The sequence below is a fragment of the Etheostoma cragini genome, chromosome 3 (assembly GCF_013103735.1).
Source record: "Etheostoma cragini isolate CJK2018 chromosome 3, CSU_Ecrag_1.0, whole genome shotgun sequence".
In the NCBI taxonomy this organism is placed as follows: domain Eukaryota; kingdom Metazoa; phylum Chordata; class Actinopteri; order Perciformes; family Percidae; genus Etheostoma; species Etheostoma cragini.
In genome coordinates this window covers 6,994,857-7,064,344 of record NC_048409.1, presented here as the reverse complement: position 1 = coordinate 7,064,344, position 69,488 = coordinate 6,994,857, and the positions used below count along the sequence as shown (strand labels likewise).

The following is a 69,488-nucleotide window of genomic DNA, read 5'->3' as shown; positions in this document are numbered from 1 at the left end:
ATGTCTGAATCTTCCATATCTCATGCGGTTCTGTCCACAATCAGTGACGCGTAATGTCAAGCTGAATGTGTTAAAAAATAAATAAAAAAATTAAAAATAAAAAGCGGATGCCTCGTTTATTGCCAATCTCCTCTACACTTAGTGCCGCAATGACCCTGCTCTACAGTCTCACCTCTCCTGTATCTGGGGTATTTCTTGTGAGACGCAGCTCTTATCTGATTTATTGTCATAATCATGTTGCATGCATGGTGGTAATCATGTCTCTCCGTGACATGCGCGACAGGGTCAATCACGCTTAACCCCCACTGATCATTGTAGGCCTACTACTGCATCATATAGCGGGCCTCATGATCCTTTTCCGGCCACGCCATTGGCAGGGCAGGTTTCGTCAGAAGAATGACTCTGACTAACCTCTGTATATCGTTGCTGGGGCTATGTGGTATATGTTCGGCTTGTGGACCTTGTGCCGCAGGTGGCATTGACTACATCAGCTTCGCCCCAACCCAATAGCGTAGCCCTTAGAGGGCGAAGCCTATACAAAATAGAACGTAAGTTACGGAGGTAACTCAAGTTTCTATAAGTATAGGCGTAGCCCTCTAAGGTCCGGGCCACCTGCTCCTAGAACATTAGTTGAAGAAAAAGCTGATGTTTTGGGAGTCGAACAACGGGTCCGCTCTGTATTTATGCAGTAAATGCGGACGTAGTTGAGGCCCGAGCTGGACGCTAGGGCGGGAAAGAAATCTTCACGACTGCGCATGCGCGAAGGGATAAACCCAATAGCGTAGCCCTTAGAGGGCTACGCCTATACTTATAGAAACTTGAGTTACCTCCGTAACTTACGTTATCTTATTGCGCTTTCCATAAAGATTAGATCTAGCGTGCACAAGCGTGCACTGCAACATTTACTTGTGTACTTTCTGTTTTTTTAGGTTCAACTGCTTCACAAATCAGAATCAATGATGTTGAATCATAAATGTCTTTCTGTTCTCTTGTAAAGTAGTCCCATATATAGTGGCTGTAGATTGGTAACCTCCTTTCCCGCTATGCCACCACTAGATGTTGCTGTTCACCAAAGATAACCCACCGTCTTGTTCAAGCTGACTGACTGCAGAGGGTTCTCTCTTTAGGTCTCCTTATTTGCAAACTCCAAACGGTTTCATTGGAATCACAACTTGACAAGAATCCTGGGGTAAAATTCTTTTGTTAGACAAAATTAGACACTTGACAATGTGTTGCTTATTTTTAAAGTACTCTTAACAGAGTTTGGCGCAAACGGGAGTTCACTTGGACATCCAGATGTTGGGTTAGGGTTAAAGTGGATTAGTGTATGTCATAGCCTGTTCTAAAAAAAGAAAAGCCACAAAAACACCGGAAAAGGAGACAAAAATGTAAAAAAAACAACAACAAAAACCAGAAAGAAGCCAGTATTATTCTATGAAACAAGATGAGACGCTTTGACCTGTGTTGTGTATTTTAGGCATATACTCCTAAAAGAGTTTTAAAGATGAGCTGTAATATTACCATGCAGGAGAGTCGAGAGGTAAACACTGCCAGTTCCATGAATTACAGTTAGATAGTTGACCTTTTCAAAGCTTATGTATTAAAGAGCAATTTACCAAGCTAAACACATAAACAAAGGCTCTTCCAGCAGCATGAACATGTCTACTGATTAATATCATTACTATTCTATAAATGGACAGAGTAAGCAGGAAAATGTTACTTTTGCATTCAGTTGAGGGCATGTTTTTGTGTCTTTTAGCTAAAAGTTTGTTTAGCTACCATTAACACAAAGATGACTTTGAGGCTCTGAGACATTCTTAAGACTTTTCTTTCTGATTCATAATTTGGTAGAACATTTTTATTAATTAAGACAATATATTACCTAGGGATGAATCCCATTTTTCTCATGTTTACTGAACAGCAGCCAGCCCCTATTATCTTCCATGGTCAACACTTTTTTTTTTATTGTTGTCAACAGCACTGGAAGAAGTACTCAGATCCTGTACTGCAGTAAAACTGCTAATACCACGATGTAAATATACTCTGTTACAGTTCATACAAGTATGATTACAAATATGAGAATTTATTGTTCACGGTTGTGAACATTTTTCTTTGGATTCACCAAGAATATAAGAGAGACAGACCAAGACCTACAAACCACATAATACATTTAATAAAAAGTGACTTTACAAAAGTTGCATTAACAAAAGTAAATAAGTAAATAAATACATAAATATAGCCTACTAAAATTGCTTGCTGTGCATAAAACCTGCAGCCCGGAAGTCTTCCTTGCAGACTACATTCCATTCTTAAGTACTGTTCCTAGTGTTATTGAGCACCTTCACAGCATTGGGGATGAAGGATTTCTTGATGATGTTTCTATTTGCTGTTGGTAGCCTAAAATGCCTCGCTAAGGGTGTTCAAATTAGCTGTGTAATACTTTCTCAGCTTTTTTTGTAATGTGTTCCTCATAAAAGTGCTTCCCTAAAATTTTTAAGGCTTGTTTCACTCTTCTTTGCTGTTGTTCCTCCTTTGGATGGTAACCATACCACATCAACTAAAAGATTGGACACTTTCCACTAAGCAATTATATACAGTTTTCAAGATTTTTTGGTTCAATTCAAAGTTGTTAAGCTTTTGCAGCAGGTAGAGCCGTTGGGAACATCTCTTAGTGTTTTCCTTAAGAATAAGTTTGCCCTAAATATATGTGCCAAGGTATTTAAAATCATTAACCAACTGTCTGTTCCTTGATTGTTATTTGCTGTATCCCCTCTCTCCCATTTTGAACAACAAGCTCTTTTCTCTTACTGGCATTTATTTCTAAGATTTTGACACCAGTTTTGTAGAGTTAACCCAGGATTGAAATACTTAAGTCATCTAAAATGGTTGTGGTGGATCTTTAACTCATTCGTATAAATAGAGAAAAGCAATGGTGATAAGATTGTCCCCTGTGGTGCTCCTGTAGTTAATACACTTTTTTTATTTTTATTGTCAAATAATGACTCTTTGAGGGCGGACAGAGAGAATGTCTCTTACCCAGTGAACTGTACCTCCATTTACCCCCAAGTCCATCATTCTCTGCTGCAGAATATTGTATTGTGTTAAATGCAGATGTAAAATCTATGAACATTACTCTGACATAATGAGTAGTGACATGCAGGTGCTCTGGTATTAAACAAGGTTACAGTTGTATCGGTCTGGTCTTTGTATAATTGTAGCATGGTATACAGAGCTGGATACAGAAGATGTTATATGTTTGCTTACAACTCTTTCCATGCATTTACATAAGATGGAGGTAAGTGCAATGGGACTAAAATCACTTCAATCTACAGATATTTTTGGAATAGGAACAATGTTAGATAGCTTCCATGCTTTAGGAACTGTATATGTCTGTAAAAGTATGTGGAATAACTTAGTTAAAACTCTTTTTAGTTGTTAAGCACAGACTTTAAGTATTGTCCCTCTGAGGCCATCCGGTTCTGGCCAACAATATAACGGCCTACAAAGAAGATCTGCCAGTTAGTATTGTCTCTCAGCTCCAATTTACTATCTGAAAGAACTCTCTTACTTCACTTTTGCCATCAGTTCGTCCATTTTGTTCCTTAGGAATCATTTGAGAAACTTATCATCGCCAAGGGGTGTTTGCAGCCACATCTCCTTATTATTTCTCCCACTCCAGCTCTTGATCCTCTTTTCTTTCTTCGTTACTGGAGGTTTAGGCAACAGCAGGCACTTGCGTGTGTAGGTAAGGATGCTGTGAGTTTTATAGTGAAGTCCTCTCCCTTTAAGTTGTAAAACAAGGCCAGCCACAGCAGCTTACCAGAGTTTGTCTTCATTTTACATAAAATGTAAAATGTAATTTGAGTATTAAAACATGTTAGAAAGTGGAAAGGATCCAAACCGTTTTTTATGGTCATTTCAGCTGGACTTGTATTCAGTTATATTGTTGGCTGGTTTACTTTAGAATAGAAAACATCAGATTTTAAGCGCCCATATTATTCTCATTTTCAAGTTCAAATTTTGAGGATGTACCAGAATAAGTTTACATGGTTCATTTTCAAAAAACAGCATATTTTTGTTGTAGCCTACTGCACATTGCTGCAGATCCTGATTTCACCCTGTGTGTTTAGGTCTCTGTTTTAGATACAGAGTGAGACATCTCACTTCTATACTATCCTTGTTGGGCGTCACAGATGCTCAGTAGCTAGGTAAGATCACATCAGCTAGATAACTCTTTCTCCAACTTTGGTTAGTACAAGGCAGGATTAGCTGGGAGTCTTCTTCTAGACGAGGGGCACTTGTGGAATCCCTGCAGAACCGGGACATGGAAGTAGTTCTTTTGGAGATTATGGTGAACTAGTGTGTGTTGTAGCAGTGTTTTGCCATTGAGAACGAGCTAGCATGCTTGTGCTACGTTTAGCCACCTTGTCTCGGCTAGTGACGTAGAAAGCCGTGCAGATTTTGAACAGCCGTTTTTGAAGGCAGAGGACATTCAGAAACCTGTGTCTCACTCAAAAGTTTTTTTTCAAGTTTGTATGGGTGTGGAAGCACCAGAGACACAGAATAACAAATCCCAGAAAAAGGGATTTCGTTTTCGTACTTGGGCACTTTAATAAACTACATGTGTTTTGTGTGCAGAAATCTTAATGTGTACAGTAACTAGTAACTAAAGCTGTCAGATGAATGTAGTGGAGTAAAAAGTAAAATATTTCTCTGAGATGTAGAGGGGTAGAAGTAGGTGGCATGAAAAGAAAACGTTGTACATTTGGACTGAAGTACAGTACTGGATTACATATTCTTGGTTCAACCATAAAACTATGAGATTAAAAAAAGGCAGTAGGTTTTATTTGTCACTGCTAAACAAAGATCAAAGCCACTCCATGAAGGAACAGAAATCTCATACAACACGTTTAGCATGCTGAAACTGATCTGGGCATGACATTAATAAACTGCAGTATGATCTGGAAGAAACATTAATAAACTGCAGTATTATATGGAAAAATAAACAGCATGTGAGGTTATCGAGGGGCATAATAAATGTGTTTGTAAATGTCTGTGTGTCTGTCTGGTGAACACAGACAAATCATGGAAAAAATAACTGGACACATGTCTCCACTTTACGTTTAAGTTTAACTTGCAGTTGCAGTTTGTTCTTGTGTTTTTAAAAATGTATATATATAATTTAAAATTGGCCAAAAAGTTTCTGTTTGGATTTGTTGTGGTTACATAACTCGTTTTAAATCTGTAACTAGCTCTGTTTTTATTGTCTTTTAAAACACTATTTTACATTGTATATTTACATCATTTTTTCTATTTATTTTTTTACAATTTTCTTTACTTGTAATTTTAAAATTCCTTTATTGTATTTTTTGTGTATTTAACCATTGGTAAAATGAGTCTATAGCTATGAATGTTGAAATCCCACACTGGGTTGTAGACTCACAATTACAGGGACGAAATTAAAAGCGTTTCTCATCTCAGCATACCGCCAATGCAGCATAATTACTGTTAGTACTTTTACAGAAAGGATACAGCCAAAAGCATGGCATTCCTTGGCTCAGCGTTTTTTATGTCTTCTCTTAGTTCTGCTTTTAGTAGTTTTATAGTACTGCTAGGCAAATGACTGTTATGGTCCAATGCACAGTGTTGGTTTTGGTTTAAAGCATTCACTGCAAATAGCGTGAAGTAAGAGTACATAAAAATAGGGCAGACACAATATAGCATACATTTAATTATATTTAAACTAGTGTATAACTCCAATAAATATTATTTGTACTTTTGGATGCTGTCATATCACTCAAAATATTTGTTACTGTCATCTTATAAAAGCACTAGAAGAGAAACATAGGTCTCTATAAACCTTTGATGTCCTTTACAACTGAAGAAATCTCAATTACGTACAGTATATAAGTTTAAACTACAGATATCTTCATGGAAAATCTAATTATAAATACATCCAGTTATAATTTCACAAGTACATTGCCTTAATCCAGAGAGGTAAAGGTAGTTTCTTCTGCCAACAAAGTTGTATTTTCTGTAAGTTTGTTGTTAGTTTGATCTCTACAAAAATAGAGACTAGGCAAATTTGGTGGAAAATTGTGCCAAAGGAATGATTTTTTTTAATTTGGAGAGTGCCATCATGTAGCCATTTGTATAGCACTTGATGTTATTCCTAATAACACTACTTTCTTCCTCTCCTTATATAAATTAAACTTTTTTTCCAAACAAACATTTTTCTATGCTTGTATTACTATACTTACTACACCGTTTTCAGTTTGGTACCAAAAATAATCTCATCCACTGGTTTTAAATACAGTTATTAGGGGCGGCTGTGGCTCAGTGGTAGAGTGGTTGCCTGCCAATCGGAAGGTTTGTGGTTCGATCCCTGCCCCTGCAGTTATTGTTGAAGTGTCCTTGGGCAAGGCACTGAACCCCCGAGTTGCCCCCGGTGCTGCGCATCGGAATGTGAATGTGTGTGAATGTTTATCTGATGAGCAGGTGGCACCTTGTACGGCAGCCCCGGCCACAGTGTGAGAATGGTGAATGTTCCCTGTAGATGTAAAAGCGCTTTGAGCAGTTGTTAAGACTGGAAAAGCGCTATATAAATACAGCACATTTACATTTATTTAAACCAAAGAGCAAAATGTTAATTTTGCCATGAAATGAAAAACAAAAAACAAAAACACATGGTTCCATTTTGTGACTACAGAAAACCACAAAATATGAAGACTGCTGATGAAGAAATGTATTTATATTGAATTTACTGTCATACATTTGAGGAAGTCAGGCTTTCCTCTGGCATGAGGGGGAATTGGTTGTTACCACACATACTGTTACCAAAAACACACAAAACACTCAAGACATGGTTTATTCAATGGTTTAAGTAATTTGGCTGGGCATTCATGCACCAATCAATCATGCAAACAAAGCATTGATTGATACACACAAATAAAGTCAATCTAATAGATTAACCTCCTCTATAGGAAATGCTGGCTATTTGTAGACATGCCCAACATAGTTCTCCCAATTTCCCTTTTAGTTAGTGACCTATTCTTAAATCTGACTTAAACTAACAAACTCACAGTGATAGTTTATGTGTTCTGGGAGACAATGGCCATTGAAAAGCTGTAAAGATGTGTTTCTTGTTGGTAAAGGGTAAGTGGGCAGAAGTATTCAGGTCAGCAGAAAAACCAGATGAATCTGTAATTAATTTAGCGTACAAAATACAGGCATTTTGAAATGTCACCTACTTGGTTGCAGCACATTTTTAAGGAGGGTGCTCTCGGTTCTGAGGCAACAACATGATGCTTAAAGGGAAGACATTATTAACTTATCTCCTTGTCGCAATTCAATTTCGCTTAACTCTACAGAAACTGCCACTAAGGCAGGCCCGCCATCACGGGGGGTTCACAGGGTACAGATGGCCTAATTCCAAGGGGAGGCCTGCATGCAAAGGTCTATGTTGCTGAAATGGGGTGGATGAATTAGGGACCAATTTGGAAAATGTGTTCATAATTTCTAAGGGCATTAAGGTTACATAATGGATAATTGTTATATTAATATCCGTCTGGCACTGGCTGCCATGCTTGACAGCAACCAATTGATTAGGATATTTATTAGATCAACTATCTTTACATTTTACTTTTTTTCAATTTCAAAGGAATTGTTTACACCACACTTATATCCTTTCAGTGTATGGAACAGCATTTAAAGGTGCCCCGCCACACAAAACTGTTTTTAGTTGCATTTTTTTAAATGTGTTTGTGAATGTGTAAATAAACTGCTACTACCTCAGTCAGCTCTAGGCACTGAAAAGAAATAAGCGGAGAAATCAGGCTAATTACAAAACCTGGTCAGTCTTACGTCATGTCGCCTGAGCTCATTACTATTTATGAGCTCGCCCAGTTGCGCCGGGTAAAGGATACTGATAGCCAGGCTCTCATTGGCTAGCTGTTAGCCAATCAGAGTTAAGCAACTTAGCTTGTTGAATATTAATGAGAACTGGCACATATCAAGCTGAGTCTTCCTGCAGGCTTTCTATGCCATGCTAGAATGGCTTGAAATAAGGTAACCAAGGCATTGTTTCCACACAAAGTGTTACAGAGTCCTTGGTAGAACTTCTGACATTACCATAAAGTAATGAAATATGTTTTAAACCACCGTTCCAAGCTTTTGGATGGCTACGAAAATATGTTTCAGGTGTGTGGGGTCTCACTGACGGAAGCTGGACTTATGACCTCAGTATTTATTTACACAATAGGGCCCTGGCTGCCATTTATTTATATGTGTCTGATAGTACAGCAGTACCTATGATGAAGATAACTTCAATTCACTGGCCCATTCGTCAACAAAAATAATAGGGTGGAGCAGTAAAGATTCAAAAAAAACACCCCAGTGTAGCCATATGAGTCACCTTTATGTTGAACTCTATTGCATTGGTGCCTCTGGAAAACACAGTTTGAGACATAATGATCTGCAATGTAAATCTTGTTCTTAAATAAGTTAGAACTAAGTTAATGAAGGCGTAATGGCTGAAGATCAAAGCATCTGTCAATACGCAGGAACTTTAAGTTTCTTAAAGTTTACTCAGTGCAGAAGTTCAGCCAGTACCAATACACGTTTGTGATTATTTGTGTTGATTGTGAGAAAAATCTGTCAGCTCTTTTGTTTTGGGTGTGAGCATCCGAGCACAAATCTCTCTCTTTCTCTCTCTCTCTCTCTCTCTCTCTCTCTCTCTCTCTCCCCTCCTTTATATGCTGTGGGATTCCCCCCTCCTCCTCTCCTCTGCGCCTCAATAGCGCGATCCATAGAGCGAAAGCCTCCTTTTCTCCGTTTTCCTCCACAATGACATTCTTCAAATATCTTCGCTCCGTTAAGAATGAGCTTATCCTCTTCTCAGCTCCATTTCTTCTTCTTCCACTGCCTTTAGTGATCGGGACATCGGTAAGTCACTGATTTGAATTAAATTAAGATTAATTAGAAAATGATAAAACTGCCGCAAAAAAGCCTTAAGTCTACACTTTAAATATTTGTTAAAGTTAGTTTAATTAGGAAAACATGTCGCTTCTTGCGCATGCCGTTTTAATACATTAGGCTTATGAACTGCCTACGTGCAGCCGCTTCTGTTGCGTAAAAATGCCATTTCAATGAAAAATTCTGATGTGCACTCACTCTCGCTTGCACCTGTTGATGAAGCTCGCAAGTGGACAGCGCACTTTGAGCAAACCGCATGTCTAGTGTTGCCTGAGGCTGCAGCGCTCTAAAGCCTTGTTATTTTAACTCCTTTTTTAACAACATGAAGGGTCATGTCCAGCGTGGGAACACGAAATCAAAGGGCTCAGTCTGCGTTGCCGCTAAATTTGACATGGAGGCATGCAAAAAGATTGCAAGCATGTTATGATAGACATAGACTTCAATGCAAAGCAGCCATGAACAATGGCAAAGAGCAGAGGAGGGTGACAGAGGATGAGGTATCAAATTGATAGAAGAAGAAGGTTAGGAATATTTGGCTGCAATCAATCTAAGCAGTATGATGTAGGTTAATGTTCAGAAATTAGTTAATGTATAGAAAAACAAGCACACCCACTTATCTTTACCCTTTGAAACATCATAATGTCCAATTATGCAATACTCACTGATCTTAGATACAGTGTGTGTGTCGATGTGTGTGTGGGGGTGCACATTTGCTGTATGATTTAAACTTTTTTACATGTTTGTATGCAGGAGGCAGAATGTGCCTATGTGATAGCGCTGATGGCGGTTTACTGGTGCACAGAGGTGCTACCACTGGCTGTAACAGCTCTGCTCCCAACCCTCCTTTTCCCCGCGTTTGGCATCATGAAATCCAAAGACGTAAGTAAAATAACTGCAGCAGTGTGTAGAATTTGCTCAGCAGGGCTGAATGTCTATTCACACATCTTACTCTGTGTGACCCAGGTGTGTATGCAGTACCTAAAGGACACAAACCTGTTGTTTGTGGGGGGGCTGCTGGTTGCGGTTGCCGTGGAGCACTGGAATCTGCACAAGCGCATTGCCTTGAGGGTGCTGCTCTTTGTTGGTGTGCGTCCAGCGCTGTGAGTGGCTCAGATACACACGCCCCCACAGCAGATTCTCTGTTTAGCTTCTCATCTTTCAGATCTACATTTCCAAAGCATATCTATTTAGATTTAGAACACTGATAAAGATAAGGAAACTATGTCACGTTGTCTATTGCCATTGTAAAACATGTTTTCCTCTCTCTTTATTGATGACTTTTGGGCCCCCAATCTAATCCAATTCCACTAAAAGTTGTTTTTTTAATTTACCTGGCAGTTTGATGTTGGGTTTCATGGGTGTGACATCCTTCTTGTCCATGTGGATCAGTAACACGGCTACCACAGCCATGATGGTGCCTATTGTCCAAGCAGTGCTGCAGCAACTCAACGACAGTGAAGCAGAGATACCTCAGATCCTCAGCTCAGAGGAGCAGCTCCAGACATCAGAGCCTGACAGCAAACAGCTTCCACAGACAGAGAAAAAGAGTGAAGGACAAGGTAAGCCACGGTCCTTTTCAAAAACAGTGTTAAAAAGGTAGCCAAAAAATGTACAGTGTCATATGCTTTTTTTCTGCCAATAAAAACTATGTTGCTAGTAGCTCTTCTAATTCGTTGCTCTTTGTTTGAAGGCCCACTGGTGGTGACTTTCTTGGATACCACAGTGGAGGCTGCCAAGCATAAAGATGCAGTAGAAAAACGGAGAATGTGTAAAGGGATGACCCTGTGTGTTTGTTACGCTGCCAGCATCGGAGGCACCGCCACGCTGACAGGAACCGGTCCCAATCTGGTGCTCAAGGGCCAGATGAACCAGTGAGTGTTTTCTCAAAGCTTTCTTTAGTCATTCTTTGTTACTCTCAATCTTGTTCAACGCAATGTTATATTGTCTTTTGATTTTTCCCCCTTAGACTCTTTCCTCAAAACGGAGATGTTATTAACTTTGCCTCCTGGTTCGGCTTTGCCTTCCCTAACATGATCCTCATGCTCACATTGGCCTGGCTTTGGCTCCAGTTTGTCTTCATTGGATTTAAGTGAGTTTGGTGATGGAAAAAACTTAATTACAGTGACAGAGACTTGAATCCCCATTAAGAAACTTTACCGCATCAAGAGTTTGATTAAGTGTAAAGGTGACACAAAGTTTTTTTTTTCCCCACCTTGTCTGACCCCTCTAGCTTTAAGAAGACGTGGGGCTGTGGTGATGTGAAGACAGAGAAGGAGATTGCTGCCTATAATGTGATCCGTGAGGAGCATCGTCTGCTGGGGTCCATGTCCTTTGGAGAAATAAGTGTCCTAGGTCTCTTCATTCTGCTGGTAGTGATGTGGTTCACAAGAGACCCAGGCTTTGTTGGAGGATGGGCAACAAATATCTTCAACTCTGAAGCAGAGTTTGTATAATATATACAATATATATATATATATACACTTATTCTTCACACATACATTAATCTAATTTAGGATTATGAATTAGGTGCTTTGAGGACACTTTCATATATTTAAACTGGTTTACTCTCTCATCACTCCACTTCTCAGGTATGTAACAGATGCAACAGTGGCAATCTTCATAGCCGTCCTTCTCTTTGTTCTGCCCTCTAAACCCCCACAATTCTGCTCCTGGAGGACTCAAAGTTTCGACACAGGTGAGCTGGCAGAATTCTAAATGAACGTAAATCACATGTCATACAGTTATATCCAAGTTTTGAAAGCTGGAAAGTGTGCAATGATGCTTACTTACATTGAATCTATTGGATGTGTAGCACCCCATCAGATTGCTGGCCCAACTTCACCTCTGCTCACCTGGAAAGTTGCCCAAAAGAAGTTACCATGGGGCATTGTGCTTCTTCTTGGCGGAGGTTTTGCTCTGGCCAAGGGCAGTGAAGTAAGTGGCAGTGACAGTTAAAATGTTAATGGGAAATCGGGCCAAAAGCTTGCACACAATATGGCAAGACTAATAATATCTCAGGAGGGGTGTGTGTGGTGGTGGCTTCATTGTTGACTGTGTTTAAAGTTCATGAAATGAAACCTTTTTTTTCTCTCACTATTTAATGTCAAGATTTGTTTTCATTCAATGTATTTACATTCTTTAAAAACCTGTAGAACATTTTAAATTGTTGCTAGATCAAATCCCCTCAATGTGTTGCTTTTGTTGTATTTATTTTGCATTTACGCTGCAAATACACTGGCAAATACACCTGAGTAAGGTTTCAGAGAATGACGTATAAGATGATTCACACTCACACTAAATGAGCAAACATTGTCTCGGCTGTATAGATAAATTCTATTTTCATTTCCAGAAAAGTCTCTAACCCTGTATATGTTTATGTCATAAAATGTATATATATATCTCTCTTTAGGAATCAGGACTCTCAAAGTGGATGGGAGATCAAATGACACCCCTGCAAACCATCCCTCCCTGGGCAATTGCTATCATCTTATGCCTGCTGATTGCTACCTTCACAGAGTGTACCAGTAATGTGGCCACAGCGACGCTTTTCCTACCTGTCTTAGCCTCAATGGTAAGTTCCTGGAGAGAGACGGTGAAAGTATAATATGTGAACAAAGCAGAAGCAGAGGCAGGATCTCAGACTGCAGGAGGAAGATCATTATGTTCGGCAGCTGTGGTTCAGTAAGGTGAAGTGCTACGTAGTGTAATTTCTTTTGAACTGATTTTCCCCAATTGGAGTCTGGCATTGAAACTACTCCCAGTGGGAGCCGGCCTGTCTTCCCCTGTTTGGTTACCCATCGAGTTGGTCATTCAGGCTGAATGTGTTTGGTCCCCTTCCCCGGGCCCCTCCTACCATTTATAACCTGCCAAACATACCAATTCAACCCAGCGCCTTGTAATGCTGCCCACCCCGCTGCTACTGAAGAATGGCATAACTGTGCCTGCTAGACGAGAACTCTAGAGAACGCAAAGGCCGGGTTGCAAAAGATTGTGCCAAGAGGTATTCATTCAGATGTATGTCTGTATTTATTGAGCGTGAATTCAAGTGGGTGCACAGGGGTGTCCAACGCTCGTGTGAAAATAGAGATAGGAAGAAAAGAGAGAAAGAAAAGAGCATCTAAACAATCACATGCAGCTGAAAGTGAGGAGATGAAACCACAATGGTCTGTGGTATGTCAGTTTATGTCATCCTGTCAGGAGAATCTTTCTGATGTGATTTAAACACAAACCATCAGACAAGACAAAACACTCATCGTGGTGACCTGATATGCAGCCTATGGTTTAAAGAAGACTAACTATAAACTGTTTTTTTTTTACGCCTTGTTTATTTTGAGAACCAGAAATTACTGTGCACTTGTAAGCTACTGTGCTGTAGGATATGTAATTCAGACGCAAATTCTACAAAGTAAAGTTGTCTGCATCTCAATACTCTGCCATTATCGCTACACATGTACAGCGCGTTTCATTTCAGAAATCATGACTCAGCCCAGCGCTTGCAGGAATTACATCTTAATTACACCCACCCAGTGAGAGTTCTCACTCTGCACAGAATTGCACTTTTCACTCTGACTTATGAGTCAGTGATTATGGTTGCAGATGGAGGATTGGTGGATTCTGTGATGAAGGCTCTGTTCATCCCTGTCTCTGACTGTTTCTGTGTGATTATTTCAGTCTCAGTCCATTGGAATCAATCCACTGTACGTCATGGTACCATGTACTCTGAGTGCCTCTTTTGCCTTCATGCTGCCTGTTGCAACGCCTCCAAACGCTATAGTCTTCTCTTATGGATACCTCAAGGTTGCTGACATGGTGAGTATGGCAGGGGTTGGTTGTGTTTGTTCAGTAAAATGAATGTTGAAAATGCAATGTTGTCACTTTAGGGCCAGTGTTACACTGTAAGGAAAGCTGAACTTCTGTGTTCATAGTCACTTGCAGTTGGGAAATCTGCTTATTTGTTTTTTTGCTAAGAGTCAGCTGAGATGATCAATAACTTCTTAAGATGGGAAAATATGATGTTGCTGTGCCCCAAACAGCCAACGTACTGGCTGTCTATGTTACATTAACAAAAATGCTTACAAAAGAGGCAACCACTGTATATGAAAGTGTACCTGTGTTTTTGTGTCACAGCTCATGCTTTGACTGATCAATGAACTCACCAGGGACTCTACTTTTTTGGTTATTTCCATCTGGGCTCCCTCCTTTTTCCCTCATCAGTATGTCTCTGTAAAGCAGATTCATAAGCCCAAGGATAAGCAACTTTCTTGTTCACGCTGAAATAATTTCAACTCGCAAGGACACGTCACGTTTGTGATATCTAATCAAGCGTCTTTGGACTTTTCGCGTTTTGCTTTGCTTTCTGTCCAAACACACCTTTATGTCTTTATGGTAAATATGAAGCTGCAGGGGGTTAGCTTAACTTACGTCACTTGTGAGAATAAGAAATAGTCAGTGTTGGGCAAGTTACTTTCAAAAGATAATTAGTTACATTACTAGTTTATATTATATCTATTATGAAAGTAACTAGTTACTTCAGTAACTGTTGCATTACTTTCAAGTACATTATTAAACGCTCAAATGTGACTTTGCCTGTCAGTTTGTCTGGTGAAAAAACAGCTTCAATTATAGTTACACGGCACATTTGTTGGACGTATAAGTAACGGTAGTATTAAGATCAATTAGATTACTTGGTACTGATAAAAAGTAACGCTGTCAGTAATGCCGTTATTTATAACGCCATCATTCCCATCACTGGAAACTTCTAGCACATAAGCCCCTGATTTATTAGCGTGTTAGTGAGGTTTAGAGGTGCTGGTAGAAGGATTCTGTCACCTTTACACAAAGCAAGCTGTTTCCCCCTGCTTCCAGTCTTTATGCTAAGCTACGCTAACCTGGCTGTAGCTTCATTTTTAACGGAAAGGCATGAGAGCGGTATCAAACTTGTCATCTAATTCTCAGCAAGAAAGCAAACAAGCAAATATTCCAAAATGTCCAAGTATTCCTTTAACATCACTATGTACTCTTCTCCATCAGGCCAGGACAGGAATAGTCATGAACATCATTGGCATCCTTTGTATTACACTGGCCATCAACACCTGGGGCAAGGCCATGTTTGACCTGGACTCCTTCCCCCCATGGGCCAACGTCACTGGGGTGTGAGCCTGGTTCTGCCATAGAAGATGATGCCATCCCTATCCACAGGTGCCAGACAAAGACCTCTGGTCTGAGCAACAGCACATGACCACACAGTGGACTGCATGCGTCCGGTTGCTGTTAGAATACAACGCCCTCAAGGCTTGTTTCTTTGACACCTGAGTCTTGCTTGTGAAAGAAAATGGTGGTGAATATGATTGTGAATGAAAGAAGAGTGGTTGAAGAATGCAATTAAAACCTTTTTTTCATTTACGTTTTATCAAAATGAAATAACACTTTAAAGAAATACCCCTTACGCTCACACACATCACATAAATCCTACTGTCAGTATATGTATTCTCACATAGAGAGATTTTATGATCGTTCTAAGCAGCCAATTCTAGAAACACTGTTCAATTCTCTTTTTTTATCGCAAGAAATCAAAGGAAGGGCTATTCACAAGGTGAAAGTTATCAGAAATGTCTTACAGAGTCACATGAAGCCACAACTAAATAGCAATAAGCCGTAACTTTGCACATTTACGCTAGTACTGCACTTAAGTACAATTTTGAGGTACTTTATCTAAGGATTTAAATTTATTCGCCGCTTCTGCTTTAACTTTATTACATTTCAGAGAGAGAGGGAAATAATGTCCTTTATTACTTTTAAAATTTATCTTACAGCTTTAGTTAGCCCACTAGTACCTTTCAATATTACGATAATATGAAATAGATTAAAGTACATACAAATGAGTCCCATCTTCACCAGATACAACATTGAAAATGAATCCAATAACATTACATTTACTATCACATCCAGCAGCCGAATGATTACTTTTGATACATTTTGGGTCAGAATCTGTACTTTTCCCTAAGTAACATATCTAATGATAACATATCTAATTATCTAATGCAAAACTATTTTTACACAGTGGGGATGCTACTTCTACTAGTACTAGTTTACTAAGTTAAAAAAAGTCTTCCACTGTTGCTGTCAAGCAGTGAATGTTTTGCAAGCACATCTTTCTAAATAGATAATATTTAACAAGTGCTGTTGGTTAAGATTTCCGTTTTAGCATTTATAGATAATGGGCTTGTATGTACAGTATAGCAGAGACTTGACAATAAGTAAACATGCACTTTGACCATCAGGATTTATGGTGGTTTGTCATGGTTCCAGAATCAGATGAACTTTGAAATGTGTAATCACTACAACACAACAAAACATACAATATATGTGCCTTGTACAAATACACCTACCTATTGTACTGTAAACACATTTTCAATATTTTGATCGATGCCGTATGTGCTTGCATTGTGAAATGTGTCACTGCAATAATGAATTCTGTCTTAACTGCAATAAAGTGTTTTTTACGAAGTGATGCATAATTTTTCTTTCTCTTCAATTTCAAGACTTTTGTGCTGGAAATGATGAATGAAGTGTTTTCTCTGCCTAAGTGGCCAATGGGCTGAAGTAAACAAAATGTCATTGGTCTGTGACTAACTATTAAAATAAAAGACATGAGTTTCAAGATAACGAGTTTTTATGTTTTTTTCTTGTTACGTTGCTTCTGCATACAGTTGTTTAATGATACTGGATGAGCAAAACGTACTGACTAATTTGTTTTCCATACACAGTGTAATTTAATGATCAAGGTCACACAATATTTTTCAATTCTACAAAAACACTTGATTTTAAATGTCAGCTTCTAATTTCACAGCAAGCTTCTAACAGTGTTCACTAATGGTTTTTAAACAAGGAAGAGGCTTTAATAAAGCAGGTGGAAACCACGCAGAGTCTTAGTTATGAGAAGCGCATTGTTATCCCGTAGTGCCATCCAAAACAAAATAATCCCACTTTCATCACCAGTCGGCTCTTTCTCAACTTTACATGACAATTATCTGTGTTTTAAAGTGCACACGTGTTTCTCTGCCACTTGCTTACTGACTTCTTGTCTCGTGCATAAAGCTGATATAATCCTCTAAACACAGTGTGCAAAGCCACAGTAATCTTGGACTGAAAAGCCACACCTAATGTATGTAAGGAGGAGCTCTGTGTCACTGTCCTGTTGTCAAGACGCTGCGTGAGTCAAGGGTCAAGGCAGTCATAATTTCCAGTATTGTCTTGCGTCATGAACATTATGAGCTCAAAGAAGACATTTCACATGTCTACATATAAAGACCTCAAAGCACTTTATTACAACACTATCCCAAAGAGAACTATCACCATGATGAGAACGATGTTTTACAGCGAGACAAAAGATCATCCATTTGTGGCTCTACATATTTGGCAGCACCAAACCGTGTCTGTGGTATCGTGTGACAGAGGAAAACATGTTACACTTCAGCAAACGGTGCAGGCAGAAATAAATGAAAGGATCCCAACAACGCTTGACCTCAGTTCTGTTGGACAATTAAAAGACGGTTAGACGGTTTGAAAGTTACTAATAAGCAGTTGGGTGAAGCATTTCAGATTGCTATGATCTTGGCTCCCACTGGGGTGAAAAAGCCTATATAATTAAAGTGCATTTCTCTCCCTTTGCTACCTCTCAGCCACCCACTCATCATCCAATTGAAACATATCCTCACGTATCATAGCCTCCATTATTGGCTATAAATACTGTACATGTAAGGCTTTAGTGGAGAAACTGAACGTGCAAGTTGTTCTTTTTGCTGAGGTTTCATGCACACACAAGACCTCGGGTAACCCCAAAAACACATTCATATTAACTTGCTAGGCCTACTTGTTGCAGAGTAAGCAAGTAGAAAGATTAATAGATTACTGCCATACTGTTGTTTGGGATTCAAGATCATTTTCCAGTCACACAAGAGGTCAAAAAGCATGTTTTGTGACTCGTCCACCTGTTGCATTTGAGAGTATTTTGTGTATGGGAAAACTTTTTAAAACAACATTGGCCTTCCCCCTTTTTCTGTATCAGTTACACATGAGGACAATATGAAGCCTGTTTGATAAAATCGATCCTTCCTGGCACATAAAGACTTGTGTGTCGAGATGGTTTCAGTTAGCAATGTATCCAATTTAGCTGTCGACAAGAGCCAGGCTAAAAGCTTAAAGATTCTGACGAATACACAGGGTCTTTCTTTGAACTCTTTAGGCCAAACTACTAAACTAATAGCGCCTTTGCAATAATCTAGTGAAAATGTAGTTTTAGAATCTTCACCATTTCTGTTGATATTGTGCTATCATGGTTTGTATTTCTGAATTCATTTGTTTAGTCAAATTGATATAAAACGGCACAAACATGGAGCCATATCATACTCCAGCATTGGAAAGAATACTAGGAGTTTTGTCTTAAAAGGGCCTGGCTTATTTTTTGCCGGGGCCCTTTAGCATGTTAATCTGGCCATGCATATCAAATATTTTTCGTGTTTATTAGATCTTTCAGGACGCCTGTAGATTGGTGGCACTGCCATCAGGAGGACTGCTCTCAGTACATAATCTTACAAAGTTGCTTCATGTTTACTGGTTTCCTGATTCTTGCCGGGAAATGCAGCCAGAACCCTTTACCTAGAGAACATTCTCATTCTCACACAAGACTTGTTTTGCAATTACCACACATATGCTCCAAAACAAGGTGAAGGCTGACTCATGGGACTATTTGACCACAGTTCATGTGTTCTTTTCACCGCTTTAGTCCCAAAAATTGCATTTTTTTTGGTGTAATAAGAGACTAAAGCAGTGCAACCCTACTATTTTGTCCATCTCTCTGAAGTTCTCAATAGACTAATTTGATGAAACTGCCTGCTCAACTCTACCTCAACTCGAGATTTACAGTCAGCTGATTCAAAGTTTCCTCTCTGTTTTTCCTCTTTTATGTCAAAACAAACATTTTGTTGACCGAATAGCTTGCACCTCCATCCGAAAGTTTGTTGATGTGACTTCTTTGCTTCAGACCTACAGAATACAGCCTGATGCTGAGATTGTCAGATGTAACAAACTAAGCTGTTTTTCCTCTAAAAGTCTATTGCAGGTCTTTATGATTGCGTTCATGCCCTGGTGGCCAGAATAGATAACCAGCCACCACACGTCTTCTTGGTAAAATTACATAATTTGTTATTGGGATTACAACTCTTTCAACATACTTTGAGCTTGAGGATAAAGATTTGGACTTGTACTTATCTTACATAGGATAGTTTTAAAAACCTTAAAAAGAGATTTAAAATAACATTTACATTTATTCATTTGGCAGTGACTTATCTGTCAAATGACCACAGTTGATCTCACCTAAATTAGCTTGATTCCAAACGATCCATGAAATTAGGGATTCGTAATGGCATATTCAATTTCAAACATGCTGGGCAAAAAAGAACAAAAGGACTTTGGGGAATGACTCTAGTCTTCCTCTAGTTTTATTATATTATTGATTATATGATAGATAGATCTGACAACTGTGACGAGAAGCAGGTGGGCCGTGTTAGGCGGACGCTGCGACTCCTCACTCCCTAACAATATTCAATTTCTATGCCCTAACTATAAACTTTATCAAAGCATAACTAAGAGAGACAGGGTAAAGAAAGGAGCCTGGTCAGCCTAGAACTCTCCCCAACCGGATCGGGCTGTATGCCTTGCCTCCCTCTAGTTATATTATATTATTGATTATATGATAGATAGATCTGACAACTATGACGAGAAGCAGGTGGGCCGTGTTAGGCAGACGCTGTGACTCCTCACTCCCTAACAATATTTAATTCTATGCCCTAACTATAAGCTAAAAAAAGGAAAGTCTTAAGCCTACTCTTAAATGTGGAGACGGTGTCTGCCTCCTGAACCCAAACCGGAACCTGGTTCCACAGGAGAGGAGCCTGATAGCTTAACGCTCTGGCTCCCGTTCTACTTTTAGAGACTCTAGAAACCACAAGTAACCCTTCTGGGAGCGTAGTGCTCTGGTTGTAAGGTACTATGAGCTCTTTAAGATAAGATGTTGCCTGACCATATGGGTATTGGATTCATTGGATCACACTTCTTGAGACAACACCATCATTTTGACTGACTATTAATATAGTAAAACAACTAAAGGAGGCAGGGAAAACAACCTTGTTCTTATTACCACTTACTGTATTTCTCTATTTACGAATACATTAAGGGACTCGTGATCATTGCGAAAAGTAATTGAATTTTTCTATAATTTAAAAAAATTTACTTTACAAAAAGATGGTGTATTGTTAACTGAAGTACAATATCAGGTAATCATGTATTTAATGGACCTTTTTTAGATGGGTCTGATAATGACTCATTGTTAACCTTGTAAATTGTTAACAAAAGGTATACAAGTCATGAAATACTTGTGCCGCATTCAAAAATTTAACTTTAAAAAAGATTTTTAGGCAAGGACATTTTTAATGAATAATTACACTAACTAATCATGTAATATTAATTAAATAAAAACAAGAAATTGATTAAATAACATTTGATTTAATTTAGTATTTTTTAGTATTTTTGTTATTTCCGTTGTAAGGGGAATTCAAATCTAAAGACCTTGAAATGCACGGATATACAGATGATCTGTGTTGCATAATGGCTCCATCTGGTGGTAAAGTGGAGTAGCTACTAACGACAAGGTCTCAGAGACCACAGGGATCGTGCCTCCTGATCTGTGGCACGTGATCAAACGTGCCTGCGTTCTTTTTGACTGATGACGCGATCAAATAAAAAAAGGTAGCCTACTCGCAGTCAGAAATTCCATTGATCTGAAAGTCCATTGATCTGTCGTCAGGCTTGAGCTCGGATAATGAATGGTCCAGAAACCACATGTTACAGAGCTGCCAACTTTTCCAAAAACCTTGGAGTGAGATTTGGGGGGGCCAACCCATATTTTGCCGTGTACAAAGAAATTTCTTTGGCTCTTTCAGCATCATTATACTTCAGGGTTTAAACTGGGATTTGTCATTTGTGGGGGATGGGGCTCTCCCTAGGGGCGTCTGGGGGTATGCCCCCCCAGGATTTTTTTTTTTTAAATGAACCATTAAATGGCACTTTTTGGAGATTTTTGTGCTGAAAAAATGGAGAAATCAAGTCTTGCATGATATGTGCAAAACTGTAGGGTTAAGAGCCTTTGTGTTGTTTTAGTATCAACAGGTATTAGGGCATTTAGCATTTACATTATTAATTTCTTATGATATAAGAACTGACCCAGACAATGTGCCACACATAATGAACCAAATAAAGAGACAGTAGCATATGTCAGCAACAGCTGAGAAGATTTGGGTCTGTGGGGAACAGGTCCAGTACCCAAAGTTAAATTAATGTTGAGGGATCAACTAAGACCACTGAAATTCTAAAGTATAAGAACCACTGTTTTACATAAATTCTAATCCTTTAACCTTTGTGCCAAGGCTAAGTAATGTTTGGCCCTCATCCTCTGCCCCCCCTTCCCCCCTTACTGTAGTTAATTTCGGGGGAAAATAAAGACTATTTGTTCATTTTATGAAACATTAAATGAATTATTTACAGTTAAATTTAGAGATGCACCGAGGTTAGAGAAGCACAATAGTGGCCCAACGTTGCAGTATCGTATATAGTATAGTACATATAGGCCTAGTATAGCTAAGATGTGTTTCATCAGATTTTTGCTCATGTTTACATCTTTATGCACATTCAAAATATAACTCCTCCCATCTCTGTTGTCCGATATTTGGAGAGTTGTATTATAGTCTGCTGTGCGTGTCACTGCTCCGCTGCTATTGTGGATCTCATGCAGACCGTCTGACAGACACCGAGGCCCATTTGGTTCTCTGGTCTCTGACAAAGTTTATGGGAGGCTGCAGCTGCTCATTATCGGAGGTCTACGCACAGATGCAACGCGTCACTGCCCACAGCAGGGCGGGTCCACCATCCGCGCTGCTCACCTTTAGTGTTACAGAGCGAGTGGACACGAAGCGACGGACGGGTCTGTAATACTCAGAGCACATACCTAAAGCCGGGAAAATGCACCTGGGATGGCTCATGAAAAAAACGTTTTCAGTTTGCGACAATTAGAAACTTCCACAGACAGGGAGCGCTCTTGAACCCCCTCACATTCTCTGAAAGCACAACTAATCGATCACGAGTGGCTCAATAGGTAGATCTACAGATAAACTCATCCTTCAGAAATTTGACCGACCGGGTTGACACTTCAGCGTGAGAAATCGGGGGTGTGGCGTGTGAGCGTGAGAAATCGGGGGTGTGGCGTGTGAGCGTGTGAAACCAGTCAAATGCGTGTGTCTCACGGCCAATGCGTGAGAGTTGGCAGCCCTGCATGTTATGGTCTGAAGCCATTAAACGACTCACAGGAAGTGACTAATAACGTCACTGACTTTACAGCATAAGACAGATTTACAACAGCTTGCATCATTACACGCTCAATCTCTCCCAGCCACAAACATAGGTGAATAGAGCAGTAACTGTACTCACTGAATCATGGCAGGCACACAGAGTGCCCCTCTTTCTTCATGGAGTGAATGTTTGCTTTTAAAGCCGATCTGCATGTTGATCCCTGTTGGTTTCAAGACAGAAATGAAAGAGTTGTGTAAACTGGCCGGACCAGTGGTGAGTAGCCTGTATTTAAATCAGTGTCCAATCATCGCTGATCAAAATAATGATTGAAAGGATAATAATAATTAAGAATAATTCTTAAAAAAACAATTATTGGAGTGTTAACAATTAAGCTTGTACCATTTAGTGTACATGCCAAGTTGAAGTACAACAAATTATCAACACTACTAACTACCGTTCAGCATATTAATAAAATGATCAATATCGAACCAGCTACTTTTTCTCATCAGATCATTGCCCAGCTCATGGTGTATTCAGTGGGTTTTGTCAGTACTGTTTTCTGTGGCCATCTTGGGAGGACAGAGCTGGCAGGGGTGGCTTTGGCTACATCAGTAAGTGCAGGATAGTACTGTTCTTACAGTATAAATTAAACCAATAAAGCGACAGAACATAATCCACTAATATTTGTTTTGTGCCCTTAGGTTATTAATGTGACCGGCATATCTATTGGAGTTGGTTTGGCTTCAGCCTGTGATACTCTGATTTCTCAGGTATGAGTCATATACCTACATATATGTACACGTGTTTATGTTTGCTGGTGTACAGATGCATGTGTATATATGTGGGCAGGGATAAGTGTATTGCATATTGATGTGTTTTTACATATATTCTTCCAATGTCTATGATGTATTGTTGGTTGACCCCAGGAAGAGTAGCTGACTGCTACGGCATCAGTCAAAGGGGATCCTTTTAACAAACAACATAAGACAATACTTTTTGGTTTTAGACCTTTGGGGGCGGTAACCTCCTGAAAATTGGGGTCATTCTGCAGCGGGCGATCTTCATTTTGTTACTGGCGTGTTTCCCATGTTGGGCGGTCCTCGTTAACACTGAGTCCATTCTGTTGGCTGTCAGACAGGAACCAGAGGTGGCCAGGTAAGCTGTGTCAAGAGTGAGGACTTCTTCTGCTTAATCAATGTGTAAATATTGTACTTAAAATAAAGTGTCTTTTTTTTGTTGATATTGATGGGAAATCTCTCTCTAGGTTGTCTCAGATGTACGTGAACATCTTTATGCCAGCACTTCCTGTGAGTATATTGAACCTCTCAGTATGCACTTTGCCTAGTCACAGTGCATGCTGGGATAGGGTGCTCTGAGTAGGAATAAGCAGTTAAAACAAAAAGTGATGTATTGATGTTTGTTGTCTTCAAAATTAATTGTCTTTGTTGTTCTGTTTAGGCTACCTTCATGTATTCATTAGAAACAAGATATCTGCAAAACCAGGTGAGTCCATTGTTATTCAGCATCAAGTCACTCTCTGATGAGCTGAAATAAAGACGGGACAGGTTCATTATGTATCCTGAAAGTTCAGTAAAATGAAATCAGTTGTACTTGAATTTGTTTGGTTTAAGTATTGCAGTGTCTGCATAATGATGTGACATTAGATATTAGTTCTGTCCGAATTCAGGCTGCAATAAGGTCAGGACATCTGGAACCTTTTCATGTCAAAGACCCTGAAAATAATGTGTATGAAACCACAAACCTATGAGTAGACCAAATGTTTTGATTTGTATTTGTTAGTTTGTTAGGGTGCAAAACACATCCTTCTTGCCCAGGTACTAAGTAGCTATAGAGTAAATTCTGCATCCCAATGACTCCACAGCATGATAGAGGTCCCTCACCGTCCGCTTTCTTTGTGTTTACGTTCTACTCCGGTCGGGTCTGGTCTTCGAGCAACAGCAACCGGAACCGCTGAGCTAGCAAGCTAACATAACACCCTGAAAATGGCAAGTTTTGAAGAAAATTTGGATCGTGCAACAAGACAGGCCTGCTTTGTTCTTTCAGGGAATGATTGTAAAGATTTACAAATAGTATGTTTTGGCATTTATTCTCTAACTGTGACGTTTAGGGACCTATTGGCGGGGATTGGCTATGGACAAAATACAAACAGTGATACACTGGTAAGAGCTAATTTATGTAGCTCACATAACTGTATTGTGTCGACAGTAAACTTAATTAAATATTGTATGTGGCGGTTTCTTTTGTAGGGTGCAAATGTTTCACTAAAACAAGTTCCTTCCCAAGACTATTTTACAGAGCCACAGTCTTGGCAATGGCAGCTTAGGGCAGGTCAAGACGATTGTGATTGGTTTAAAGAAATGCAAAAACCCAGTGGTTTTCTTTCTGTGTATGTGTGGAGGGGCCAGACTTCACACTCCACAGGGCTGCGGAGGAAGGTCTGGGAGTGTAAGACTAGAGGGAGGGTGAAAGTGGGTAGAAACCCATAAGAAGCTCCTGTAGTCATCTTTGGGTTCTCACTGTTTCTAATAAGAATGCTATGTGGCTCTTCTCTTTTAGGGCATCATATGGCCAGAGGTAATCACAGGCATTGTGGTTAATATTCTTAATGCTCTAATCAACTACATCTTCCTTAATGTATTAAATCTGGGAGTAGCGTGAGTATTGCTTATTGACTCTTTCAGTAACATCACTATTGCTCACAGCATCTATAACAAATTACTCTTTATAGAGGTTCTGCTGTTGCCAACACCATTTCCCAGTTCTCCTTGGCTGGAATTCTTTATGGTTATATCATGTGGAAAGGTCTTCATAAGGCCACCTGGGGAGGTGAGTACAACATTTGCATTGGCGGATAGTGACCCTGCATTTAATCACAGGCTCAAAGTTTTCCCCAAGTAGGTGTTCATGAGCTGTGTCAGTGAGGGAGAGCACCTAGTGGGGGGAATTTGGTTTTAAAAATGCAGTTCGAGTAGATGAAGTTTTGAATTTACCCATACATAAGTATTATAATTCAGTTTGTATTGCTCTCACTGCTTAGTCATTTCTATTAATGCTGTCAAAAGCTATCTCGTTGGAAAACAAACATCTAGTTATTTGTCTTTAAGGCGTTTCATCTTCAAGGCATCTTTAAATCTGATTCTTGAAACAAAGACACTGACCTAATCTGACTTTATTTCATACGTATGTGTAATAAAATGATTTGTTTATTGTTTTTCTGAGCACACAGGCTGGTCTAAAGAGTGCCTGCAGGACTGGGGCTCTTACATCCACTTGGCCATCCCCAGCATGGTCATGATGTGTGTTGAGTGGTGGACGTATGAGATTGGAGGATTTCTGGCAGGTAAAGTCACAGGCCACGTTGTGGTTTCAAAGCATGTGTGTGAAGAAAAGTTGATCTGAAATGTAACTGCTGTGTGTCATTGGTAGGTCTAATAAGTGAGGTGGAGCTCGGAGCTCAATCAGTTGTATACGAACTGGCAAATGTTGCATACATGGTAATTTTTCCTCCACCAAAAACTGAACGTACATTAGATTGTTTTTTGTGGGAAAGAAATCCAACAGAATGTTAATGTATTATTTTGTTGTTAGTTCCCTTTGGGTTTCAGTATAGCTGGCAATGTAAGAGTTGGAAATGCCTTGGGAGCTGGAGACACCGAGCAGGCCAAGTGCTCTGCTAAACTTACAATGTTCTGTGCAGGTTAGTTTGCTCTGAAACACTATTTCTATTCTAGGACATGTCAAATTTAAAGTTAGGTAACACCTTACAATAAGGTACACCAAAAAAGGGAAGTTACTGTTTTTGAAAGGGTAACAAATTATTAGTTACCCTTTTTCAGAAGGTTAGTTACCGTTTTTCAAAAGGGTAGTTACTCTTTTTCAGAAGGGTAGTTACTCTTTTTCAGAAGGGTAGTTACTCTTTTTCAGAAGGGTAGTTACTCTTTTTCAAAAGGGTAGTTACTCTTTTTAGGGTAGGGTGACTACCGTTCTGAAAAGGGTAACTACCCTTTTGAAAAAGGGTAACTATCCTTCTGAAAAAAGAGTAAAAAAGGGTAGTATTTTCAACTACCCTTCTGAAAAAGGGTAACTAACCATTTGTTACTCTTTCAAAAACAATAACTACCATTTTCGTGTACCTTATTGTAAAGTGTCACCTAAAGTTTGGATACTAAACAAATAATTGTGATATTATCAAACACAATTAGAGCAGGAGTAGCTTTGAGCTTAAAGAACAGAAAGTTCTTGAACTGGCAGAGCTACTCATTAGCCAACAGTAGGAGACTGTGGCTGCCCTTCGTGTTACATAAGTCAGTGGGTTTACAGAAAAGAAAATGATTTATCACTTTTTATATGGTGCAACCGTTGGGACATTAAGTCTGTTACTCTTTACCACAGGGTCAATCTCTATATGTTTGTCAGTTCTGATTGGGAGCCTGAGGAACCATATCTCTTATGTTTTTACATATGATGAGTGAGTATATCATGCATTGTATTCATGTGTGTGTGTGTGTGTGAGAACAAAGTCAAAGTCAGTGTCAAGATTGTGAGAGATAACCAGTCTCTTAAATGAACTTTCACCATTATTGATTACCTACCCAGAAAAACTGTGCCTACATATTCTTTTAAATATCAACTTGAGTCAGGCGTCACGCCTAGCAATTTACTGCTTAATCTATGGTCAGCGATACTAGGATGATACAATATGTCACACTGCTTAAATATGACACCCAAATCTCATGATAATGTTATTTTTAACCAACATTGTAAATTTTTTGAATCTGTCTTCTTTAAGACAAATCAGGCAAAGGGTTGCTGATGTTGTAGCTTTATATGCTCCATTCGTCCTCCTTGAGGCAATTTCAGTAAGTATCTCTGAAATGCACGTCTAAACAAGATCTCACATAACATTATTATCACATTTGCAACACACATGTGTTTTTTGTCAAGTCTAACCACATTGTTATTGTGTTTGCTTGACTAGGCGGCCTCTGGGTGCATTATAAAAGGAGCAGGTAAACAGAAGGTTGGGGCTGTTTGCAACATTTTGGGATATTATGGTGTGGGTTTTCCCATTGGAGTCTCACTGATGTTTGCAGCCAAATTAGGAATCAAGGGTAAGATTTACAACATGTTGTTTAGCCTTCAGCTGTTTTTCTGCCACATTGCTGCCTAACTGGTCATTTTAAAGTTTTTTCCTCAGTGTCTTTTCGTATTTTGAGATCCACCTGCTCTTTAAGCTAAAGATGTTAAAATTCTTTATTTCCCTCAGGTCTGTGGATAGGCTTGTTTATCTGTGCGTTTCTGCAGTGCACATTCCTGATTTACTATCTGGTAAGAATGAACTGGAAGAAAGCTACAGACGAGGTTAGTATTCATAGGTTAATCTTCCTATCATTAATGGCCTAAGGCTACTTCTTTATGAATAAATGTTCACACGTTGTTTTTCTTCCAGGCTCAAATCCGAGCCGGAGTGTGTAGGAGTTCCACAGACACAAGTAAGCATGCATTTTATATTGCTAAAGGAAAATAAAACATCTTTTCTGTTCAGAAATGATACATTCTTCCGCAGGAGCCAGTTAGACAGATAGACTATAGGAAAAGTTGTGTAATGGTGGGGTAGCTGTGGCTAAGTGGCAGAGAGATGGCCTGCCAATCAATTTCCTGACCTTCCCAGATGCTGCGCCATCAGAGTGTAAATGTGTGAATCTGATGAGCAGGTGGCACCTTGTAAGGCAGCCTCGGACACAGTGTATGAATGTGTGTGAATGGTGAATGGTTCCTTTAGTATGTATATTTAGTTAGTATATTTAGGAAAGTGCAGTTTAAGTACAGTCCATTTTAAACTGATATTGCTGTGTTGCATGTAACACATTTTAAGTTTGTGCAACAGCTCAGTACTGTCCACCTGTCTACTGCTTTTAGTTGTATTTATTCATTGATTCCTTGTTTAAACTAGAAACCATAGTGACAATGATATAAAAAAGAGAAAAACAGCTAAATGTCACATTTAAGAAGCTGCAATGTGCAGATGTTTTAGTATTTGTGCTTGATCAATACAAATTAACGATTACTTGATTGTTACAACAGTGTGTAATTCATTTGACGTCAATTAATGAGTCATTTGTTTCAGCGCTAGTAAAATCACTAATTAGCACCTAGCTGGATAGAAGCTGAATTTACCTCAGTTAACCTCACATTCCAAAATATAGTATTAAATATATTTTACTTGTTTTAGCCATAACTGCTGTCATCTCTAAGCTAGTCACAGGAAATTTGAGTAACTAACAAAAACATTTATTCTTGCTAACAATCATTAGCATAGGCTGTGTAGTTGACATGAGCAAGCTAAGTTCCAGTTTCACTTTGGCTTTGTTGATGCATAAAACAGAAAATAAACCCAAGGAAAATGTTAGGAATGGAATAAATATAGTTAAATGTGAATAAATTACTTTGACAAACATGTCAGATAGAATCTTGTAATTATAGGAATTTAATATTGTTCAGTGAAAAAAACATTACAGTCACATTTGTATATCCAGGTCCCCGGGGAGATGATTTCTTTCAGGAAGAAACCGACATCATGGACCTGGTTCACACTGATGCGGAACCAGCAGTTGAAACAGAGGTGGAGCACTCACACAGGACTCTGGTTTTGTATAGAGGACTTGCTCTGGCTGTCATGCTATTTATCCTGGCTGCTGGAATCATTATAAACCTGCTGATCACTAACTTGTGGACATGAGCAGCAGTCATTGCATTCAGTAAAGCAACTCCTAAGGCACCAGTAAACAATATGATGCAGATGTTTGTCAAAGCAGGATCTGCAGAAGAAAGGGAAATGTGCAGATGGACAGAAAGACCCAGCACAGAAAGGGAAACAGTGTACGATCATTGAATTAATCTCACTAAGCAAAATATTACTCTCAAATTTTAATTCACAAGAGTTTCACAGCCAATCTGCCAAACTTTCTTTTTGCAGTTAACAGCCCAGTCTGTTAAAGAGAATGAGTCTAATTAAAGACAACCTTTGTATTCAATACATTAAACAGAAGCGTTGTGGTAATTTTGGACTGACTTTTCACTCGGGACCAGCGCAGTGGTGAAAATCTCATCAGGATTATATGTCATATTGATCCAGTCCAAAGTAAAGTTGGCATCTGAAAGCAGGGTTTCTGGCAAGGGCACAAGGAAGTGCACACTTGCTCCCACAGCCAGAAGTGCAACGGCTGCAAACATAGTGAGGCCTCGTCGGAGGATCAGCTGGGTAGTGGAAAGATGACCACCCTTCGGCTGCTGGACAACATGTCCCCCCTGTGTCTCCGTCTTCTCATCGTGGCACTCGGCGCTCACAGACACATAGCCTTCAACTGACTTGGAGGGAAAAATATTATGTTGATGTATTTTATTAACAGCCACGGTAAAACTATAAAGGAAAGTTGTAAGATATTTGGTTGAACTCAAATGTCCACATATCAAATGACACAAAGCCTTCCACTGCCTTTCAGGAAGAGGTATTATAGTATGAAAGTCATTTTTAAACTTCTCTGGAAAGCAGTGTCAAACTTAATTATCAATTGATAGCAAAAAAAAAAGCTGTAAAACACTTTCCAGATGAACTGTTACTAATGTTAAGGTAAGCAGGCCACTTACGTTCCCATTACTCGCTGTCTGGTCAGCAGTGTTGTTACACGCAGCGTCTGAAAGGGCAACTGTGCTTAATAATGTCATAGGCTTGTTGTTCTGTGCTCGGTTTATAGCCTGCAAACAAACAAAAACAAAAGCTAAACCAACTTCCAATGTCTTATACTCTTACATGCAACAAATAGTTCTTGAAAGCACAATTTGTCTCAGTCAAGTTGTAAGGCCACGCTTACCTCCTCTGTCATTCTCTCCCAGTTCAGATTGAAGATGACAATGATGTAGAAGGTGGATTGTAAAATGACACAAACAAGCAGACCCAGCCAAAAACCTGTGGAGAAAATACAAATTTGCCAGTTAAGTGCACAGCAGGCTTTACTAAAAAATTGGAAATGTAGGGTCACTTTGTTTCATAACCTAAAATTCTCAGTTTTGCAACAAATGTTAAAGTAACGCTGAGTGAAAGTCCGATGCAGTAGTATCCAATCAGATTGGCCACAGCTGGTATCTTCTGTTTTCCCGTGCCCAAGAAGATGCCTGTGCACACACACTAGAATGGAAAGAGGAATAACTCTAATGATTAGCAATCTCACTCCATTGACCACCATGTGCTAACTGATGGATAGTTATTTGACTGACTCAGTATGCTGTTGACATCATAAGGCAAATATATTTGCTGTGCTAACAACAAAAAAATGGTAAGACTCACCACAAGAGCATCAAAGAACTGAAGGAAACAGTAAGCATTCATCAAGTGTGAGACCAGACCTATGATCTTCCTGAGATAAGGTTTTTGAAATTAACATCTATTTTTCTAGGCCAATCTTTGCAATAGCACTTCAACAACCTCAAATCAAGTTACAGGGAACTCAGTCAAATCAAAGTTACAGTTAATCAAGAAAGTAGGAGTGTTGCTGTAGAGACTCACACATCAGAGGTGAAGATGTAGCCAATCATTGATTTAGTAGCACCAAGCACAACACCTTCAACCACTGCAATGCTACCTGGAAGAGAGACGCTGTGAACGTTTTGAAGAAATCAAATACTGATATGTTAACATAAGATAAACATAACAGAACATGTTAATAACTGACCTGCAAGTGCTAATGACATCTTGCTGGTGAGGATTGCCCTGGCAGTGTCTCCTGCACCCAGAGCATTACCCACTCTGGCACATGCTGCCGCTTGAATACCAAGAGGGAACTATAGAATCATAATTTTTGAGAAAAAGTATTAAAACGAGTTGACTACTGAGAGTGGTCAGAAGTAAACTAACTCGAGGTGAACAAGTACCAAATACAATAATGTCTAGCTAAGTTTTTAAAGTGTGAATACAACGCTCTGACTTGTAGTTAGTACCATGTATGTTATGAAAGCCATCATAATCACAGCATGTTGGGCTGCCAGCTCATCTTCACTCAGCATTCCTGATCATCAGAGACAAAGAAGAAAGTCATGACTCAAAGTTTGTATCTGGTTTGTGCAAATCAAATGACTTACCGATATCTAAAAATTGGATTACCTGCAAAGAATCCACCAAACTCATAAACCCACCACTCAAAGCACTTCATTAATGTGCTGGGAATGGCCAGTTTCATGTAGGAGCCCCACTCCTGCAGTGATTCTACAGACCAGCCTACAGGGGGAGAGAGAAACTTATTTATGTAGTCTAATAAAGTGGAGGCTGAGCAGAGTGATGCATGAGATGATACGGAACCCTTTGAGGGACAATTTTTGTTCTCCTGTGTGGTGGATTTTCCCAGAAACACCATGTTGTGGTGGGATGAGACAATGGAAAGTTTAGACAGCATCAGATCATTCATAGGTCACAGGTCAGGGGACGAGAATATTTGGTCTTTAATAAGTATCAATCGATTTATTGGCAAACCGATATATAGGGCTGATATATTGGTATCAGCATTGGCCGATGCACAGGTGCTGCGTTTGTTGATTTTCTCTGAATTATTTACAGACAGGCGTCCACACAGGCAGCTCTGTGTTGCTAGAGATGCTGCCGTTCACGTGCAGACGATGCACTGCCCCTCTCCCAATGGCAAAGTGCTGGAAGCCTGCGCTTTAAAGCAACTGTAAGTTTTAAACTTCCAAAGCATCTTTTAACTGTTTGACTTAGCGGAAATATAGCCATACACGTTGAAAGTGGAAACACGTTGCTCTATATAGGCTTGCTACTATAGCTAAGCAAGTTTATGGGTCCAAATGGAAATGCAAGTGGCTCCTCTATAAAACTATAAAATTAGGGAGCTGCAAATAGCTAAGTCATAGGCTATCCTCACACGGTAGCTGTTACTAACACTGGTCATAGGATCAAGTAATGCCAACGTTGTTCCGTGGGAGTTTTATTCAGTAACCACCAGGCTGAGGTTTGGATGCTTGTGGAGAGACACACACACACACACAAACACACACAAACACACACACACACACACACATACACACGTGATTCTCTCGCTGTCTCCCTTCTTGGAGCTGGGTTATGTTGTATTCATAGTTGAATATTAATTTGTGTTAACGTGTATCATGTACCGACTATGCACCGTGTCTGCCTTACTTGTGTTTAGAGCCGCTTGCAAACATGTATCATTATCAATCCAGTTTAATGGTGGTTGGGTTTTTCAGTCAGCGTCAGCAACCAAACACAAGTTTGTGTTTGTGTGTGTGTGTGTCTGTCTCACTTAATGGGACACACACATCACAGCAAAATATGAGAGTGCTGCGCCAACTGAAGGAGAGCTTTTAAATTTAGTTTTATACGTGGTTGAATATTTATACATTTTAACGTTGATGCAGTTTAGAACAGAAACTTGAACAATGTGATGCTTAATGTGCATCTGACATCACGTTATTTTCAACAAATTCACAAATCTGCCAGCTTCTTGTACATTTTTGTTTAGACCAGGCCCGCGGGCCACAGTTGGCCCAATTTTTTTGTCCCGCGATCTGATCAGAATTTCATTCTGTCTCAATGATATTTAACTCAAAGACCGGCTGCAATCACTATCTGGCCACAGTTTAACATTGGTTAGACGGTGGCACTATTTAACTTCCGTCAGCGCAGATCTTTATGATGACAAGACTGAAGAAAACAACTGAGGAGAAGCTATTAGCTCACGTATGAGGCTTTGGCACATTGAAAAAGCGAACGTTTTAAAATAGTTGGCAACACAAGTATTTTTTTACTGAAATTTAGTCTACGGCAGTATGTCTTATCTGTAAATAAAGAGTGTCTGTTCTCAAAGAGTATAATCAGTCATTATGAAACAAAACGTTTCCATCAGTTCTCAAGATACAGTGAAGAGGAACGAACGTGAATGCAGGAGACCTGCTAGCAAAGTTACATTCTCAATAACGTAATTTGCTTCAGCTCAACAGCACAATAAAATGCTAAAAATTAGCCTGTCTCGGAACACCGTTACCTGTTGCATGGAGGATGCGGCTCAAAACATCCATGAGAATCGTTGCGAAAGCAGGTAGATTTTCTGCCTGTGTATGCATGCCTGTGATTGTGTGTGCATGTCACAAGGGCATGTTCTGCCCTGAAAAGTTTCAATTTTAAGGTCCACGACTGGAACTTTTAGTTTTGGCCCACGGAATGGAATTTATTTTACGAATTTTAACTATGCTTAAATATTTATTTTTAGTATTTTCAAAACTTAACTCTTTTTTACTTGTTCTACCTCACCTGTTTTTACTATTTGTTAAATATTGTTTCTTTTTAAATTCAATAAATGTTCCTTTTTTTAAAGTGAGACTTCTAACAGTTCTCATCATTGTGTCATTTTGATTATGTAAATTGAGGGAGCAAAAGCAGTATTGGCTTCAAATAACGCCTCAAGAACATCAGCAGCACAGTCATTGGCTAAAGCTGATAGAAAATAATTCGGTATTGGTACATCGGCACTAAAAAATCCAAATCGGTCGATCCTTAGTTTCTAATAACCAAACCTCTTCCGGTATAAATATGTTGTGTCTCCACAGATTTAGGGAATCTAGGCAGCTGCATGGTAAGAAAACGTTTTGTTTCAGGACTCTCATACTTCCCAGCTCCCTTCCCGGAGAGAAATATTCTAAACTTGGGCATCAGGGGGCAATAAAATATGATTTCCCCTACCCCCCATTAGACTGGAGTGCTCTCAATCTGACAATAGATTTCCAGTGGATCGGCGTACTTTCACTTGGCTGCCTGTTCTGCCAATTATCCCAGCCCTTGTCACATGATCAGTTTGTCGAGGCCTATCCAAAAACCTGTTAGACTGAGCCTTTAGAAAATGTGCATTGTAATTGTGTATTTCCTAAATTTCCAAGCAGAGTTTCTATGCTGTAATCTGATAAAATGTCTCATTCCCCCTCCTTAGTATGATGCACCATGGTTCAACTGTACTGTCTGCCTCAAATCTCCTCAATCGAGATCAAGAAACTTTCTCGTTAGCACCATGAAGTAGGACAAAAAAAATCCCCATCTCCCTCCAGGGGCTCCGTAAGATCATAAGGTCACCACAAATATCTACCAAATATAACTGGCCCTCACCTCCCCATGTTTTGACATGAAGCCTCTTCCACCAAATGTAAGCAAACAGAAAAGTGCAGATGTAAATCTGAGACAGAGCGTTGGCTGCTACAGATCCGCTGTAAGACATGCACACAGACATGTTGGTATATCAGTGTGTTTTAGTTTGAATCAGATTCAGAAAAGGTGTGAGTACACATACCTAACACCCAGATCCAGCCAATAAAGGAAGATGTAGTTTGTCATCACGTTTGCTATGTTTGCCATGGCAGCACTGTACATCTGTGGCAGTATTATACCCTGAGTACACAAACACTGGATAATGTGATTACAGCCACCACTTACACCTGTCCCTTGTAAAATTCTGATTTACAAAATTTTTATACATTGAAATTGGATGTAACAGAATGGGACCAACACATATAATTTGTCTTGGGTTTAGAACAGCAATGCACCTGGTTCTGCAGGTAAGACACCTGGAGATGTTGTAGAAACATTGCCTACAGAGAAAGATTATTGTAATAGAGTATTTATGAAGGACTTATTGAGCAAAAAAGAAACAATAATAGAAAGATTTGTACAACTCACTGGTACTGCAGGAAGGAAGCCTGTTATATACAGCTGGGCAATTCTGAAATTAGACCAAATTAAAGATTAACAAGCTCTTATAAAAGATAACATACACTGCCGCAGGAACGTGTGTAAGATTTCCTATTTAATGAGAAACTTTTCATTTAAAGCTACATTCAGCATTCAGTCCTCTAATCCAGGCGTCTTCAACGTTTTTTAGGCTCAGGAACCCTTGTCCGAATGAGAGACAGAGCAGGGACTCCCCACTTATAAAGTAAAATTGAGTTCCAAAATAAATAGCTTTCCTACAATATTTCTCTACGGTGTTCTAAGCCTTTACTCATAACTAGAGAAGCAGGGCAGTACAGCCCGATCAGCCTCCTCTCTTTACCCTGTCTCTCTTAGATATGCTGAAATAGTTTTAGACTTGGACTTCCTTTGACACACAGAGCTCCTCTCTCCTTAATTTTTCCATTTGTGTGCATCCATGTCCAAGAAATGCTTGTTACTAACCTAGCTCTGGGGCGTCATTCCCCGGAGTCCTTATGTTCCAGCATGTTTCCTTGGGAAATCATGGTTGCCGCTGTCGCCATGGTCCTGCTACACGTCCTGCGATGCCCTGTTACATCCTGCTACGCTCTGTTGCCCCTTGTAATGCCGTGCAGTGCCCTGCTATGCCTAACTACTATAACTATATAACTACTACAAACTACAATTTTTAGTCACTTCTTCATTGTCTTTCACTGTGACTGTTATTGCCACTATTTATTTCAACCCCAACTGTTGCTTGCACTGGAGGGAACTTTTAGAACTGTTAGGTCCTTGTAAACTATAGAGTGTGGTCTAGACCTAATCTATCTGTAAAGTGTCTTTAGATAACTCTTGTTGTGAATTGATACTATAAATAACGTTGAATTGAATTAAACCAGATAATACATGAACAGAAAATGTTTCAGGAGTATTGTGACCCAGAATTTGACTAGAGAATTTAATGACACTGGCAACTAAGATTACATAGTTTACTGTTGGGCTACTGCCATGTTAACATTGTCACACCGGTGTGGCTTTAACAAAAAAAGCCCTCCAATCCTGCCCACTTGGAGCAGATGACCAATCATAACAGGCCGGCTTACGGTTGCGTAAGCCGAGAGTAGAAAAGCAGATATGATTATAATGCAGTAATGGTGTTTGGCAAAGTAGAGAGAATGTGTTGAGTTTTCAAGTGACGTTTGGTGCTGTTAGTTACCTGGCCACCTCAGGGTCCTGGCCCAAGCGTAACATGACAGCCTGGGCATTAATTAGCAGAGCCCAGCAGGGCAGACAGAACAACAGCAGGATGATGATGCCCCGCTGAAGGATCACTCCCACCCGCAGCAGGTTCTTACCTCCAAATGTCTGCACATCATAATTCACATTTTAGAAAGTAGGGCATTAATAAACAGGAGGGGGCATTGAAGTATTCCAATGTATTATATCTTCATATCAGAAGGGGTTTTCAAACCTGAGACACCAAAGTATCGCATGCCAGTGCCAGACCACATCCTGTAGCTGCAGTGGTAATATTAATGGTCTGAAAAGAAAATGAAACAGACTTATAAATGATGTTCACTTGAGAACTCTGATGTAAGTAATATTTCTATGACACAGGACTAAATGTATTTAATCTTAAGAAAATCATCAGACCTGTGAGACACCAGTAAAATCTATCTCGCTAAAATTATAATTTTCTTCCTTGAAATGAAAATACATCGCCACAGGACATTTTAAGGATCAAGATGACCACTTACAGCAGAAGCTAATCCATAGCCAGCCAGAACTTCATTTCCCAGACGGCCACAGAACATTGTAACCACAAATGGAAGCAGATAATTGAGGATTCGAGAGAGGAGCTAGAAAGACAAATGTGGAAAATTGTGCAGTTGATAAAGCTACCAGCAAACAGATGATAGTGGCCCTACTTTGTAAATTACAGTAAACACAAGTTACAATTAACTATAATGGCTCTCTCTGCAAATGAGCTATCACACTGTTATCACTTATTCAGGTTGCAGCAACTGTTAAGACACTGTTCAAAACCTGGCATGCACTGCTTTGGGTTGACTGATTCCTGTTTGTGACACACTGATTTTTCCTTACATTTCAAACCAATCACTCTTACTAATCTTCTGTTCTATAAACCAACTTATTATACCTTAACCTCAAACAGTCCCTGACAGAAAGAGCAGGATATGTAAACAGTTTGAGTCCTTACCAGAGGCCCTGTCATCTTCAGGATGTGGTACAGTTCCTCTCTGTAGGCCAGGGGAACCCTGCGGCGCACCCACTCGCAGCAGAAAAGTTTTTTGCTGAACCCCTCCATGTCTGCAGGATGAGATGCCAGTGCAGGTCCTTTGCTGGAGTGGCTGTCTTTTCTCTCATGGTCTTGTCTTAGTTGCTCTCCAGGAGGTTGGAAAGGACATAAATGTTTGCTGTGGTCACAGCTGACCTGGAATTATGCCAAGGCCAGCTGAAACAACACACATTGTGAAAACTTGAGGGGTGTAAAAAAAAAGACAACTTAGATGCATGAATGTTCTCCTGGTCAATAATTCAATGAACAGATATTCTTTCACTCCAAAGGCAAATCATTTACCAATTGGCAGACCAGACTGTGGACATGCATGTAGACGATTTAATAATTCATCTCTTGTACATAATTTGGACTTGACTAACATCCAATGTATTGGCTAGAAATAGTAACAGAACTAAAGTCTGGGTATAGAGATTGGTCATTTTTTCAGTACAATGATGCAATAAGGTAATTTTATTTGTGTAAAGAGTCCAAGAGCCTCCAACAAAATTGGAGTAGATAGTGGTTGTAAAACACATTTCTGGAGACATTTAGACTGTGTATTTGTAGGGTAGAAGTATTGGACATAATAGGGATTCCTCATCCAAATTCAGTCGCCATAGTCTCATCCAATTTAAATTTATTCATCGCATATATTGGACTAAAGTCAAAGATCAAACCAGAGATAGATCATACATGTGATCATATTAACTGGGTGTGTGACCTAATGAGTTGTATCCATCTTGAAAATATAAGATATGTGAGAGATGGGAAGCAAGAGAAATTCAGGACAATTTGGAACCCATTCATTTCTTACTTCTCTTTTATCAATGCCGCTGGGATTGCTCTCAACCAGCCATTACTGTCTTTAATTTGCCCCTGGCACAGAGGCGAACGTCCCTTATTTAGTCGTGTTATTTCATTCACTTATTCTTTGTAAACGTGTTATATTTAATTGTTATAGTAACGTCATGATTAGTTTGTTTTTTTTGTCTTCTTTTTGCTATTGAATACTTACAACTGCCATAGAGGATGTGATTGTTGTTAAATATGTAACTATGTGCTATCTGTTTGTTATACATGGAAAAAACGAAAAAAAAGTTAAATAAAAAAACACTTCATCAATGTGCAGGGAATGGCCAGTTTTATGTAGGAGCTTCACTCCTGCAGGGATTCTACAGACCAGCCTGTAGGGGGAGAAAGAAACTTATTCATGTAGTCTAATAAAAATGGAGGCTGAGCAGAGTGGTGCATGAGATCATATGGAGCCCTTAATGGGACAATTTTTGTTTTCCTGTGTGGTGGAATTTTCAGAAATACCATGTTGTGGTGTAATGAGACTATAAAATCATAATTTTGCAAAGACTGATTAAAAATAGATTCAGGAATAGTATAAGCATATAATAGACAAAATAAGAGTGTTCAAAAGATAAACCACAACTATTGTTTGTGAAAAGTATTTAAAAGTAGTCATATTGGGCGGATGTGGCTCAGTGGTAGAGCGGTTGTCTGACAATCGGAAGGTTGGTGGTTCAATCCCTGGCCCTGCAGTCCAATGTACAAGTGTCCTTGGGCAAGACACTGAACCCCAAGTTGCTATTAATGTGCTAGTAATGGCCAGTTTCATGTAGCCCCGCTCCTGCAGTGATTCTACAGACCAGCCTGCAGGGGGAGAGAGAGACCTATTTATGTAGTCTAATGAAAATGGAGGCTGAGCAGAGTGATACATGAAAATATAGAATAACCATGAATATTAAACCCATTACCTCCCCATGTCTTTGCATGAGGCGTCTTCCACTAAATGTAAGCAAAGAGAAAATGTAAATCTGATTGTTGGCTGCTGCAGATCCGCTGTAAGCCATGCACACAGACATGTTGTATCAGTGTGTGTTTTAGTTTTAATCAGGTTCAGAAAAGGTGTGAGTACACATACCTCACACCCAAATCCAGACAGTAAAGAAAGATGTAGTTTGTCATCAAGTTTGCTATGTTTGCCAAGGCAGCAGTGTACATCTGTGGCAGTATTATACCCTGAGTACACAAATACTGGATAATGCGTTAAGTACCAAGTACACCTTTCCCCTCAGCAATTACATTAATAAAGACGAGTTTGTGAAATAAAAGAATTGTGCACAGGACATTAGTGCACCTGCTTGTGTAGATAAGACACCTGGAGCTGATGTAGAAACATTGTCTGAAAGACACAAAATCTATTTCTATAAATAGACAAAAATTGAAGGGATAGTGGTTTCTCTATTCATCACTGAAAATGTCTCCAATTTGCTCATGAAGGTGGGAGAAAAAGCACAGCCTTCTAGTACGGCAGGAAGGAAAGCTTCACATACAGCTGGGCTATTCAGAAATCAAGAACCCATAATGAGATCCAAGGAAATGATAGTTTTAGGTAATATATACTGTTCAATATCATACTTCAAGCTCATTTACATCCAATGCCACACAAAAACGTTTTCATTCCAAGAAAGCCTTCCAGGAGAAATGATAAGGAAATTGTTGTATATGGACTTTGCAACCCTGAATAAGTGGCGTGAGGCTACATCCAATAACACAGGAGAGATGTGAGTGTGCAACTACTTTCCTATAGTGATATCTATATAGCCCTATGGCTGTGACCGCATCACCGCAATATCCCTGGTGACGTGCAACTACCATGGTGATGACACCATCACCGCATTTCTTTTTTTCCTTTTTGCTGCGGAAGTTACACTAGAACAAATATTGTGTGATATGAAATGTAATGAAAGCAATATTCATTGTGTAGTTATCCTCATTAACTGTCTTCTACCCTACATTAAAGAGTTTATGGAGAGAGAGAAAAAACTAAACTTTGTACTTAAGTAAAGTACTTAGGTGAATTTACTTAGTCATATTGCACCACTGCTGTTGCTCTGAGTTTGATACACATGCATTTTTTTGCCTATAGACTCCAGGGTGTTCCCCTGATTGCTTCTCTAATCGAAAATAAGAATAAGGTTATTAATACCGGATGTATTGATCTCATCCTATCACAAAAGGTGAGTGGATTCTAGCTGTAAATTTATCTCTGATAACAGGCAAGGGTTAGCAAAAGGTGACATTTCTGTTTGCTTTGCGTGTCCCCTTAGAGAATTTCAGTCTCACAAGCATTGAGCGCCCCTTAGTGTGACAACTAACTGTTGGGCGGCACCAGTCATTTGTATCTGTCACTTGTTATTTTCCTTAACACTGCTCCTGCCTTTGTGTTTTCTAAGTCCATCAGATGGCACCTCATATCTCTGATTTCCCTGTCCAAACCTCTTTGTGTCCCTGCCTGTTGGTTCCCTGTCTTTTTTTACCTCTCTCTCAATTGTTTCTGCCAATACAGAGTTTTTATCACTTTTTGGCTGGCGCCAGTCTCATGAATGCCAAAGTCTGTCATTCAGTGATGAAGTTCCACCATAGGTCAGAGTGAGTGTCATGACGTTAGTTTTACCCTATTGGCCATTGCCCTTTCAAAATGAATCGGCGCAACACCCAGGCTTTTTCTTCTGCAAATGTCCATCAGTCAGCTGATTCACTGGCTCAATATGTGGTCGTTGTTATTGCTGCCACCACCCTTTTGACAGTTTTCTTGCACAGGCTTAGCAGCACGAACAAAGCACATGCAAATGAACATCACCCGATCAATTTGTCTCAAAATTAGCTTGTGTCATGTGACATGCTACTTCAATTCACAACAAAAATTATCCCTGGGGCCAGTACAGATGACCAAATAATTTTCAAGAATTCCCAATGTAGACACAACTGACTGTCCCTTTAATAATTTTGCCACAATTAAACACATTGACCATAATCGATCCAGCCATACAGTCTTAATAGCTATTTGTTGCGTATGTTCATTTTTTTTTGTGTTTACTGATGCTCTGGGGGAGTAGATTTTACTGAGCCCACTCATTAAACAGTACAACAAAGAACCGGATCCTTGCATTCACAGGCTTTGTTTTACTGGCTCAAGATTACATGGATTAAACACAAATTAAATAGGGTATTGTATTTGGTAGTTGATGGCCTGTCTGGCCGTGCATGCACTTTACTGCTTGTGAGTGCTTTGTATGTTTGAAACTGATGCTGAGGGCCGTGAAAAAGCCTCAGTATGTGATGAGTTTGGGAACAGTCTGTGAGAGCTGTACGAAGCCTATCCCATCCCAGATCTTTCTAAATATTGAGAACGGCCTCTTTAAAAAAAATTCAGCTAATGTTTGATGAGGATTGAAAGACATGAAACACGTTTGTTAGACCGTAGGGACACACACAACGTGTTTGGCAAGTAAGTCTGAATGTAAAGTTAACCTTATTTTGTGTACAGAAAAGACTCCAGAGGGCACCTTCAAGTTCTAAGCCTCAGTGTTTGTGAGAAACATGAAGTACTGCGTCCTATTTTTCTTTATGCCTCATTTGTCTTCTGTACTTTCTGTGGACAACAACAGCAGTGCTAAACTCATAAATCTGAAAATTGCTGATCTACAAACTGGACATTTTATCGGAAGCATGCATCATGACTAAATCTCATTGTAGCAGCCTACCAGTAGAAAATAATCACTGCAAATGTTTTTCAAATTATTTATCATAAGATTAATCAAAACATTTATTTGCAATACCAGGGTTTCATTTATGCACACTAGCACAGACTGGGTTTTATATTCAGCTCCATATGTTAACCACTCAGTTTCTCAAGTACCCTCAACGTGGATTTACACACTAGTAAAGTCATCTGAGCGGTCTGCAGAGGACAGAGTCCTTTCTGTTCAAAGTTATATATCTGTGAGACACAAAAAAGTGGATAACAACAATAACTGTTTTCATTCTTTCTCTTTAATTTTTTTTCTCTCATTCATGAAGCAGCATGGGAAACTTCCGCTCCTTATCACGAAGCCAAGTTATACAGACCAAAAGGAAAGATGCTTTCTCAACTCAACCAGTTTATTTCAAAGTTCAAAATTAATCTGCCGAGTTTATGGTTTTATCTTGGGTAAACACTACTTTAGCTACAGCGTCTTGTTTTAATCCTTCTTTTTGCTGAAAAGATGTTTGACTTGACTGTGCACAGCTACACTGTCTGTGGTTTCTAGGTGGATAAAAGCATCAAGAGCCCAAAACTTTCTTCTTCAATTTATTTCACTGATAATCCATATTTAGGGCCTCTCAGAAGGAACACACAATTAGTCTTTGGGTTCTTTTAATTACTCACTTTCGTTTTTCCTTGAAAGTAAAACAGATCTTGCATTAATGAGTTACTTAGTTTATAACACTCTGGCTGGATGGTTTTAAGTAAAGATGCCTGTATTTAACATCTTGGATTTGAAATGAAATACCAAAGCAGGGAAAACATGAATTAAAACTCTAAAACTAACTAGAAAATACTGCAGAATCCTGTGTTTTAGAATTGCGAGACATCTTACCAATAAGACAAAAAATTATGCTGCTACTGGTTAAGCTTCTGTTTTCATTGTGTTACATAAGACTTCCCGAAAACAAAGAGAAGCAAATCCCTTGCCAGAGCAGTCAGACATTATGTCCAGTTACATATGCCTTTGGTTAATGATGGCAGTGAAATATTTGAGCTCTGCTATGAAGGGACACAGCCTGTCACATCTAATGCCACTGTGAGCAGTGATATGTGGACCTGCCATCTGACCTTCTCCTGTGGCTGTTTTAGATAATTGCTTTCTCAAATGCAATCTACAGAAAGCCCCCCCTCCCATCCTCCCCCAACACAGTCTGAAAATATTCTGAGGCAATGGGTGGCCAAATTCTTCATTATTTCTTGTGACGCAGAACTGAAATCGGAGGCTCTATAGGCTAGTAGACAGGATTTTATAAGCATCCAAGCGACCAAGCTTCCAGCCAGTGCTGTTCCTTCCAGAATCATTTGTAGTTCTATTTTTAATCTTGCTGCAGTGCAATCCATTTGTTCATTTCTTAGACTTTTACCAAACAGCTGAATCAATATTGTGACAATTATAAATCTGCAGCAGCTACTTAAAGCTATTTCACAGCCAATTTAATTCCCACAGTAATGTACACAATGCAAAATAAGACAGATTTCAATGCGATAATACATCAAATTAAACCAGGGTTGACCTAAAGAGTAGAGTGTTGCAATGCCAGTGCCAGAGGAACAACGTTCTCTGCCTTCTTCTTCTCTGTTCCCTCTGTGTCTATCGTTGCTGATTTTGGGAATGTGCTTTGGTTAAAGGAGAATTCCGGTCAATTCCAACACGTAGCTCTGTTGTTTGGAAATTTGGAGTGCTGTCAGTAGAGAGAAAAACTAAAACAATCGGTGCTGCCTACACCATGTTATCCTCCTGCTACAGTTTGCACCCAACAGGCTTGCGTGCACTTCTTTCACATCTACTACAGTCAGATTCACTGCGTTCACTCGGAAGGAAAACACGTTTAAAACTTCCCCTGTTTAAGCCTGTTGGGTGCTAGCAGGAGGATAACACGTTGTAGGCAGCATCGATTGTTTTAGTTTTTCTCTCTACTGACAGCACTCCAAATTTACAAACAACACAGCTACGCGTTGGAATTGACCGGAATTCTCCTTTAAGAATGTGTGATGTGTTATTTACACAAACTGAGGCTATTCCTGCTATGTAGAAATCATGCGGCCTGGCTCCAAGAGTCTCTCTCTGGGCTGCTTTTGGCTGTTGATCAGTTCAGACTTTAATGCATTCCTCATCACTGCCCTGGCGTCCACATATCACCTGCCAGATCACGGGACAAATCAAACCCTGTTCTGCTGTTTTGGAATAACAATAAGGCTGATTCAGTAGTGGGGCTGCTGCTGTGCACAGCTGACGGTAATAGTGTCTAATTGCTGCTAGGTAACTGACAGTATTGCAGAGCATAAACTGAAGGTATTCAATTATGGAAGAATGATTGTTTCTTTCTTCTTTCTTTTGCATTACGTTGTACTCGTTGAACCTCTGCCAGTTTCCCCAGGTGCTGCATCAAAGAGAGGGCACTTTAAATAACACAGAATATCCTATAAGAAAAGTGTCTGTGATTCTTAGAATATCCTCAAGTAGCACGGTACACTATAGCTGCAGCGTGCTTGGCTGTGCCCATTATCTACTTGCAAAGACAAAAACATGCAGTAACAGGATGCATTGCTTCACAAGTCAGGTCTATTTAGCTTTAAAAAGACTGAGACGTTGTGACCTAAAAATGCCTCAGATATTATAATTATGATCTATTATAATTAGGGATTATTAGGGACCTTTGATATAATTGAGAGTATTTCCAATCAGGTTTACTTGACAGGGACAATATAGATTAACGTTGTTATGTCACAAGAAGGAATGCAACTCATGTAATGTTTGTAGGGTGTCTAGCTGAAGCTAATTAGCAGTCTCTGTCCCTAGTTAGGCTTTTATATCCAGGTTGACACAGAGGTTGACAATCTTAGGAACTCTCTTCTGAGAAAGACCATGCAGTATGCACAAAAACTCCAGATCAGCCACTAAATGAATATTGTAGTGAGACTATTGTATTAAGACTGTTTTATAGATTGATGTTTCTAAAAATTGATGTCAAGAGTGCCACTTAAACCTTACTTAAAATATTCTGGTCCAAGAGACAGTTAGGTCTATTCTGATTTCTTCTTCTTTGGGGCCAAAACAGGTGACCATGAGTCTCACAATCCAAGAAAAAGGCCGTACCTAAACAGCTCTTTAAATGGTACTCAAAGGCACTTTACATGTTAATAAAAGCACTGACAACATCAGTAAAAACAAAGAGCACAGGAAGCTGTAACTTTAGCACCTAGTTGATCAGTGAAGTAGGAAGAATACACTTTTACTAAAGAGTAAAAAAGGACGTTACCTCTATTTAAGATATTGATCAGTTCAAGTGACTTGTGAAAAGAATACAAATAACTAGGGGAGATAAAAAAGAAGGTACATTTTTTCAGATTGGTTTCTTCTGTGAGAATGAAGGTAACAACGGGGAGAACAAGGGCAGATCTTAAGGGGACTGTGAGCTAGAAACGGTTGCTAAGTTTTAATCACTTAAATCCCAGTCGTCACTGGGGCTGACTTCAGTCTTTTATGTGACTCATGAAGCTGGCAGTGTAAGAAAGCAGCAGCCCTTCCCTGCACAGGGGAGCAATTTCTTCGCCTGTTTTCCCAGACCAGATGTTCCTTATGATGGTTAAATGTGGCTTGGAGAATCACAGCTCCAACTCTTTGTGGCAGATGCCTGGGGTAAAACTCAGATCCAAGATGGAGGTCACTGTCCTTGTCACCTTCACTGGGATCAGGGCAATTCGTCAACATGATAAAAACCACTCATATTTCATGATCTTTTCAGTGAGCTTTTAAATAAAGAACATAGGTCTAGAGTATTTCAGGATTTAGTTAAACAGCTTCCGGCTCAACAGGTGAATGGAACAGGCTTCTGGCACCTATGTATTATACATTTCATTTGAATCACGCATTGGAAGCGCTAGCCCATATTTAACTTAACAGCTGGTGCTTGTTGTCACACACGTGTAGTGAACAATTACTGGTTTAGAATATTGCATTTAAGCAAAAATTGGTTAAGACATTTATGTTCCATGTCAGGATGAATTCTAATAACTTTAGTGATCACATTCCTTTCTGTAGAAACTGTTAAAATGTATCAAAAGGCTACTTTGGTTTTTGACACAATAGCCTAGAAATATTATTATGCTAATAAAAACTGTTGTATTAAGCAACTGTAACTTTTATGGACACAAGACTTTCAAGGATCTGTTGCAAAGCACACCAGCAGCTGTTGTGCAAGACTTGTTTACTTTTTGGCAAGAGCAAGAACTACAGGGCCTTATTTGGTAAAAGTTTAATGTGATATTGAGGTCAGCTTGACATGTTAGAAAGTGCTGTGATAAGTTGGACGTAACAAGGCAGTCCTTTGCCTCTTTTGTACTCCAGAGCATCAAGGTTACCAGGTCTGTGGTTTTCCCGCAGAATTGGGCTACTTCAAATGTTGCTGTGGGTTGAATTTTTTTCCACTCACCCCTGAGTGACCAGACCCCCCCCCACACAACCACACACCCACAACACACCATGCAGCCCTTATGCAAAGGCAGCAAACTGACTAGTTCACACTTTACAACAAAACAGGTTAATTCAATTCAATTTATAATATCAAATAACGACAGTTATCTTGCGACGCTTTACAGGTAGAGTAGGTCTAGACCACACTCTATAATTTTTAAAGTCCCAACAATTCTACTAACTCCCCCTAGAGCAAATCACCAGTGCAAGCAACTAGTGCGACAGTGGTGAGGAAAAACTCCCTTTCAGGAAGAAATTTCGGCCAGGCCCAGGCTCTTGGTAGGCAGTGTCTGACGGTGCCGGTTCGGACTAATATTGCACAGTGGCAGTAACAGTCACAATAAAGATAATGGAACAGTGACTGAAAAATGGTAGTAGTAGTAGTAGTTCATGTCATAGCAGGGCGCTGCAGGGCGTTATAGTATGTAGCGTGGCACAGCAGGGCATAGCTGGACGTAGCAGGACACTGCAGGACACAGCAGGACACAGCAGGACACAGCAGGACACTGCAGGACACAGCAGGACACTGCTGTGTCCTGTTGCCGTTCTTGTTGCCGTTCTAATCCAAGGAAATGTTTTTGGCAAAAAGAAAACAAGTTTGTTGTTTTAGTTTATGCATCAGTGAATTGGTCTACATGTTCACAGAGTTTTATTTATTTATCATAACATACTGTATATGATTACACAAGGCAAACTTAGGACCTAGGTGAAATAATTTTAGGAAAAACTGCTTTTAATGCTAGTACACTATTCACACACAATTACACATTTGAAGTTATGTTGTTACTTTGCAGATACAATTATACATTTGATTGATATAGTAATGCTGTTGATTAAAAGTTTAAAAACAGTGTAAAGGTTGGTGTACTATTTCTTTTGCTGGGGAATACTTCAAGAGCTGGTAACCCTGCAGAACATGCAAAAGCCTAGAAAGCCTTTGGATACTTCTGCGGATACCTCAGATATTTCTGTTTGAATAAAGATATCTTATTAACTCATTATTGATCTTCTTCATAATTTACCTCTCAATATCGGCCACCACACCTGCAAAAGTGATGACCTCAGCTATACATTATATTTACTGGTTATTTGCAAATATCAGCATCGTAACACACTAAACATAGATGGCGAGCATAGCAAACATTACACTTGCTAAACATCAGGATGTTCACATTGTCATCTTAAGCATATTAGAATACTGATGTTGGCATTTATCTCAAAGCTCTGCGTCGCCCATGTACAGTCTCACAGTGCCGCAAGCATGTATGTAGACTCCTAGTTTTGTTTCTGAGCAGGACCTCTTGTCCCTTTTAGTTAGAAAGTTAATTCTTGACAACGGAAACAGCAGTCAACAAAATCCTCTTTGGGGGTGCTGCTGAGCATGGATAGAGGGAAGACGTGTCCTAGAACTACTCCTGAAACTTTCAACCAAATGCAAACTTAACATTTTGCGAATGCAGATTCTTCTTAATAGGCTATTACATTGCACATTTCTTGGGAAAAGCCAAAGTCAAAGAGGAACACCCCTGACCATGAAACTCTGAGTAAAAGCAGCGGTTGCAATGTGGAGAGCGCTAACAAGGAGGGCTGTCCTGAACCTAAATTTGCCAACGTGATTAGCATAGTTGAAAAGTTCTGAAGAGAGAATCACTCATCTGTTAACACTCTGGAATGGACTGTACTATCGATTGGGGGCCGCCTGGAAGATCATGAAACCTTGCTGAGAGATGTTGATATGAGAAGAACAACTGGAAAGCCTCTGTGCCAAACTGGCTAAGCACGATGCTAACCTGTGTGAGAGGCTAGAACAGGGATGGACAATTCATTTTCCCAAGGCGCCACATGAGAAACAGACTGTTGTGGAGGGCTGAAACAACAGGCTAAACTCAATTCTGCTTATTAGTAATTTTATCTCTTTTTAAAAGCAGTACATTTTAAGGTCTAAGCTGCGACTGGTTCATGAAAAAATGAAGCAGACATGGTACAAAATGCAATTATGTCACTATTGGGGTACCACAGGTTCCAAAAGCATATATATATAGGGCACATACATGATAGGTTGATCTTATATTAGCTGAGCTCATTCAAACTAATTACCAAGGCCTTGATGGGCCCAAGTGCCACCTTTACCATGTATTACCATATGAAGCAATTTGGTGAAAAAAATACATATACACAAATATAGGATGCAATATTTAGTGGACTGTGAGGGTTTTGGCCCGGAGGAGAGGTGCTGGTTTCCCCGCTGCCTGATAATGGATGCCTTCCTGATTAGGGACTTCCATTGCCTGCATCCCGACAGCCTGGGCGGTCTGCCGGGTGGTGGTCATCAAGTGGGGGGACCGTCATGAAACCACAAGTAGGAAAGTGACAAGCTGGGTTTGTCTGGAGGCTTCTTTTTCTTTTCCTCTCCCATCTCTTCTGCTTGCTCTTTTTTCCTTCTCTCACAGTGATGTGTGGGCCGGCCGCTCCTGGGTCGACGCACAGCCGCAGGCAATCACTCACCTCTTTACCCGTGGCTCATCACGCTGCGTATTAAGCTGTGGCTACTATCTGTCAGGCACCAGATTGTTAAGTCATGTCACGTAGGTGCAGAGATAGCAAAAGTACTCACTTCCCATAGTCAAGTAGAAGTACAAATACTTGTGTTAAAAACACTCTAATAAAAGTAGAAGTACTGATTGAACTTCTTTACTCAAGTAAAAGTAAGAAAGTACAGGCTTGGAAATGTACTTAAAGTATAAAAGTAAAAGTAGACTTGTGAATGACAACCATTTTTTTTAGAATGCAAGCTGAGAAACTTCAGTGGACACAGAAAATGGCTCTTTTTAGGCCATTTCCTACATATTAAATAGACGTCATATACATACAGTATATACGATACATATGAATGTACTTCAATGATTGTGAAATACTGTTCTATTTGATAATGTTCATTCTAAGCATGATGAGGTACCTGAATGTGAGTGTTCCAACACCGACTTGAATCACATGTTATACGCTTTACTGCAGAGTTATGAATGACAAATAATGTTGTTATTGCAGATAACAAGTGAATTAGTTACTTACAGTATGTCCAAAGTAATGGATGTAGTTGTTCAAAAATAAAAAAAGAGAGTGATGTAATGTTAAGGTACACAACATTAGTATGATGTTCAAGACAGCAACGTATTGTTGTATAACTGCCATCATGCGCGGTGTATAGAAAACGGAAGTGGGTTATTCAGTTATAAGTGGCCTATGGTTGTATGTATGAGACCTGCCTGAACATATCATCACAAAAAAGCATGCTAATCACTCCACCAACGTCTGGTCATTGCAAACTCCGAATGAGAAAGTTGAATATGCCTCCCAAAATCACACACCATTGCTGCACACAACTGTATTCTCTACTTTTTTTCCATCCTCAGTAACTGGTGGGGACCTTAACTGTTGTTTACACCATCTTGATAGATCCCACAAATTACAATCCAACTCTAGCCTTGGTCAGTCTTTGTGCTACCTTGCTGAGTTGGATCTGCTCTGTAGATTTTTCCTTTTATTCAAATGTACAGTATAGATTTTTTTTTAACACCTAAAGCATTATTAGGTAAAGTAATTAATGCACAATTGGCAAAATTCTGATATCCGATCATGTGATATCCGACCAGAGTTAATTTCATGCTCAGCTGTGTGGGGCTTGAGGGATCAAAAATTATTTGTTAAAAGACCCAGCCTTTAAGACTTTAACACTACATTACTGAGTACAAAACTCTTGAAGTAAATTCTCACCTATATACAGTCAGAGCAGTTATGTGAGAGGTCATTATGTCATACAAAAAGTTTATGCTTTTTTGTAAACAGAGAATGGAAATAAGCCAAGTAGATACCTAGAAAATGTAATACGTGAAAAACAATCACAGGCTGTCCCAACAATAAAAGACAGATTGGGTAACAGACTTCATCATAATAAGGATGTAAGGTATGAAGATTTATACAAACCTGAGACAAATGATGAGTCAGGCAAAATATGCTGAGCTTCATGTCAAATATTGAGTTGCCATGTTTATCTCCAGAAAAGAGAGAAAAGCTCAATGGCCCCATTGGCCTGCCAGAGTTACTCAATTTGTAATAACAAGGCTCCGGGGCCTGATGGCCTAACAACAATTTTTTAAGACTTTATGGATTGCCTCGTAGAACCAGTACTGGTCACATTACTAGTTCAGTCTTTTGAGGCTTGGTTCTAACCAGTTCTGCAACTGAGGCTTGTATTTCTTTGATTTACAAAAAAAGGTAGACGGGCTAATGAGTGTTTATCTGTCAGTTAATTTCCTTATTAAACCTAGACAGGAAAATACAATATGGTGTCAGGATGAAAGAGAATGCATCGGTAGTGACACTTGACGATGAAAAAAACACATTTATCGCATAGACTGGCCAAATGTTTTCCATGTCCTTGAACTAGGTGATGACTTCCTTCACTGGATGAAGGTGCTATATGCGGCGCTAAAAGCATCTGTATTGACTAATGGAAAACGATCTGCTGTCTTCCCACTTGGGAGTGGCACTGCACAGAGCTGCCAATTGTCACCCCTTCTCTTTGCATTAGCAATAGAGCCATTAGCTAAGGCCATCTGTGTAGATTCTTGCTAAAGGCACACAAACACAGCATAAAATATCCCTTTATGCTGACGAAATATTATTGTACTTAAGTAGCATGGTGGCATCTATTCAACATTTTTTTGAGCTTATACATGTTCTCTACATTCTCTGGATACAAAATCAATTACTTGAAATCTGAGTAAATGTCCCTCTCTAGGCAGGACTGATGTTTTACTGCTGATGCGTCTCGATTTAGATGGTCCCCTTCAAGGTTCACTTCTTTAGGCATCCACGTTACCCCTTCTCTGCCTGGTCTGTTTCAGGCTAATTTTGTTCCACTTGTTCACCGTATTAAACAAGACCTCACTTGTTGGTCCAGTCTCCCACTGTCGTTTCTGGGCAGGGTACACTTATTAAAAATGAACTATTTATCCCTATTATCCCCTCTCACTATTTTCCCCCTTCCAAACGGTTCCTATGTTACTGACATAAACGTTTTTGTCAGAGCTAAAAAGTGCACTTATAGCTATTCTGCGGCAAAATAGGGAATCAAGATTAAAACTAGCCCGCGTACAAATTCCACTTAACAGTGTGTGTGAAGCTGCGGGCAACTATGCCGCGTTTGTCTGCCGGTGATCGCGTCAGTTTTGTTGGAATGCTACATGTTGTGTGTGTGTGTGTAAAAAGAAGCTTAAGACTATGTGGTTAAACAGTTAGACTGTATAGGAATTGTAGGATTTAAAATGTCTATGCCATTTCTTAGCTAGTTTGTGGGTTAGCCTTAACCGCCCATAACCGTGGACTTCGATATGCAGCTTAAAAACAGGTACTTTATGTGGATTTGTGTTTGTGTATGTTTGTGTATCTCTTAGACCAATGATAATGTTACGAGGTATGACAGAACAGTCCAAAATGTGATAACAGTGGGGAAACACTCGAGGGAGAAGGTTAGGATGGCGAGGCTGCCTCGGATGGATGGGATGGCGAGGGATGGACAGATGGGAGCAATCGTTTTAAAAGGTTTAATGGTTAAGGTTATGTGTTTAAGCAGTTACATTGTGTGTGATTTTCAAGGGTTTACTAGTCATTGCTTTAGACTGTAAGGTTGTTTTTTAATGCAGTTTTAGCCATCTTAGTAGTTAGCTGTAACCGACCCCAGCCAGGAGGGTCCGCCCATTGCTGTGAGCGTGGTGACGTTGGGGGTCTGCGTGCATGGGGGACCAATGATTAGCGTTTAAAAAGGATCAACATGCCAGACCTGCAGAGGATTTATTTTTCTCAGTGTGTGCAAAGATAAGAAGAAGGTTTTTGCAACCAGAGGCTGAGGAATGAAAATTGAAGCCATATCCTGCCTCTAACAAGGAATAAGAGGAGTGGTTTGAAAACATCTTCCTTATACAGTTGTGTGATTGGGAGATATTGAAGAAACAGTTTTCTACCATTGACTATGTCATCAGAAGAGATAGTACAAGAAGCTCTTATGAGAAGATTAAAAAAAACTGATATTTGATGACGGGGGACAACATCCCCTGCCACTACTGCAACCCCTTTATAGACCTGAACTCGTCAGCCACAAAGACTAAGAAACGGTTGGTAATTATATGTGTTAACTAATTGTAAATTAGCGCATTTGACACCTCCTCTGCCGCCCTCTCTTTTGATCCAATCACCTCCGGCTTATCGTCAACCACCTGATGTCACACAGCTGGCCAGAGTCTTTCAGTTTGTCCAGACATCTTGGAGTGGGATCAACCAGACGGCCTGGTGTCAAAGCTGTTTATAGGCAGCTTGATTTAAGAGTGCACTGATTAAACGTTAGGTCTTCCTGAAAGAATTTACAATAAGCTACATTAGTCCCACCTATATACTACTCACAGCCAATGTTCCCAGTCTGCTGGACCCACCACATTATTAGGCCTTTAAATGAATAAGGAGTATGAGTTTGGCTCATAACTACCTATGCCTCTTACTCATTAATGACAGTGTGGCACACTTCCATATCTTTGGGCAAGACACTGAACCGTAAATTGCCCCCAATGCTACGCATCAGAGTGTACATGTGTGTGAGTGTTTATCTGTTGAGCAGGTGGCACCTTGTACGGCAGCCTTGGCCACACTGTATGAATGTGTTTGAATGGTTCCAGTACTACGTAAAAGCGCTTTGAGTAGTCGTTAAAATTAGAAAAGCGCTATTTAAGAACAGTCCATTTGCATTTATTGGTTAAGCAGACGTGCTGCTCTGATGATCAAATCAAACCGGTGGTTGATTAAGGTCAAATAGGTAGTGAATGGTAAAAAAAAAAGTAAAGTTGGAGGAAGGTTTCTAAGTTTGACAAAGCCTTATGAAATCCAAATAGGGGATTTCATATTCAAGTCTGATGCCACAACAATAAAACTCTCATCCCATTATATAAAATAATGCGTATCGCCGGTGATTCGGCTTCCACTACCAGAGATGAGGAGTATGTGTACTCCTCAAACAAAACTAAATTCTTTATCTGTGAAATATCTTTATTTAAGCAATAACGACTGATTCACTGAGTCCAATAAACACGATAACATTTTCATCATCACAGTAGATCTGTACAAAATAATACACTTTGAAACAGTGAAATCAGGTGCTTTGTCCTCAAAAGGCCAGTGTCAAAAACTCAAAAGACCAAAATAAGACCACAAATATAAATAAATAAAATCTAAAAGAGGCTGTAACACAATGTTAGTTAACTTACTAAATCTTAATAAATGGCAAATTAGGTCAATACCCAATAGTTAAGTAATGATTTGGTGAATAATAATCATTTGACAAGATTAATTGGAACTTAAATTCATATACTCATATTAAATTGAAGGCAATAATTGTGTAACTCTTAAAGCTCTCAATAAATACACATTTTTACATTGTATATCCTGTTATTTTTTTTCTGTGATATCAGGATTATTTAACTTCAGCACTGTGAAAAAAGAAAAGAAGAAAAAACTGGAAATGTATATGATTTGTCAGTTTCCATTCTAAATGAGTAAACCTCTATGGTAAAAGTAAGAGATAACAAAGGCCTGCCTCACTTCAGTGTTTCTTACCATTAAAAACTCATTTTAAGAAATTGAAGAACTTATTTGCATTTGTCTTAACATGTGGTGGTTGAATTTGTGTCCATGAGTTATTATTCACCTCTTATTATTAGTTAAATGTTCCACAAACATGACAATTGATAGCCATTAATGAAAAATATCAAATAATTAACATGCACAGAACAATTACCATTTAACCATTAGATCATTATTTGCCATTTACTAACATTGTTGTAAAAAAACAATGCTGCCCACCATAAATACTTCACTCCTCTACTGTAATACAGACTTATAAACTCACTTTGATTATCGTGTACACATGGACGGGAATGATAATTTTGTTGCCTGGATAACAATGTTTTAGTATTACCATTTTAAATGCTAAACAAAATGGAGTTAAGTATTTCAATATTGTTTCTACAACATTACACAATTACCAATAATGCTAATAGGTGTAATTACAGGGGTGGTACTACAGGGAGTCATACATACTTAATTGTAATCAAATATCTAATTACTGAAGAACCTATGTTGTACAGATGCTGAAAGAAAAACAAGACAGCTCCATTCTGACTGGCACGTTCCACTCAGCTTTGCAGGGATTCCGTTAAACCAAGAGCCCCTTAGAACTCATAAGCCTTTCTTCTTTCATAACAGGTATAAAAACCTCATCTAAGTAATCCTCTCACTCACTCCTTCAATCCAAACCTATTAAAGACACGCTCAGTTCTGAAAAGCCAGCAGTAGTGAGCTGCAGTGATAACATGCTGTATGCCAACACTGGCCTACCTGTGTCTTCTGATTCCTCTGTAGAAGCATTTACTTGTTACAGCTGTCTTCATGTTCACAATAAATACAACTCTACAATAAATAAACCTAGACACTCAATCCCACACGCATGTACATATATACAGAATCTAAAACATGTCAAAGCAAAATACCAATTACATAAAATGCACTTTGTCATGTAGTAACAGTAAAACTCAATACTTTGGTCAAACAAATCATACAAGTTTGCATGTCTACACAACATCAAATACAATTTAAGGCAAAAATCAACCTTTCAACAAGTCAAACAACAAAAGGTTTAAAAACATACATTGAAAATATTTCTATTTACAATATTTGCTCATAGAAAAATATGTTTGACTTAGAGAGTTTTGAAACATGGCCACAGTAAGACTCAATTCAAACCAGAGTTCACAAGACAGCATCGGATATCAACACAAATCTATTGGTTCCAGTGCAGCTGTAGTAAATGGATGCACGGGCATCCCGGTGGAATTTCAAATGGCATGGGGTGTATTGTACAATATTCTGCAAGCTACTGCATCTACTACCAAGTAACTAAACTAATGCTGCCAATGATGATAATGACATCATTAAGCACGTCATTTTAAGCACGTAGAAGTTCTGATCACTTTTTACATCTGTCTATCAATCTGTAAACATTTTTTGTTTCTGTTTAAAACTTCTATTTGTTACAGTAACCAACAGGCAGCAACAGTGCACAATGTGCAGGGAAAACTAGAACTACAAATACAATAAAGTACAAATACAACTCTTTGTTTCTGAAGTGAGTACTGCAGCTAAATTGAGAACCACTGCGATGTAGTTCAATAGTGCAAATGCGACCTCAGGGGCCCGAGCCGTGCGCGAGCTGACACGGTCTGAGGCGGCTTTCGGAAGGCCTGTTCTGCCAGACTGGTTGAGGGGACGGAAGGGGGTAGTAAGTCAGCCACAACGCGAGGGAGACAGCTATCAGTGGAAATGGAATGCAGGCAGAGGCCGGTGTTTGGCAAGGTCAGCTCACTGGGACTTCAAATCGCAGAGCTTGTGTACACATTGAACCTAAATGTCACAGTGCTTCTGTGTCCAAAGGCCCACACAGAGATGATGAGTGTCAACTATTTACATGGGTGGCTGGTTAGTGCAGAAGTCAGTCAAGATGGCCACCTGTCAGCACAGCAGTCTGCTCATCTTTTGCAAATTCAGCTTGAATGTCCCCTCTGTTGTCTAATTTGTCATCCTTTGAAGTGTTTGTGTGTGCATAAATATATGTGTATAGTGATTATCTCAAGTACATTCTTTTGATTCTACATTTGGACACAATTTTAGCTCGACACAGACATTCGCAAAAGTCATTGCCATCCCTCGGCAACTGCTTAAAGTTTCAGGCACAAAGACTAAGTGACGTAATCCGCAGAGCGGGTTATGAAAAAAAAAGAACCGAAGAGGTGGCAAAGTGTGGAGGGCCAAGTAGGAGGTAAAGCTGAGCTGCGACGGATACCAGCAGAGGATCCAATGTACATGTACAGTAGGTAGAGGTGACACTGTCAAATGAGAGAGGAAATATTAGTGAAGCCTCTCACATTCCAGGAAAAGTCAACATATTGATTGCATGTTATGGATTAGCATATTTGTTCCTACAAGCTCTCATGGTGACACAACTCTAGTTTCCATTATTGCACAGACAATATTTCTTAATCATTTCAAGCATGGGAGAACATTGCAGATGTAGCTCATCAGTACTTGCATAATCACAGGCAAATTTACCTTCAGTCCTCACAGGGAGCTGCTGCTAATAATAGCAACTCAGGTTGCCACATGAATAATTGCAAAATTGCACATCGTTTTTTTTCCTTTCTTTCTGCTCTGAGGCTTCACGCTTTTTTTTCCAATAAAAAATAATAATGCCTCTGTGACTAAAAGTGTAACATCCATAATGTATCAGGCACATTTAAAGAACATTATCTAATCAAGGTGGACGTTTATTGACTTTGCTGGATCTCAACGGAGGCGAGCAAAGTCAATCTGTGTTTACTTCAAAGCTTCAACCTCTTAAAGGCTGAACGCAGCCAACGCAGGGAATTAAAATTATTGAAATTATTCAACAAGGCTATAGGGATTGCTATTTTTACACAGGATACAACAAAATACAACTTCCGAGGAGTTGTAGCAATCCGAAGAGGTGGCGCTCAGTGGTAGAGCGCCTGCCAATCAGAAGATTGGTGATTTGTAGTTCCATGTCGAAGTGTCCTTGGGAAAATCAGGAGAATTAATTGTGTTTTCACAAAATATGAGGGACTGATGCATGCCTTTGGTCTGCTCTGGGATTTTTTAAATTGAAGGGACACTCCACATATTTTTCACTTGGAGTACTACTCAGTCTGTGAAAGGCTGTCGCATAATGTATTTTGAGGATGTGGGGGAGGCTTTTTAAAGTCTGAAATAACCCTGATGATTTCATCAGATTTATCTGGGCTCGTGCTTTTATAACAGAAGGTCTGTGTTACAAACCGGAGGTTAAATAATGTGGGAATGTAGGAGGCAGTGTGGGTCAATTATTGGAATTATAGACTCCAGTGTTTTTTGTGCTTAACCTAAACTTGGGATAAAAAGTCAGGACCTCTGCTCGGAGTCCCTCAACTTCATGGAAGTGCTTTAAACAACTTGGTACGTAAACTGCGATGTTTACAATAAATGTATTAGGCAATTTCTTTTCTGTTCATCTTTGTTTTTCAGACTGTTTTTCATACAGCTTGTATATGGTTTACTGACTGCCTCTGTTCACTGCTTGGAAGTACAGTGGTATTGTCACTGATAAAATTGGGGGCCAAAATAATAGTTTTAAGTTGTAACATATTAATAGTTGGACATGTTGTTTAAATCTCCCCATATTTAAACTTAAGTTCTCACATTGGCCCTAGACACTATGACCGGTTTGTTCTCCTCTTCTATCCTCCTGCAATCCTTCCATCTCTTTTTGGATGTCAGGGAGTGGTGTCTCCACGAAGTATGGAGGGCCGTCCCCATGGGCCTTGTCCACCCCCTCCCCCATGGTCCTTATCTGACTCCGGCTGGCTCTGGGCTCGCTCAGGCTTCGGGTTGGGTGTGCACGGTGGGTCGGGCTGTTGCACTGACATGGTCCTGCGCAGGTGGGTGCGCTTACACAAGAAGTCAGGCTTCGCTGAGAGACCAAATGAGCCCTTCCTAAGAACCATACGAACTGAAGGGGATTTCTTGGGTCTGGCTCTGTGCCCAAACTGAAGGGTGGAGAGGTGCGCTGCATAGCCCTCGCTCAGGAACTACACATACCACACAAAGAAAGGGTTAGAAAATCAGAAAGAGAGTTGTGAGAGGATTAAAGTAAATGAGAAAAACCTAGAGGAGAACTAAAACCTTTCAAGTGAAATAGGCAGATAGAAACACCATGAAATGCTCCTGAAGACAGAGATAAAAGAAATGAAACTACCTGGCACTGATTTTGGTACTTCTTTGAAGGTCTGCCAACAATGTAGATCTGTGGGGGGCAGAGGCCGAGCATGTTGTAAACAGAGATGTCCTTCATGGAGCCATAAGCAGAGTTGATCTTAATGTGACACTGGTGAGAGAGGGAATAATCAGTCAGAGATGTGTGTGGCATTTCAATGCAGCACAACCCAAGGCTACAACACACAGCTCGCAAAAGAGTAATGTGGAAGACAGGAATCGAGATCCCTGTAGAGCAAAGAACAAAATGTTTCACATGCTTTGTCAGAAAGCGTAACTGCCCAGTTAATGTCAGAACAAAGGATGGCTTGTCTTAGAACTGTACCTCCTGTATGAGGTTCCTGAGGAAGATGGTCTTTTGTCGCAGGGGATCATGAACCAAGCCTTCAGAAAAAAAGATCATTCCATGGGGAAAATTGTGCTGCGAGAGCCAGGACACCACACGCTGCTTCTGCATATCAGGGCGGCCTGTGATGTAGATGATCAGGTATCCCAGGTCCTGCCAATGTCTGCATGTGAAAACATGGCATCAAACACACTTCGAAGTCCCTTTGATCAGTAGTGGCAATCTCACGGTGTGAGAACACGCTTAAATGATTTAAGCACCAGTTAACATTCACTCCTTAATGTGTGTCCTTCTAAAGCTTTTTGTCAAACTCCGAAGATGAAATTAATACACAGACACAGACACAGACACACACACATACAAACACACACACACACACATTCTGAAGCTGTAACCAGTTACCTTACGACATCAACGGCTCCGGGGCGAACCTTGGGGTCACTGCCCATTATTGACACACTAGCAGCAAAAGAGCCATCAATGCTGAAGACCACACACTCCATGCTCCGTGGCAACACAGTCAGGTAGGCCTCAGCGCTAGTTTGATCGCCCCTTGGCATAGAAAAAGAAATAGAAACTGGATTTTCTAAACATAGCACGGCCCATTATACTGCACTCTCTAGCTAGAAGAGGGCACAAATATAGGACTTGTGACTTATGCTCTCATGTTTCTGTGTAATGCATTGTAATTGATAATGCAACACTCTGAAAAGGGCAGGCTACATGGAGGCTTACTTGACCACCATTTTAATCGGATAGACTCCCAGGCCGAGCTTCTTGCTCTTTGGTATGGTGTATGCCACTCTGCCGCTGCTGTTTGTCACCTCCGTGTCAAAGTGCACCCAGCGTCCAGACTGAGGTTGTGTCATTAGCAGGATATCCACCTAAAAGAGGCAGGACGGGTCATCATGTTGGGGATTATTTACGTTTCAGATACGGAAAAAGTATATCTGTTATAACCAATCATTTTGCTGGGTTTCACCTTTTCTCCAGTCAGAGTGACCATGTCCAAGGGACCATACATGAAGCGACCAACCAGAGTTTGAGGCCCATCTTCGGTGGCAATTACATCATTCACCCTGTGGTTGGCAGTGACGTTCTACAGTAGTTAACAACAAGGAACATAAGAAGCACAGTTCAGTCAGAACACTCCAGTCAAAGATTTTACTGTGATGACCTATTGTTATGTTATGCTCTGGAACCAATCTCAGCATCCACTGATGAAGGCTGTGAGATGAGGTAAGTAGCTCTGAAAAAAAGCTACTAAGTGGACTTTGAATTTAGATTTATTCACACATTAAGACTCCAAGATCAAGGATTAACTTCTAACTTAGAAGAGCCAGATAACGTTTGATGAACATGAACAAATACATAAAGCTTCTTCAGTTGATATTTTATATTAACGATGGATCTAAGAAATTATGTACAAGGGCTCACTTCTAGTGATAAACCCATAGGGAATTATCACCAGACTCCATCTAGGGAGAAAAAAACTCCGTTTTTTGTTCACTATCACTTCTCTCATTAGTGTTGTTTCCAGAGGCAGCCGACTGATGCTTATTCAGTGAATTAACTCTTAAAACCTACCCCACGCTACCTCCCTAGGAGCAAACCACAGACAGTCAAAGTTAGCAACAAGTTTGTGAACATATTGGAGCAATTCATAGTTAAAAAAGCCACTTATTTACTTTATTTGCTTTTCTGCTTGATAAGTACAGTGGGGCTCGAAAGTTTGGGCACCCCAGGTAAAAATGTGTATTAATGTCTATAAAGAAGCCAAGAAAAGATGGAAAAATCTCCAAAAGGCATCAAATGAAAGATAAGACATTCATATAATGTCACAAAAAGTTAGATTTTATTTCCACCATTTACACTTTCAAAATAACAGAAAACAAAAAAATGGGGTCTGCAAAAGTTTGGGCACCCTGTAGAGTTAATACCTTGTACCGCCCCCTTTGGCAAGTATCACAGCTTGTAAACGCTTCTTGTAGCCAGCCAAGAGTCTTTTAAATCTTGTTTGAGGTATCGTTACCCATTCGTCCTTCCAAAAGTCTTCCAGTTCTTTGAGATTTCTGGGCTGTCTGTCACGCACTTCTCTTTTAAGGTCTATCCATAGATTTTCAATGTGTTGAGGCCAGGAGATTGTGACGGCCATGGCAAAACCTTCAGTTCATGCCTCTTGATGAAACCCACCGTGGATTTTGAGGTGTGTTTAGGATCATTATCCATTTGTAGAAGCCATCCTCTCTTTAACTTCAGCTTTTTCACAGATGGCATCAAGTTGTACCCAAAATTTGCTGAAATTTTATTGAATCCATTTTTCCTTCTACTCGGGAAATGTTCCCTGTGCCACTGGCTGCATTTAAAACCTTAAAATGGACATCACCTGGTCTTTCCAAACGATAATTGAGAATAATCCATGACACTGTCAGGGCGGTGCATGCTATAAACTCTGCAGGGTGCCCAAACGTTTGCAGACGCCATTATTTGGTTATGTTCATTGTTATTTGGGAGCAACTGTAATGTAACCTTCCAGAGAAAAGTGTAACTGTACTACTGTATTAATCTTCCTTGTCTTGTTCTTTTCTCCATACTGCACCATTCAGAGAGGAACAGTAAGCAGCAGAAAAGCACTAATGCATTTTAATAGCATATTATAGGCACACTAATGTATTATTCTCACACTATTGTGGGCTACTATGACAGAAATTGTAATTCTCCTGCTGACTTTGCTGACATTTCTGGCACCTGGAGAATTTTGCATGCCACACATGCTCTTTTTCAACATCCTGCTTTCCCCACATAGTTAGACAACTCTGTGTTTTTGCCCTGAAGATAGTGTGATACAAAATACAATTCCCTTAGCAAGCCTGCGCAGGATTTAATCTTTAAGAAGAGCTGTCCCAGTTTACAAAAAAACATTCTATAACACAACTCTATGAGTACAAAAAAGCAACAGCAACATCAACAAAGGCCTTATGATGATTCCATCTTTGTTTGTTGCAGTGGTTTTTATCAGGCTGTAATGACATTGTGGTTACCTGAAGATGCACTGCTATTTAGTAACAGCACTCACCTAAAGATAATGGAGCGTCTTCACATTTTAAATATTGCTGAGTGCTGATGTAATCAAACATGTATTTTATTGTTTCACCACATCAGCTAATGATAATTGATTGATGTGACATCTGACAACGGAAGCTAAACATTTCCAGCTGTTATCCTGCTTTACCTTTGAAAACAACTAATTGTTTGCCAGCACGTTGTCTTCCTTACTGATCCAGTGATGGCACACATGCAGAGTAAGCAAACCAAATATAAACACACCTGGGCACACACACACAGACACACACATACACATGCACACACACAGCATAACATAAATAAAAATCAAAAGCTACTGTGGGACTTGAGGAGGCCTGACAGTGTTCATCTCTTTCCCCAACACAGTTCATTAGGGTCTCTGTGCCGTCATATGTGAAAACTACAAGCGCCTCAGTATCAACATCCGCTCACATCGAACGTGTGGAAGGGATGAGTTGCAGAGTCAGACCACCTCCTGTGAGAGAGCTGCATGTACAAGAGACAACAGCAACACTAGCGGTCCCTTTCTGGCGGGGACAAACACTTCTACAAAGTCGATGGGAGATCAGAAATAGACTCTCTGAATAGTATCACTCTGCAGCAGATGATCCGGCTGTACCTAGATTGAATCAGCCCGGAGCACGGCTCATAATCTCCACATACTGAATGGTATTTAGGACGGGCAACTTTTTCAGAGCTGCTTTTCTTTGAGCTGAATACACCCATGCTAAACTTGACTAAAAAGAGGCATACAAATCAAACCAAACCAGCTATTAGGCCAACTGACAGAATCAAGCAAATCTGGCAAACCATGGATTATTTTCAGTAAGCCTAATAGCTGGTTCGATTTGCACTGAGAGATGATTTTATGGAAAGTTCCTCATGCAAACTCTAGGAATGGTGAAGGGTATATGATGAGGTGAGGCCAAGGGAACTTGATCAGGGTGCATAGTATCCTGATTCATGAAATAACTGGCCTTTAATATTAGATATCTGCCTGCCTCTATGGGAATTTAACTTAGGGGTGTGTATACTTATGCCCCCCTGTATTTTAAGGAAGAACATTTATTACATTAATTATCATACATTATTCATTAACAAAGAAAATTGGTGTCCTTAAAGTTTGGATTTTTCCTAAAGTTTTAGTTAAGGCATTAAGATCAATTCCAAAAAGATAATTTTTTTTCATTCCTCTTTTAGTCAACTTTAGCATGGATGTAGTCACTTATGCTAAGCATACATCAGAAACACATTACTGGGCCAAGGGCGAGGCATGAACAAGACGACACTGACAAAAGAAAACCTTTGCAGGCTCAAAAAGATATGTTTCCATGGTATTCCGGTTTCATAGTTCTATTTATAGCATCATGAAAAGCAAGCCATAACTAAATTCTTGTCTTTAGAAACTGGCAGATAAAAGGAGCACTTGGTGGATGGCAATATGACCTTGATTGTTCTACACTGCAGGGCTCAGAAGCATCAGGTAATTTTGTGTGTCTGCCTGCTTCAGTGTTTCAAGGTGAAAGTGTGGGTGTGAGTGTGAGTATTGAGGAGATTCAGGTCGCTGGCTGTTCTAACGACACTGAAGCACTACAACCTCTTCAGTTAGTAATAACTGTATATTTAGTTTGAATGAATGCAAGGCCATGGTGGCAGAAGAATAATACCTAATGTGTGCATTTGTGTGGGTGGGTTTATTTCTGGCAATGAGAGGCACCTTAGAGACTATATACAAGGTTTTCTACTGTTGTCCAGGCCAAGGTGCTTTGTTACATAAAGTTTGAATATGAGCTTCTAAAAGTGATGTGAGTTGTCATGAATTCATATTTCTGGTAGCAGAACAAGCTGGTGCTAAAGTATATTTATACAAAATGAAGTACAAATAATTCATTACCCTTAGTTTGACATGTGTCCTGCGTCTGAGCCATTTTTCTCGTGGGCTGGAGGGAGAGAACGGAGCAGAGCCCAACTTGTCCGCTTCCTGGGTCTTCACACAGTCACATCGCATGAGCTGTCAATTAACACAGGCGTTACACAGCAGACATTTCCACAAACAAGCCTTTAAAAACAAATCCTTCCTGTAAGCAGACAGAACAGGTTTGTTCATCAGTAATAGTCTCACAAAGGGTTTCTACAGGTTTCACAAAGTCAAATTTAGGACATTTTAAGACCATTATAATTTAAATGATTAACCTATATCAGCGCTTTTTAAGACCCCACGGAAACCCTGTTCACCTTAAACTTTATTGCACATTTAAAAATACTACTACTACTACTAATAATAATAATAATAAAATGAAAGTTTTGTTATAGGGAGGCTTGGATTTAAAGCTGGAGTTATGTTTAGGGATCTTAGATCATGATTCTAATGGAAATCTTTTGTCACAAGAGTAGCACTGACACAGATTAAGGGCTCAGGGCAGATTTGAAACTTGAATAAAATTACTGCGCACACTACTTGAAAGAAGCTATGTATATTATTCTTGACTCTTGGATGTAGAAAAGCTTCTTGTTTAACATTGGAAAGCATTCTTACATACTGTGAGCTCAGTATGGTATTTTAAGGGCTGCACACAAAACATTTTTTTTTTAAGCTGGTGTAAAATTCCAAGCCGGTCCTTTACTATGATGCAGCATCGAGTGGAGCTGAAAGCCACTGAACCAAAACAATGATCGTTGGGTTCATTAGCTTCCTGATGGCGTCGATAGCAGTTCTTTTTTCCTGTGTGCTCTGCTTATTCCCCTCACGTTTTCTCACAAAGATGACATGCTGCAGCAGATAGTAGCAGGGTGAAAAAAAATCGTTCTTCTTTTCTTCTCTGGAAACTCTGCTTCTAATGATCAAGTTCAAAGACGGCCAGTGCCTTCATGAACTTTCAACATGACAGAACGTGATACACCTATTTATTTATTCCTTTTTGTGCCTGTTCTTTCTCACTGTCTGAGGATTCAGAGAACATGCTCAAGCAGCTCAGTTGGTAGATGGTGGTGGTAACACTGCCAAGGCTCAGTATACTGTATGCACTGGTGGCACTTTAAGACTCTTCTGATCAAATCTTTATGACTTAAAGTTGATGAAAGAGGTAAGGAAAAGCCTGGACACTTAACTGAAGAACACATTTGTAAACCTTTAAAATCTTAACCCGCCATTAAAAGAGTTGGCACCACATATTTGCCTACTGTCCTACACGTTTACATAAAGCAGCATTTTCAGTCATAAATTCAATTGTGTTTGATGAAATGGCTCCAACTTGCCTGAGGCTCAGCTGTAAGGAGAAGATGAATCCTAAACATCTTCACACAAGACAAAGTGTTCCAACTGTTTGTGGTGATCCTTCCCATCATTTTGCAGACTATCGCAAAATGCCCACAATCTTGAAAAATGGGTCATCATCTAGTTTGTTCTGAACTGTAACTCCATATGTCATGACTCAGGACTGGATTATACATCACAATATACACAATATTTTTGGTTAAAATGTTTTGGGAAATCTCTCTAAAAATGGCTTATTTCTTATTCTGGCTATTTCCTTTGCCATGAAGTGGTGTTAATGACATTACTGGCTTGTGGTTCTGGGTATAAATATTCATAACATATCCTCTAACATGTCCACTGCCTCTACTTTTTACCTCCTACTGTACATCTTTCTTGTAGGTGGTTTTGTTATGATTTACAGAATCATAAAGTTTGTAGTCTTGCATTGCCAGACCTTCCTCTACAGCGCTGCGGAGGAGGATCTGGCTAGTCCACACAGCATTCTGTGATGGGAGAGAAATGTGCTCTGGTTTATTGGCATTTCTTTCAAACAATCACCATCAACTTGCCGGACGGAGCCATGGTACCTCTGCAAAATAGTCTCAGGAAGGAACTTGTTTTGGTAGAATATGTGTACGTTCAAAAGTTGTTTAAGTTGTGCAACAGAAAACTCAGATTGGACAGATAGTCTAGCTAGCTGTAGGGATTTACCCTGCAGAGATCTGAGGAGCAGGTAACCATAGTCATCAGCAATCCACCAGAGGTCTGAAGACCAACACAGAATAAGAGGCATGTAATGTCAGGCCTAAAATGAAAGACATCCAGAGGAAATTCCTACGGCAGCTGAACAAACCCGGAAGTGGAACAAATTTAATATAGACTATACAGTTTGAAACATTTCACCATATATCTCATAAAGAGCTTGATGGACGATGCCCTGTCACTGACATGTCATGTCATGTCAAAACAAACCCGAAGGCTGTGGACTTGGAGAAATTTGCATAAGACGCGGTGCATATGCTAACTCATGGCCTCAACAAGTCTGGAGATGTGCCATACTTTGTCACTTTATTCATCTAGTCCCAGAGCAATGTGATTAGAGAACCTCTCCACATTTGATTTGAAGTCTTTTGTAATCCCAGCTAGCAATTTTAAAGACAGGGATTCACACAGTTACTACTTTTCCCAGCAATGGGCTTTGTATTGTTATGTACTTTATGCTAGTTGCCCGCTGTTGACAATAAAGTATGCTAATAATGCACAGCGTCAGTTTTTAATGGTTTTGGTACGCTAATTAAAGGTTTTTAATATTTTATTTTAAATTATTGAGACAATGCTTTCCCAAATCTGTTAAACTATCTGAGGAAACAAACAATAGGCTGTCAAAGAGGTTTTCTCACCTGCCGGAGAACAAAGGCTGCTACATCAGTGGACTCCCAGTAGGATGCATGGAAAAGGTGAGGCAGAGCCACTGTTGGGAAGGCAGTCAGCACATCAGGGCAATACAAAGCATAATCCAGCCTTTTGGAGCCCCACCAGCTACTGGAAACTGAAACGCACACACATATGCAAGAATAACATTTAAAAATCTGGTCATCTTAAGAGCTGTGAAACCTCACAAATCTGAATTTATCTACAGCAGATAATTAAGGATAAATAATCTTCTCTGTCTCTCTCCTTCCATCCCTCCTACTCACTGTTTGCAATAGTGTTTCCCAGCTGGCCCATGGAACAAATCGACACTTCACTTTCAACACTGGTCACGCTGGCTCTACGACCTCCATCTTCTCCTCCTCCTCCTCCACCTCCTCCTTCACTCTTTGTCTCAGAGGACGTCTGTGAAGCTGGACCTTTAGGAGACTGCTCACTATCCAAAAACACATTTGAATGGCCTTGGATACTCTCCGCTAGGGAGGGTGAAAAGATGAGCAGAGGAGAAAAGACAAGGACAAACAGAGAGGGAGGAGGAAAGGAAATGCTTTGATCACACATCTGACTGGCCTCAATCTTTAAATCAATGCTGGTATTTTGCCTAATAGAGATAGTGCCTTACTGCACATTGATTTGCTTTGTGCTTTATTAAGGAAAACCAAAGACAAGCTCTAAGAACAATGACAGAAACGGCTTTTACACTTCATGGGGTTCAATTCAATTGTATTGACTTTGGAAGTCCCATAAACTCTTTAATGGATCGTGTGTTTGCGTGTAAGCATGTATAGTGACAGGTTTTTGTGTGTCATTGATGTACTAAAGCATCTCAAAAAAGTATGTTTTGAGATGCATGCCTGGAATTTCTGTAGCTTTTAACTGAGTGAATGGCTTGTGAATTGGCGGCTTGTTTTTTCTCAGGCGGATGTTTGCACGTGTATTTTTATGTGTTTTATTGTGACGCATAGTCTTGATGCAGCAATTTTCTCAAGAACAATTTATTCCCAAGGCAGACAAAAAAGTAACCTTAACCTTAAAAACATCTTGCTCTAGGCTCCTGCTGACAAGTTGAATCATTTTATCTGATTGGGTTCTTCTCTTCCACCGGCACGTCTCTACGCAGTTTTTCTTATTTGTTCACCAACAATACTGCACAAAAATGTTTTTCCTGGAGACGTGTTTTCACCAGACATCATGTGTCTACTTGTTATTCTCTAAGATGTAGAGCCTAGAAGGAGCATATTTCATCAATAATTTAATCGTTAGAGAGACAAGTGTCCAGTTCAACAGCACATTTATCTTTAACCCTACAATACATCCTGAGGACAAAAGGAACCTCACACTGAATGTAAGGCCATTCCACCAAACAGCATTGGCAAACATAGCTGAACAACAGAAGGCTGAACATCACGGCCATGAGGGCTCACCTCTTTCTTAGAGAACATTCACACAATGTTCTCCTCTTCTTACCTGTATTAGGAAACTCACAATGTTTTTCCAGCCAGCCTCTGGAGAGTGCTCGCGTCTGAATGAGCTAGCACTCAACCACTGCCCTACATATTGTGCTCCAGATGAAATGTTGACCTTGATAGGGCGGCACCTAGCTAATCCAGTAGGAACATGCGCCCCATGTAGGCTGAGTCCTTTGCAGCGGCCTGGGTTCGAATCCAACCTGTGGCCTTTTGCTGCGTGTTATTCCCTCTCTTTCTCTTGCCCTTTCCTGTCTATCCCCTGTCACTATAAAATAAGGGAAAAAGCACCCACCCCAAACAAAAATTTAAAATGTTGACCTCGGTGACAACCTATGAACTAATGTAATCCATACAGTATATCTGTATGGGTGTTACAAGCCAAGACTCAATTTGCAGATGACCCCACTTTTGCATCATGTCATTTACTCGCTCGCTAATGGAAATCTTGCTGCATCTCTGCAAACCTAACAGCTTTCTCAATTTTCTGTGTTTACGTATGACTCCCACTTCCACTATACACAATCTTTAGCATTTGTCCACTCGTGGACGGTGTATGTACCATGCCGGCATTCAATATTTGTAACTTAGGATGAGTTTTGCGGTTGTTTGTATTGAATGATCCCCAGTGATAGTCAGTTTTGCTTCATTAATTAGCCAGTTACTGGCAGATTAACACTTTCGCCGCTGCCTGCGGGAGTGTATATAAACCGTCGGATGCAGCCCCATGTTGCGCATTTTGTCTTAAAAGGATTAGCAATGCATCAGAATACAGATTGCCAGTTGCCTTTTTATGCCCAGACATGAAGGAGAATCAGATGTGGTCAATACATCTGGACTGTTGGTATGGTGAACATGTTAGAAATTGACACATTTATGAAACATGCGTACAACCTAAAACACAGGCGTAGGACAGGCGTATGCTGATTCCTACGCAAAGCAAGGCATTTATCAATTCAATCCAATTTCAATTCAATTTTATTTATAGACAAATTTATAAACAATGATCGTTGGGTTCATTAGCTTCCTGATGGCGTCGATAGCAGTTCTTTTTTCCTGTGTGCTCTGCTTATTCCCCACGCGTTTTCTCACAAAGATGACATGCTGCAGCAGATAGTAGCAGGGTGAAAAAAAATCGTTCTTCTTTTCTTCTCTGGAAACTCTGCTTCTAATGATCAAGTTCAAAGACGGCCAGTGCCTTCATGAACTTTCAACATAACAGAACGTGATACACCTATTTATTTATTCCTTTTTGTGCCTGTTCTATCTCACTGTCTGAGGATTCAGAGAACATGCTCAAGCAGCTCAGTCTGTAGATGGTGGTGGTAACACTGCCAAGGCTTTTCCTTAAAAGTCTTTTAAAGTGTTGTTAATGGCACCAAGTGAATCATTTCCATCTGCCATTTACCGACATATTTATTTTAGGCTTGTTTTTTTAGCCCCTCTGCTGTC

General features: G+C 39.8%; 4 protein-coding genes and 1 long non-coding RNA gene across 10 annotated transcripts in view; 2 read left to right on the top strand and 3 right to left on the bottom strand.

The window, feature by feature from the left end:
- The first annotated feature begins 8,752 nt into the window (after positions 1–8,752).
- On the top strand, positions 8,753–16,638 carry LOC117941934 (solute carrier family 13 member 5-like). 4 transcript variants are annotated; one of them, XM_034867189.1, is made up of 12 exons: positions 8,753–8,943; positions 9,724–9,852; positions 9,937–10,073; positions 10,363–10,532; positions 10,664–10,844; positions 10,940–11,062; positions 11,204–11,416; positions 11,562–11,668; positions 11,786–11,907; positions 12,383–12,544; positions 13,645–13,782; positions 15,004–16,638. In XM_034867189.1, exons 1-12 carry the CDS (start codon positions 8,845–8,847, stop codon positions 15,127–15,129), a joined length of 1,707 nt encoding a protein of 568 aa, XP_034723080.1. In that variant the 5' UTR covers positions 8,753–8,844; the 3' UTR covers positions 15,130–16,638. The 4 variants fall into 4 exon arrangements, with proteins under 4 accessions (XP_034723080.1, XP_034723079.1, XP_034723078.1 ...); XM_034867188.1 differs by having other exon boundaries at positions 10,312–10,532; positions 15,004–15,129; XM_034867187.1 differs by having other exon boundaries at positions 9,724–10,073; positions 10,312–10,517; positions 10,655–10,844.
- Positions 16,639–22,422: 5,784 nt separating this feature from the next.
- Positions 22,423–29,167, top strand: LOC117941936 (multidrug and toxin extrusion protein 1-like). Its single transcript, XM_034867192.1, has 17 exons — positions 22,423–22,647; positions 22,884–22,985; positions 23,076–23,144; positions 23,381–23,529; positions 23,639–23,681; positions 23,833–23,877; positions 24,952–25,049; positions 25,124–25,221; positions 25,622–25,735; positions 25,822–25,889; positions 25,984–26,092; positions 26,788–26,863; positions 27,185–27,254; positions 27,374–27,506; positions 27,662–27,756; positions 27,845–27,887; positions 28,932–29,167. Exons 1-17 carry the CDS (start codon positions 22,519–22,521, stop codon positions 29,132–29,134), a joined length of 1,644 nt encoding a protein of 547 aa, XP_034723083.1. The 5' UTR covers positions 22,423–22,518; the 3' UTR covers positions 29,135–29,167.
- Positions 28,870–37,854, bottom strand: LOC117941935 (multidrug and toxin extrusion protein 1-like). 2 transcript variants are annotated; one of them, XM_034867190.1, is made up of 17 exons: positions 37,377–37,854; positions 36,913–37,014; positions 36,627–36,695; positions 36,372–36,520; positions 35,144–35,186; positions 35,011–35,055; positions 34,758–34,855; positions 34,577–34,674; positions 31,553–31,666; positions 31,390–31,457; positions 31,125–31,233; positions 30,959–31,034; positions 30,740–30,809; positions 30,448–30,580; positions 30,267–30,361; positions 30,043–30,150; positions 28,870–29,763 (listed from the first exon to the last, which is right to left on the bottom strand). In XM_034867190.1, exons 1-17 carry the CDS (start codon positions 37,482–37,484, stop codon positions 29,434–29,436), a joined length of 1,815 nt encoding a protein of 604 aa, XP_034723081.1. In that variant the 5' UTR covers positions 37,485–37,854; the 3' UTR covers positions 28,870–29,433. The 2 variants fall into 2 exon arrangements, with proteins under 2 accessions (XP_034723081.1, XP_034723082.1); XM_034867191.1 differs by lacking the exons at positions 35,011–35,055; positions 35,144–35,186; positions 36,372–36,520.
- A 17,775-nt stretch (positions 37,855–55,629) lies between these two features.
- pitpnm3 (PITPNM family member 3) overlaps positions 55,630–69,488 on the bottom strand; it is a 98,616-nt gene continuing 84,757 nt past the window's right edge. For both annotated transcript variants that reach the window (XM_034867174.1, XM_034867175.1), the window contains exons 11-20: positions 66,837–67,046; positions 66,540–66,688; positions 63,778–63,894; positions 59,782–59,898; positions 59,535–59,683; positions 59,202–59,351; positions 58,779–58,962; positions 58,437–58,565; positions 57,881–58,269; positions 55,630–56,514 (exon numbers count right to left, since the gene is read on the bottom strand). In XM_034867174.1, coding sequence (XP_034723065.1) covers positions 57,955–58,269; positions 58,437–58,565; positions 58,779–58,962; positions 59,202–59,351; positions 59,535–59,683; positions 59,782–59,898; positions 63,778–63,894; positions 66,540–66,688; positions 66,837–67,046 — 1,520 coding nt within the window. In that variant the 3' untranslated portion in view covers positions 55,630–56,514; positions 57,881–57,954. The remainder of the gene's footprint in view (positions 56,515–57,880; positions 58,270–58,436; positions 58,566–58,778; positions 58,963–59,201; positions 59,352–59,534; positions 59,684–59,781; positions 59,899–63,777; positions 63,895–66,539; positions 66,689–66,836; positions 67,047–69,488) is intronic.
- Positions 68,075–68,483, bottom strand: LOC117941945. The gene is made up of 2 exons (XR_004656009.1): positions 68,370–68,483; positions 68,075–68,151 (listed from the first exon to the last, which is right to left on the bottom strand). It is a non-coding gene; the product is annotated as an uncharacterized LOC117941945 (long non-coding RNA).

What these genes read in the sequence shown, in the direction of transcription:
- LOC117941935 (XM_034867190.1), bottom strand. Translation starts at nt 37,484, where the DNA reads ATGGAGGGGTTCAGCAAAAAACTTTTCTGCTGCGAGTGGGTGCGCCGC. An exon ending in TGGCTGGATCTGGGTGTTAG is followed by an intron (nt 34,675 to 34,757) that starts GTATGTGTACTC and finishes CATGTCTTACAG; the next exon opens with CGGATCTGTAGCAGCCAACG. An exon ending in GTTTGGTGGATTCTTTGCAG is followed by an intron (nt 31,458 to 31,552) that starts GTAATCCAATTT and finishes TCTGATGATCAG; the next exon opens with GAATGCTGAGTGAAGATGAG.
- LOC117941936 (XM_034867192.1), top strand. Translation starts at nt 22,519, where the DNA reads ATGGCAGGCACACAGAGTGCCCCTCTTTCTTCATGGAGTGAATGTTTG. An exon ending in GATTGGAGGATTTCTGGCAG is followed by an intron (nt 25,736 to 25,821) that starts GTAAAGTCACAG and finishes TGTCATTGGTAG; the next exon opens with GTCTAATAAGTGAGGTGGAG. An exon ending in ACTTACAATGTTCTGTGCAG is followed by an intron (nt 26,093 to 26,787) that starts GTTAGTTTGCTC and finishes TCTTTACCACAG; the next exon opens with GGTCAATCTCTATATGTTTG.
- LOC117941934 (XM_034867185.1), top strand. Translation starts at nt 8,845, where the DNA reads ATGACATTCTTCAAATATCTTCGCTCCGTTAAGAATGAGCTTATCCTC. An exon ending in GAAAAAGAGTGAAGGACAAG is followed by an intron (nt 10,533 to 10,663) that starts GTAAGCCACGGT and finishes CTTTGTTTGAAG; the next exon opens with GCCCACTGGTGGTGACTTTC. An exon ending in TACCTGTCTTAGCCTCAATG is followed by an intron (nt 12,545 to 13,644) that starts GTAAGTTCCTGG and finishes TGATTATTTCAG; the next exon opens with TCTCAGTCCATTGGAATCAA.